At 37.6% G+C, this 72,089-nt stretch overlaps 4 pseudogenes; all 4 read right to left on the bottom strand.

Annotated features, from left to right (window-relative positions):
• Positions 1–14,354: 14,354 nt before the first annotated feature.
• Positions 14,355–16,464, bottom strand: LOC144256083 (melanoma inhibitory activity protein 2 pseudogene; annotated as a pseudogene).
• A 30,474-nt stretch (positions 16,465–46,938) lies between these two features.
• Positions 46,939–48,339, bottom strand: LOC144255859 (rho-related GTP-binding protein RhoQ pseudogene; annotated as a pseudogene).
• A 13,690-nt stretch (positions 48,340–62,029) lies between these two features.
• Positions 62,030–64,069, bottom strand: LOC144256082 (thyroid receptor-interacting protein 11 pseudogene; annotated as a pseudogene).
• A 14-nt stretch (positions 64,070–64,083) lies between these two features.
• On the bottom strand, positions 64,084–65,361 carry LOC144256081 (thyroid receptor-interacting protein 11 pseudogene; annotated as a pseudogene).
• Between the last annotated feature and the right edge of the window lie 6,728 nt (positions 65,362–72,089).

The following is a 72,089-nucleotide window of genomic DNA, read 5'->3' as shown; positions in this document are numbered from 1 at the left end:
TTAGCATCCAGTAATGATTTTTGCCTACAATCATTATTGGCATAATATTTGCCAAACGGTGATGTTTCTCTTTTCATTATACTATTTTTTCCTTGGAATTCTGTGATGAACGAGGTGTTTTTTTTTAACTCTTTATTCATTTATTTATATCAGGATAGACATAAATTTTGTTTTTAAATTAATTTTTAAATTTGTTTTAATTATACATGACAGTAGAATGCATTTATGCACTTTAATATATCATACATAGATGGGATGTAATTTCTCATTTTTCTGAGTGTACATGTTGTAGAATCATATTGGTTATGCAGTCACGTATATATATATATAAAGTAATAATGTCTGTTTAATTCTACTATCATTCCTATCCCCACATCCCACCTCCTTCCCTCCCAATACTTCCCGCTACCTAATCTAAGGTAAAACTATTCTTCTCTAGTGCCCCCCACCTTATTGTGAACTACCATCTACATATTAGTGAAAAACATTCAGCCTTTGATATTTTTTTTAAGATTGGATTGTTTCATCTAGCATGATATTCTCCAATTCCATCCATTTACTGGCAAATTACATAATTTCACTCTTCTTTAAAGCTGAGTGATATTCCACTGAGTGTGTGTATATATCACATTTCTTTATCCATTCATCTATTGAAGGACAGACACCTAAGTTGGTTTCATAGATTAGCTATTGTGAATTGAGCTGCTATAAACATTGATGTGGTAAATACTGTGGTAAAATATTGTAGTATTTTAATATTAAGTTCTTTGGATATAAACGGAAACCTTCCATGATAAACAAAAATACAAAGAATTCAAAACTAGACAGCCTACACAACAGAGCATCCTTGAAAAACTATTCCATGAGAATGAAGTGAAAAAAAAATAAAAACCAACAAAGGGAGGATCTACACTAAAGGAACCAAAAGGAGAAACTAAAACAAATCAAAACCCAAAAATAAATAAAATTACAGGGAACACAAATCATATCTCAATAATAACTTTGAATGTTAATGGCCTAAAATCATCAATGAAAAGACATAGATTGGCAGATGGGACTAAAAGTAAAACCCAACAATATGCTGTCCTCAAGAGACTCACCTCATGGACAAAGATCCATAGGCTTAAGGTGAAAGAATGGGATAAAACTTATCACTCATATGGATTACATAAAAAAGCAGGGGTTTCCATTCTCGTCTCAGAAAAAGTAGACTTCATTCCAAAGTTAATTAATAGAGACAAGAAGGACATTTCATACTTCTTAAGGGAAGTATATATAAGCAGGACATAACACTTATAAATATTTATGCCCCAAACAATGGAGCATCTATGTACATCAAACAAACCCTTCTCAATTTCAAGAGACAAACAGACCACAATACAATAATACTGGGTGATTTTAACAAACCTCTCCCACTACTGGACATGTCTTATCTTCCAAAAAAACCAAAAAAACAAAATAAGGAAACTATAAAACTAAATAATATAATTAATAATTTATACTTAACATAGATATATAGAGTATTTCATCCATCAATGAGCAAATATACTTTCTCCTCAGCAGCACATGGCTTCTTCTCTAAGATGAAACAAATCTTATGCCAGAAAGAAACTATTAGTAAATTGAAAAAAAAAATAGATTATACCTTGCAATCTAACCAGCCACAATGGAATGAAATTAAAAATCAATGATAAAATAAAAAATACAAACTATGGTAACAAATGGAGACTAAGTAATACACTATTTGAATGATGAAATGAAAGAAGAAATCAAGAAAGAAATAAATATATTCTTAAGAGTTAAATGAGAACACTGAAACAACATAAAATTTTATTTTACTCAGTGGATTTTACTCTATTTCTATCATTATTTTGTTGCTCATACCATACTACATTTGGCCATTGGAAATTTATTTACCTTGATTCCTGTCTTCTTTGTCTTATTCATATTATTTTTCAGGATATTTTCTTTTATTTTTTTCTTACTATATAATATTATGTACTAATCCTGTATTTCCATTGCCCTTGCCCTTGAGTCAGTCATTTTTCTAAGGATGTCTGTTTTTTTTTTTTTATTAGCAAATAGTTAGTTTAGATATCAAAATGCAGGCACTAAATGTGCTTAAGTCTCTGAAGTGCCTTTGTGTATTTCTCAATGGAATATTATTAGAAAATATATGTATTATAATTTGATATCTAGATTTTTTGTGTCTTTTTGTTTACTACTATTAAAAACTAGCATATTTAGCACAAAATTTATAGCTAATGCTATAGAAGGGATTTCTCAGATATATAAATTTATATCAAATAAACATACTCTCTGTAGTGTTCATAATAAGAACAATGAGCTTTGTGCTCACTGGAACAGAAAGCTTTGATTATTATCAGAAACAGTGAAGGGAGTTGAAGGCATAAAAATCCTTTTATCCATTTTAGCCTGACTTGCAGAAGGCTTCATCAGTAAAGCTATGGTGAAAAAAGAAACAAAGCAAATGAGGATATTTTCTTTATTAGAGTTCCAACATAAATTTGCTTTCTTTCCATTATTTTTTACTTTAGATAGATGAGATCCAAGTATAGGTATTTCTGCTATAATGCTAAACATACTTTATAGTCTGCAAAATAGTAGCCTAAAAATAACAAGAATGAAACACAAAAAAAATAGATTAGGGTAGAGCCCTCAAAATTTATGGAACTTTATATGTATTAACAAAAACTTCTAGCAGTAATTAACTGTCAATATGCTGAGTGACTACTACTATGTTTACCTCTCAATAACAATATTTAACCAGAGTTTCTATTTCCAACATGTGCATTTTTATAGTCTTAGATGTTTCTAAAATATTGCTTGTTCAACCTGTAGAGTCTCTGAATAAACAGTGGTTTCCTGAAGTAATCTTTGGATACCTGGGTGTTATAGAGGCTTTTTTTTCAGTGGTAGTTTTGTGTATAGTTGTACAGTCTTTTAAATTCCTTTCCTCAGATTCTTCTGCCTCCTTCAATCCCTTCACCCATTTCATTAGTCCCCAACTTGGGGCTAGGTTTTATGAAAGAAAAAATATTGAAGAATCATACAATTCCTACTCTTTACAGATTGGAAATAATTTGGAAGTATTATAAGACAAAATGTAATCAATTGGTAGAATGCTGTGTGCAGTTATAAACACTGGGCTTGCTTGTGCTATGTCCTAACATTGCCCAGTTTTTCAAAATGCACTTCCAATGGGAGATGTTGCTGATCCTTCTCAGTCATAACAAGTTGTGAACTGATCTTTTCACTTGTTGACATTCCCAATTTACTGAAAGGAGAGGGTTTCTAAATTCTATAGATTTACTTTGTCAGTATTATGGTTTAGCTGTTTGGAGTCCCCAAAAAGCTAATTGAGAGAGAATGCAAGAAAGTTTAGAGATGAAATGATTGGGTGACAAGGTTTGACCTAATCAGTACACTGATTCCCTGATAGGAATGAACTTGGATGGTAACTATAGGCAGGTATGATATGGCTGGAGAAGGTGGGTCCTTGGGGCATGTCTTTGATGTTTATATTTTGTCCTAGTGAAATAAGCGCCATCTGGCACCATCTCTCTCTCTCTCTCTCTCTCTCTCTCTCTCTCTCTCTCTCTCTCTCTTTCTCTTTCTCTCCCTCTCCTCCTTCCCCCCTCTCTTAAACTCCCCTATTCCTGGTGTGATATCTTGAGCAATTTCCCTCCACAACACTCTCATGTCATTGTGTTCAACCTCACCTCTACACTCAAGAAATGGAGACAAGCTTCAACGGACTGAGACCTCTTAAATTGTGAGCCCCCAAATAAATTTTTCATGCTCTAATTGTTCTTGTTACGTCTTTTGGTGACAGCAGTGAAAAAGCCAACTTAAAAAAATGAGTCCATCAGTACCACAAAATCTTGCCTCAAGAAATAAGAAGAGAAAGAGATTCAGTTTCATTTTGATGCAAATGGATTTCTGGGAAAACTGGAAATCCATTTGCATCAAAATGAAACTGAATCTCTTTCTCTCGCCATGCACAAAAGTTAACTCAAAATGGATCAAAGAGCTTGATATCAAAACAGAGACACAGCGTCTGGTAGAAGAAAAAGTTGGCTATGATCTACATACCGTGGGGTCGGGCTCCAAATTCCTCAATAGGACACCCATAGCGCAAGAGTTAACAACTAGAATTAACAAATGTGACTTACTCAAACTAAAAAGTTTTTTCTCAGCAAAAGAAACAATAAGAGAGGTAAATAGGGAGCCTACATCCTGGGAACAAATCTTTACTGCTCACACTTCAGATAGAGCCCTAGTATCCAGAGTATACAAGGAACTCAAAAAATTAGACAAAAAGACAACAAATAACCCAATCAACAAATGGGCCAAGGACCTGAACAGACACTTCTCAGAGGAGGACATACAATCAATCAATAAGTACATGAAAAAATGCTCAACATCTCTAGCAGTCAGAGAAATGCAAATCAAAACCACCCTAAGATACCATCTCACTCCAGTAAGAATGGCAGCCATTATGAAGTCAAATGACAACAAGTGTTGGCAAGGATGTGGGGAAAAGGGTACACTGGTTCATTGTTGGTGGGACTGCAAATTGGTGCAGCCAATTTGGAAAGCAGTATGGAGATTTCTTGGAAAGCTGGGAATGGAACCACCATTTGACCCAGCTATTCCCTTTCTCGGTCTATTCCCCAAAGACCTAATAAGAGCATGCTACAGGGACACTGCTACATCGATGTTCATAGCAGCACAATTCATGATAGCAAGATTGTGGAACAAACCTAGATGCCCTTCAATAGATGAATGGATAAAAAAATGTGGCATTTATACACAATGGAGTATTACTCTGCATTAAGAAACGACAAGATCATAGAATTCGGAGGGAAATGGATGGCATTAGAGCAGATTATGCTAAGTGAAGCTAGCCAATCCTTAAAAAACAAATGCCAAATGATTTCTTTGATATAAGGGAAGTAACTAAGGACAGAGTAGGGACAAAGAACAGGAGAAGCAGATCAACATTAATAGAGATGAGAGGGGGAGGGAAAGGGAGAGAGAAGGGAAATTGCATGGAAAGGGATGGTGATCCTCAGGGTTATACAAAATTACATACAAGAGGAAGTGAGGGGTAAGGAAAGAATAATACAAGTGGAAGAAGTGTTTTACAGTAAAGGGGGTTGAGAGAGAAGAGGGGAGGGGAGGGGAGGGGAGGGGGGATAGTAGAGAATAGGATAGAGAGCAGAATTCATCAGACACTAGAATGGCAATATGTAAATCAATGGAAATGTAATTGATGTAACTGATGTGATTCAGCAATCTGTATACGGGGTAAAAATGGGAGTTCATAACCCTTTTGAATCAAACTGTGAAATATATCAAAATAGATGTAATGTTTTGAACTACCAACAATAAAAAAAATGTGTTTTTACATAACCCATGTGAAGAAGAAAACAAAATGTAAAATAAATTACTAAAGACTGAACAGTAAAAAAAAAAAAAAAAAAGAAACAAGAAGAAACCTTTTGCAATTTACATATTGTTTCTGTTCAAATTTCCTCTTTGGGTGAAGATATACTTTAGGGTGGCAGGTGGCTACAAAACTCTTTACTACTTCTTGAATATTATATTATTTATTAGAAAGTTAATTAAGGAAAATATATTGTTCATATATATCTAGTTGTTGAGAAATAAAAAAGATGGAAGTAATTTAGAAGAATTTTAGAGAGAAATTATTTATGCTTATCTAAATAATATAATCAAGTAAATGTCTTTATATAGAATATAGATATTCCCATTTATATTAAAAAATAAACACCTAGTATGGTAGTGTACTAGTGTAATATCAGCAACTTCGGAGGCTCAACCAAGAGAATTGCAAGTTCAATGACAGTCTCAGCAACTTAGCAAGACCCTGTCTTCAATTAAAAAAAAAAATGCTGGCAATATTTATCAGTGGTAACGTGCCTCTGGGTTCACTTCCTGGCACACAAACAAAAAAGTAAATAACCTTTTTGCAGGTAAATATTATATAATGTTTTGTGTGATATAGAGAATGTAAAAAGTATCTTGAGAATGGATTTTTCCCCCATGTTGATTTGAAAAAAAAATTCTAGTTTTCTTGAGATTTTTCAAAGAATTTTTGTATTAGAAAATTTTATCATCATTCCTAAAGAGACAAATGGTCTATTACTTTCCTAAAGAGACAGATGACCTATTATAAATCCTCATTATCCAGATAGAAAGTGGAGATTGAGAATGATGTAATTATCTTAATGGCATGTAAGATAACAGAATATAAGCCTCTAATATAAATATTCTATTGGGCATATTAGGATGATTTTGTTTAATGGAGAAAAAAAATTATACTAATTGAAGATAGGCTACTTGGCACATGTAATTTAGTCTCCTACTCTGGGATTCAGTTCAAAATTGACTCCTGTAGTTAAAGAGTTCAAAAGACACTTGGAGTCACATATATTTTTGCTTCGGTTTTTTTACTTTGGGATTTTTTTTCAGAATCTTTAACTTAATTCATAGTTTTGTTTCTATATATATCTACAGTTTTCTAGAAAATAATATGGCAATGATTCCTTTCGAGAAATTAAGCTTTGTATATTAATTAGAAAATGTAGAATGTAGCTTTTAGCTACACAGTGTTCACTTGGAATGTTTTTTTCTTTTCCTTTATAAAGTTTGGTAATTTCTTTAAATTGCTAAGATAAAGCCTTAAATGTTGCCTGGTATTTAAGTATGAGTATTCTGCTTTTTGTGATTATGAGACTATTTCAAAAGAGTAGGGGTCCAGTAGTGTGGGGAAAGTCCACTCCATTTTCTGCCTACCTGTAAAAAACATCAAGAAGCTCCCAACTGATTCAAGAGAGCACATGTGGGGTTGTATCTGCTTCTTTCTTCTCTTGCTCATCATTGGCCCTTTGCCTCTTTACTGATGCTGATTGTGATGACTGGTTGCTTTTGCAATGGTTGTGCTGGTGTTGTAATGAAAAAAAGAGAAATCAGAGATCTTTAAGATTAAGAGAAAGGCTGAAATTGCAATTCATCTCTTCTCCTTCTCCAATTTTGATGTGCCTACAGAAGTCAGCAGAGCATCCCTTTCATGAGGAAAACAGGATTCTCCAGCTCCTTTGCATTTTGTTACTCAGTGGGAAGCACAGAGAAAAAGCAGAGCAGGACAACATTCATTGTTTTTAAATCTTTTCAGAGTGCTATTGATCTTTGTTGGGATAAGAAACACAGTGTATTATTCCTTAATTGCCCTCCTCAAAAGAACCTGTTGTTAAATTCCCATTGTTTGACTAGCATTTAGAAAAGTAATTATTAATAGGTTCCAATGATAAATAATATGGCCAGGAGAAAATTTGACATGGTACTTCATTTGATGGTGGGATGATGTTGACACCTTTGCGTGGTGGATACTGAAGAAGAGTCAGTGATAGAATTGATGAATAAGCATTTATGAGAATTGACTTCCTTTTCAACTGGACAATTACAAGCTTTTGTTATTACTGTACTTCATAAAAAGGAGGTTTTCACATATTTCAACTCTTCACAACATGTTATTTTGCAAATATTTGTACATCTAGTTGGAGAATGACAATTTCTATGTTTGACATGCTATCTTGAGGAGCAAGAAAAAACAACTTGAAATAACACTCAATTTGTAGTATAATAAAGGATGTGGGTGGCTTATCTTCTTTCCTTTCAAAGTGTTTCTTAAAACCAGATGTGAGTAAAAAAGAAGGTATTCAGAACACACAATAAAATGGATGTGTGCTTTGTGAAATTGGGAGAATTCATCAATACATGAAACAATAATTTATCATTGCATTTGGTCCTAAGACATATCAATGTAGATCAACAGAGGCACTGTAAGATAGATAGCTAGTATATAATACCAAGGCAAAGGAGTTAATTGGCCTTACTGGTTTCAGTTTGCCACCCTCATGGCACTTTCTTTTGTCTGTATCAACAGAGTTTCAAAAGTATATTCCCACTAAGCCATCCACTCTGTTATTTATACAGTTGTACTACCCAGGAGGGATGGATCAGTTTACAAGCTGGGAGGCCTTTTCTTCCTCTTTTTCTGCCCACTTCATGCTTTCTTATCCAGCTGTTCCTACACACCTCCATATTCCTAATCTCTCCTCAGTTCTTCTGATTTTTATTTAATTTTCCTCTTTCCTCTTATTCATGGATTCATGTGTATGCATTTTATACCTGGTTCTATTGAACTGCACATGATTGCTTGTCACCTCTAAACTCATTTTACTAAGTTACACCTCAAAACTTACTGAAACCCTTTGAAATTTTTGTCAGTAAACCTTTTAAAAACTCTTTAGAAGTTAAACCATTGCACACGTAGCTACAGTCCTCTTTATCTGCTAGTACCTCCACACTACTGAGATGTTATTATTTAAAAAAACATACTGCCAGACCATTCTCATATTTGTATATCTATCTATCTATCTATCTATCTATCTATCTATCTATCTATCTATCTATCTGTCTGTCTATCTATCTACAAACATAACATGGCATTCTGAAAATATCATTCTGCTTTTGTGCCAGAGTCTGGCTGGCTGGGCATAAAAACGGGGGGGGGGTAGAGGGGAGGGGCGTGACAAGCAACTTGAAAAGGTTGATACAGAGGGAGCCACTTCATTGTAGGAGAGTAGAGGTATATATACACCTAATTGAAACAAGCTGTGTATAATTAGTTAACATCATTCAGATACAGGAATCCTCTCATCTTAACAGTTATACACAGCTCAACTCAATCAACATCATCTTAATGACTCCATAGCTTTACCTCACACCACTCCTCTTGGCAAAGTGCCAGGCGCCATCTTGACTTGTTTGTGGCTCTCTACATTTCCCCCTTTTATTTTTAAACAACAAGTATGTGACTTAGGGACCCTGCCTCTTCTAGGTTGTCCAATACTATACATGGTCCTTACCCGACATTGGATGGTCTGACCTCAAATCGTCAGCCTCCTGTCTTAGGTTGGTAGCATTGTAATTGGATCCTACCTGTCTTTGACTACTGGCCCAATACACTTAGCCATATTGTGGATAATGACCATTGTGGCTTTTACACAAACACCATAAATAATCTGCTACAAGCAGAAGGGGAGGATACAAAATGCCATGATACCATGCCAATTGATGGCTCCAAGTAAGAAGCATTTGGAAAAATTATACCAGAAATGACACCTTTAGCAAAGATACCGAGTTACAATTTGTTGTCTCAATAGATTACAGTTTGTTGTCACAATCCAGGTAAAGCAGTATCTAATTAAATCACAGTCCATGAAGTTCACAGTCCAGGTAAATCACAGCCCAGATAATTTCTGCAGGCAGCTAGCCTAAGCTGTAGCAGCAGAAACAGCAATCAGCTATGATGATCTGAAGTCTCATCCGGTTCTCAGCAACAGTGGAAATCTCTCCACCCTCGTACTCACCGGCACTGGGACGAAGGCAGGAACTCCGACAATGATGGCTAAAGAAAATCCTGTAGTATTCCAGCAGGCACTAAGAAACAACTTTCTGAAAAATTTAGTACATTATCTCAAGACTTTTTACATTTGAAATAGGCCTTTTTAGTGGTAGTCTTCTTCTCATGCTCTTCTTCCCTATCCCATTTTGAGTCAACCCCCTTATATCAGAGAAGATATTCGGCATTTGTTTTTTAGGGATTGGCTAACTTCACTTAGCATAATCTGCTCTAATGCAATCCATTTGCCTGCAAATGCCATGATCTCATTATTTTTTAGTGCTGAGTAATATTCCATTGTGTATAAATGCCATATTTTTTAAATCCTTTCATCTATTGAAGGGCATCTAGGTTAGTTCCACATTCCAGCTATTGTGAATTGTGCTGCTATATACATTGATATGGCTGTGTCCCTGTAGTATGCTGTTTTTAGGTCTTTTGTTTATAGTATGAGAAGGGGAATAGCTGGGTCAAATGGTGGTTCCATTCCCAGCTTTCTAAGGAATCTACATACTGCTTTCTAAATTGGCTGCACCAATTTGCAGTCCCACCAGCAAGGTATGAGTGTACTTTTTTCCCCCGAAACCTTGCCAGCTCTTATTGTTGTTTGACTTCATAATTGCTGCCATTCTTATTGGAGTGAGATGGTATCTTAGAGTAGTTTTAATTTGAATTTCTCTGATTGCTAGAGATGATGAGCATTTTTTATGTACTTGTTGATTGATTGTATGTTCTATTCTGAGAAGTTTCTGTTCAAGTCCTTGTCCCATTTGTTGATTGGGTTATTTGCTTTTTTGTTGTTTAACTTTTTTAGTTCTTTGAGATTAGAGCTGTATCTGATGTTTGGGGGGTAAAAATTTGTTCCCAGTATGTAGGCTCCCTATTTACCTCACATATTATTTCTCTTGCTGAGAAAAAACTTTTTAGTTTGAATTTGTCCCATTTGTTGATTCTTGGTTTTAACTCTTGTGCTACAGGTGTCTTATTAAGAAATATGGGGCCTACCCCCATGTGAAGAAGAATAGGGCCAACTTTATCTTCTATTAGATGCAGAGTCTCTGGTCTGATTCCTAGCACCTTGATCCATTTTGAGTTGACTTTTGTGCATGGTGAGAGAAAGGGATTCAATTTCATTTTGTTGCATTGGATTTCCAGTTCTCCCAGCACCATTTGTTGAAGATGCTATCCTTTCTCCATTGCATGGTTTTAGAAGAAGACTACCACTAAATAGGGAAGAGAGGTGGGAGGGAAAAAGAGGGAGAAGGGGAGTTGCATGGAAGTTGGAATGAGAACCTCACTATTTACGGAATACATATATGATGTTGTAATGAGAAAAGAAAAAAAGTGTGTCACATTAGATTGGATAGAGAGAAAGGATGGGAGAGGAGGGGAGGAGTAAGGAGGATAGAAAAGGCAGCAGAAAAGAATTGATAATATGATTGATATATGAATATTCCATGTATGTATTATATGTCAAAATTAATTCTGCTGTCATGTATGACTAAAAATAAATAAATAATAAAGAATTTTAAAAAAAGAAATAGGCCTTAATGGTGCTCATTACTCATTAGCTTCCAGGTAGGAGAGAACCATTGTAGTTATTGGCATTGGAAATGACCAAACTTCAGGGGCCCTGTGGCCCGGCCTCCACAGCTGCAGCATCCTCCGGCAGTCCCATGGTGGGGGGTCGGGGAAGAGCCGCCAGCTGGAAGGTCCCCACTGCATCCACGACCGGCTCACGCCCACAGCAGCCAACATGCTTCATGCACCCTCCGTTGATGAAAAGAGATTCATAGGAGCCTCCTGTTGTAATTCCTTCCCTGATAATCCTTCCTCCTCTAAACTTTCTTTCTTCCTCTGACTAGAGTTCCTGATCTTTTATCAACATATGTCTTAACTGTTCTTGATTTCACTGGGTGCCTCCTTTCCTCAGCAATTTACCTAACACCCCTTCCATATTTCCATAACAAAGACAAAGACAAAACAAGATACAAACATATTGTATCAATCTTCTCCATTTTTTAAAAATGGCCATACTTCCTCTCAACCTGTCTGCTAGAGACAAGCAAATTTGCTCCTGTCCTATCTGTCTTTAAGGGTGGGCAGCTTTTCCTTGTCACTCACCCCTGAGTATCCCGGGGCTCCCCGTACAGGCCACCATCTGCCACAGTCCGGCTGGCTGGGCAAAATAGCCGGGAGGAGTGACAGGCAACTTGTGAAGTTTGATACAGCAGGAGCCGCTTTATTGTAGGAGAGTAGAGGTATATATACACTTAAGTAATTATACACAGCTTGTTTCAATTAACATCATCCAGATACAGCAATCCTCATCATTTTAACAATTATACACAGCTTAACTCAATTAACATCATCTTAGAGACTCGCTGGCATTACCTCAAACCACTCCTCTTGGCAAATTGCCAGGCGCCATCTTGACTTGTTTGTGGCTCTCTACACTTTTGTAGCTCTACATTCTATTTTTCAGAAGCATGCCTATTGCAGAGAGATGTATCCCTGTTACCCAGATCAAGTTCAAACTGGTAACTGAATTGTAATTCACATTATACTTTTCTATATACTAAAGGACTTTTAAGTTATATTCAGCTCTCCCCCCTTCCCATTAAGCAATACCATAGTGAAGAGACATATAGTTGCCATGATGAACATATTGCTAGTGTTTCATGGCAGTTTTTTTCCAAACACCAGTTAATAAAATAAATTAAGTAGTATGCAATCTACATTTGAAAAGAGAAGAAAATGTAGTAAAAGGTGTCAGAGTAAATGTTATTTAATTTTCATGAATATATATTACTAGGCTCTAATAGGTGAATATTCACTATAACTTCTATGGTAAAATTCAGTCAAAAAGTTTATGGGGTATTAAAAAACTTATTTTGTATTGTACACTTCAATGTGCTCTGGGTTTTGGATTCAGAAGTGGAGTATTCTGGATCATAGGCACCATCATATTTTGTTAGACACAGACAACAAGTGCAATGCCTATTTATACTCCCTACATGATAATCATTATTTAAAATTCTAGCCAGAGTTTTACATGTTGTAAAATGTGGAGGGTGAAAAGTTCTATACTATTTTAATTTTAAAAACTAAAGTTAAGGATAACCTCTTAAAGAGTATTAAATCCTATACTTTTAAAAGATTCCTATTCTTAAAAATAATATGAAAGCTAGAGAAACTTTCATCTCCATAAACTTTTCTAACATTTCCCTTTTGTAAAGTACCAAGCCTAGAACCATGTGGTCTTGGTAATTACTAAAAACAATGATTCAGAGTCTTCTACTTCACAAACTGTAAACAGGATCTTTTTACCAAATATCAGTACTCTGGTGTCCACAGCATTTTTGAGGAATATTGATATCCCTCACTATATGAATCTACTGTGTTTCAGTCAAATTCTATTGTTCCCAAGTCCTCTATTGTGGAAAAGCAGATGCTAGCAAGCACTAGAATATATTTCAGGCCTTTGTGAAGACCACTATAGAATGAAAGAATCCCCATCATGAATAGAACATTCAGAAATAATTTAGGTCTAATTGTTGTTGGTTATCCATGTTTTTCTTTGAGAATGGAGATATACTCAATTCCTTTTTTTGGTGATTGTTAGTGGTTATTTCAACTCACTGGTATACCTACTAGATTCATTCATTGGTGCTATATGTGTCCTCATAAATAATGAAGGAAATAGTATACTTTACTTATGACAGCTCAAATGTTGGAACAAAGATTGTCCTTTACTTGTGGGAATTTTGATTTTTACACTACCAGGCAGCCATCTATCATTTAGGTAATTGCCTATAAGTACATACTGTATATTCTAATTTCATTTTTGGACTCAATATTTTTAATGCCTTAATGCAATTCTGAATTTCATGAAAATGGGCATAAAATATAAAACACAGGGAATGGGGTGTTGGGTCAGTGGCACAGCACTCACTTAGCACATGCAAGATACTGAGTAGGATCCTCAGAATCACATAAAAATTAATTAATTAATTGAGTGATTAATTTATTAAAGGTAGAAGAAGAACTCAAAGATGAAGAACATGAAGAAGAATAGGAAGAAGAAGAAGAAGAAGAAGAAGAAGAAGAAGAAGAAGAAGAAGAAGAAGAAGAAGAAGAAGAAGAAGAAGAAGAATAGTAGTAGTAGTAGTAGGAGGAGGAGCAGGAGAAGGAGGAGGAGCAAAAGGAGGAGGAGGAAGAAGAAGAAGAAGATGTCATCAACTATGACTAAGCGAAAATGGCAATAGAGTGAGTTTAAATTTTGGCTTCCAATTCCAAAATGTTTCTTGAGAACTGCAACTTTTTTTGTATTTGAGATCTCCTACTTCCATGACATGTTTAGTAGTGTTTTCTGGTTTACTCTTAATATGCTGTAGTTATTCTTTTAAGTAAAAACCAGGTGACATGCCCCACAAGAGTGTAAATCAATGGAAATCTTTCATTAAGCATAAAGTTCCTTTCACATTTGCTACAATCATAGTAAATACACTTCTTGGTATAAAGGGACTGTCTTTGTTGGGCATTTAAAATATCCCCCAAAACTAGATGTCATAACTGAAAATCCCATTGTTGTTTATGGAATCATGGATTAATCAAATTCAATGCTGTACTCTTTAGAGTACAATAGAAGGGAAATAATTTACTCATAAGATTCATATTTAAACCATCTTTATTTCCAAAATACTATCCTAAGAATTATAGTTTTAGTTAGCTTCAATCGGAGCAAAAGTATAATCACTTACTAAAGTAAAAGCAGTTACTGAAAAACTAAAAATGAGAGGTAAGTCAAATTACTTTTGAAGAGAGATCAAAAACATCAGGTTTCTTTTTGATGTTCAGTAGCAGGCTCACTGGAAGGTGGAATGAAGCCTCAAGGGCACTCATTGCTACATTCAGAATTCGGGGGTAGGGGGAGGAAATCTACCTCTCGGGGGAAGGTCATGAGGAAAATACCTACATTCATAGATATCTGGCATTGGAAAAAATGGAGGGGATGGTGGGCCCAGTGAAAAATAATCTCGAGATGCCCCATACCTGTTTACTATAGAAGGCGGAGGGAAAAATGGTCTTCTTCTCATGAACTGACTCCTCCTCGGGTCCACAGGAAACAATTCACCTCTGACTGGAGGGAAAGGTGCCAACAATGAGCCGGAGCCAGTTGCTTGGTTTTCAGCAGGGAGAGATGAATCGGGCACATTGGAATCATCAAGATTGATTTTGGTCTCCTTTCTACTGGATTGACTTTCTGAAGACATAGGCCCATCCTCTTTATCCAAAGAAGGCAGATTAGAACCTCTGAGTTCTGCTGGTCGCGATGGTCTACCATAATTCGAATAACATCCACCTTGCCAAGGAGGACCCAATGGTGAGGGACCATTGGGGGAATGCTTTCTGCCCAATGCTGCATTTGAAACACCAAGTGCACAGGGACCTTCCTCTACAAGTTCAAATTGAAGCTCCCTTTCAGTTAACTTTTGTCTGTTGCGAGCGTTTTGTTACATGAAATAATGGAGGTTTCTTTCAGCAATCCAAGCCGCCAACTAACTCTCATGTGCTTTTTTCTCACAGTAAATAATCTTCCCCTGACAGGACTGAATGGTTCTCTCCAATTCTTCTTTAAGATATTTGGCTCGCTTTCTGTAGGTCTCCAGCTCTTCTCTTGTATGGCCCATCTCTTCTTTAACCTTGGAAAGTTTCTTCTCTTGCTCCACCCGGTAAATTTCCTCTACTCTGAGTTTCCCATGGAATTTCATCATATTTTCTTGATAGCATTCCATCATGACTTTAAATTTCTGCTGAAGGTTCTCATTCTCACCTTCAAGCCGTGTATTTTCTGACAGCAAGGTTGCCAGTTCCATCTTCAGACTTCTAATCTGTTCTCTAAGGTCTTCCTTTGTTTTCTCTACTTCAGATAAGAAAGCACAAGTTTGATATCTTTGTCCTTCTAATGTTTCTAAGGAGGCCTTTAGCTTAACACCATCAACCAGTTTCTTCAAAGCTCCTTTGGGCTCATCATCCAAGTGAGCACCAATTCCTGATTCACTCGTCATTCCCCATTCCAAGTTCCCAATGTCTGTTTGGGCTCCCTTGGTTGGAGAAGACCTATCTTTCATCTTCAGCAAGCCTTCAGTCAGAGACTCCATGTGATTTTCTTTATCAGTTTGAACTTGTTTTGCATGGAATTGAGAGTCTTCCAATGTGGTGCTCTCTTTACATTGGACACGTCCTTGTTCCCTCCATGCTTCAGCATCTCCTTGTAAGATCGGTTTCTGACTTTGCTGAAGCTGGGAACTTTCATCCAAGGCTTCCTTCATTGCCAGCTGACGTCCTTACTCACTCATTTGAAGCAGTCTCAAGTTTGTTTTAGTTTCAGCTATTTGTGATCTGATTGATTCTGATTCACCTTCAAGGGACTTTATACTTCTGGATATATCTGCCATGATTTCATCCTGTTTACAATGTTTGGCCTTTTGTTCTTTTAGCTCTTTTTCTAGAAAGAGTCTTTCATCCCCATGGCTCGGTTTGGACCTATGCAGCTTTTCATAGGTTGCCTCCAAATTTGGGACGTCTCTTGGACCCTTCTCAGAATTGCTGCCCTTTAAAGTTGACTCTAAGCCTTCAAGCTCTTTTTGAACAAGGCTAACTTTCTGAAGTAGTTCACATTTTTCTTCAATTCTTCTAGAAAATTTTAAAGCCAGCTGTTTTTCTCTTCCCACATAAAGCCTGCTTCTAACACACTGAAAACTTCTCCACAAAAACAAGAGAAGAGCAAAACATCCAATAACTCTACACATCACCAACTCCCAAGGAACACCATAAGGATTAGGGCCTGGCTTCATGTCTTCAGACAATGCTGCCAAAACCCTGCCTACTTCTTCCAGGACCACCCGCTAATATGGCTGTAGGGCAGTCCTTGGTGCCTCCATCAAGCTAAGTTGGCTTTGGCTCTTGCTACCACAACCACAGCCTGCCCAGGCAGGCCAACGTAGACTGTGAACACTCAGGTGCTTGGTGAGGAACTCAAACCTGCACCAGGCAACAGAACAGACCACTGAGAACCCCTGCAAGGGGGCGGGGGTTGTGAAGGTGGGGAGCTGGGGGGAAGGACTCCCAGGAGCCTTGTGGTGCTCAAGTGCCCATCAGGGGAGTCTTGGCCCCTTCCTTCCCTAACCAGTGCATCCTGAAGTGTCACAGGTTCAGGTCCCTTCCACTCCAGCCAGACAGGAGTCCTCTCTATGCCTCCCACCCCTGAGTTTGGTTTAGGCCAGGCCAAGGTGGAGCTTCTTTTTTTTTTTTTTATTGGTCGTTCATAACATTACATAGTTCTTAATACATCATATTACACGGTTTGATTCAAGTGGATTATGAACTCCCGCTTTTACCCCATATAAAAATTGCTGTATCACATCAGTTACCCTTCCATTGATTGACATATTGCCTTTCTAGTGTCTGATGTATTCTGCTGTCTGTCCTATTGTCTACTATCCCCCCTCCCCTCCCCTCCCCTCCACTCCCCTTTTCTCTCTCTACCCCTTCTACTGTAAATCATGTCTTCCATTTGTATTCTCTTGACTTACCCCTCCTTACCTCTTATATGACATTTTGTATAACCCTGAGGATCGCCTTCCATTTCCATGCAATTTCCCTTCTCACTCCCATTCCCTCCCACCTCTCATCCCTGTTTACTGTAAATATTCTTCTCAAGCTCTTCGTCCCTACCCTGTCCTTGTTTACACCCCTTATATCAAAGGAGTCATTTGGTATTTGTTTTTTAAAGATTGACTAGCTTCACTTAGCATAATCTGCTCTAATGCCATCCATTTCCCTCCAAATTCTATAATTTTGTCATTTTTTAATGCAGAGTAATACTCCATAGTGTATAAATGCCACATTTTTTTTATCCATTCATCTATTGAAGGGCATCTAGGCTGGTTCCACAGTCTTGCTATCGTGAATTGAGCTGCTATGAACATCGATGTAGCAGTGTCCCTGTAGCATGCTCTTGTTAGGGCTTTAGGGAATAGACCGAGAAGGGGAATAGCTGGGTCAAATGGTGGTTCCATTCCCAGCTTTCCGAGAAATCTCCATACTGCTTTCCAAATTGGCTGCACCAATTTGCAGTCCCACCAGCAATGAACAAGAGTGCCCTTTTCCCCGCATCCTCTCCAGCACTTATTGTTGTTTGACTTCCTAATGGCTGCCAGTCTTACTGGAGTGAGATGGTATCTTAGGGTAGTTTTGATTTGCATTTCTCTGACTGCTAGCGATGGTGAGCATTTTTTCATGTACTTGTTGATTGATTGTATGTCCTCCTCTGAGAAGTGTCTGTTCAGGTCCTTGGCCCATTTATTGATTGGGTTATTTGTTATCTTATTGTCTAATTTTTTGAGTTCTTTGTATATTCTGGTTATTAGGGCTCTATCTGAAGTGTGTGGAGTAAAGATTTGTTCCCAGGATGTAGGCTCCCTATTTATCTCTCTTATTGTTTCTTTTGCTGAGAAAAAACTTTTTAGTTTGAGTAAGTCCCATTTGTTGATTCTATTTGTTAACTCTAGCGCTATGGGTGTCCTATTGAGGAATTTGGAGCCCGATCCCACAGCGTGTAGATCATAACCAACTTTTTCTTCTATCAGATGCCGTGTCTCTGATTTAATATCAAGCTCCTTGATCCATTTTGAGTTAACTTTTGTGCACGGCGAGAGATAGGGATTCAGATTCATTTTGGTGCAAATGGATTTCCAGTTTTCCCAGCACCATTTGTTGAAGATGCTATCCTTCCTCCATTGCATGCTTTTAGCCCCTTTATCAAAAATAAGATAGTTGTAGTTTTGTGGATGGGTTACTGTGTCCTCTATTCTGTACCATTGGTCCACCCGCCTGTTTTGGTACCAGTACCATGCTGTTTTTGTTACTATTGCTCTGTAGTATAGTTTGAAGTCTGGTATCGCTATACCACCTGATTCACACTTCCTGCTTAGTATTGTTTTTGCTATTCTGGGTCTTTTATTATTCCATATGAATTTCATGATTCTTTTATCTATTTCTACAAGATATGCTGTTGGGATTTTGATTGGCATTGCATTGAACTTATAGAGAACTTTTGGTAATATCGCCATTTTGATGATGTTAGTTCTGCCTATCCATGAGCAGGGTATGTTTTTCCATCTTCTAAGGTCTTCTTCTATGTCTTTCTTTAGGGTTCTGTAATTTTCATTGTATAAATCTTTCACCTCTTTTGTTAGGTTGATTCCCAAGTATTTTATTTTTGGGGGGGATATTGTGAATGGAGTAGTTGTCCTCATTTCCGTTTCAGAGGATTTGTCGCTGATATACAGGAATGCCTTTGATTTATGCGTGTTGATCTTATATCCTGCCACTTTGCTGAATTCATTTATTAGCTCTAATAGCTTCTTTGTAGACCCTTTTGGGTCTGCTAGGTATAGAATCATATCATCTGCAAATAGTGATAATTTAAGTTCTTCTTTTCCTATTTTTATGCCTTTAATTTCTTTTGACTGTCTAATTTCTCTGGCCAGTGTTTCGAGGACTATGTTGAACAGAAGTGGTGAGAGAGGGCATCCCTGTCTTGTACCAGATCTTAGAGGGAATGCCTTCAATTGTTCTCCATTCAGAATGATGCTGGCCTGTGGCTTATCATAGATTGCTTTTACAATGTTGAGGTATGATCCTGTTATCCCTAATTTTTCTAGCGTTTTGAACATAAAGGGATGCTGTACTTTGTTGAATGCTTTTTCTGCATCTATTGAGATGATCATATGGTTCTTATTTTTAAGTATATTGATGTGGTGAATAACATTTATTGATTTCCGTATATTGAACCAGCCTTGCATCCCAGGGATGAATCCTACTTGATCATGATGTATAATTTTTTTGATATGTATTTGAATCCGATTCGCCAGAATTTTATTGAGGATTTTTGCGTCAACGTTCATTAGAGATATTGGTCTGTAGTTTTCCTTCTTTGATGTGTCTTTGTCTGGTTTCGGAATCAGGGTGATGTTGGCCTCGTAGAATGAATTTGGAAGTTCTCCCTCTTTTTCTATTTCCTGAAATAGCTTGAAAAGTATTGGTGTTAGTTCCTCTTTAAAGGTTTTGTAAAACTCTGCTGTATACCCATCCGGTCCTGGGCTTTTCTTAGTTGGTAGTCTTTTGATGGTTTCTTCTATTTCCTCTATTGTTATTGGTCTGTTTAGGTTGTCTATATCCTCCTGGCTCAATCTGGGCAGATCATAGGACTCAAGGAATTTATCTATGCCTTCACTATCTTCTATTTTATTGGAGTATAAGGATTCAAAGTAATTTCTGATTATCTTCTGTATTTCTGAAGTGTCTGTTGTGATATTGCCTTTTTCATCCCGTATGCTAGTAATTTGGGTTCTCTCTCTTCTTCTCTTCGTTAGCATGGCTAAGGGTCTGTCAATTTTATTTATTTTTTCAAAGAACCAGCTTTTAGTTTTGTCAATTTTTTCAATTGTTTCTTTTGTTTCAATTTCATTAATTTCAGCTCTGATTTTAATTATTTCTTGACTTCTACTTCTTTTGCTGTTGTTTTGCTCTTCTTTTTCTAGGATTTTGAGATGAAGTATGAGATCATTTATTTGTTGGTTTTTTCTTTTTTTGAGGAATGAACTCCAAGCAATGAATTTTCCTCTTAGAACTGCTTTCAATGTGTCCCATAGATTCCGATATGTTGTGTCTGTGTTTTCATTTAACTCTAGGAATTTTTTAATTTCCTCCTTGATGTCTTCTAAAACCCATTGATCACTCAGCAACCTATTGTTCATTCTCCAGGTGATGCTTGCTTTTTCCTTTCTTCTTTTATCATTGATTTTCAGTTTCATTCCATTATGATCAGATAAGATGCATGGTATTATCTCTACCCCTTTGTATTGTCTAAGAGTTGCCCTGTGACATAGTATATGGTCTATTTTTGAGAAGGTTCCATGTGCTGCTGAGAAAAAAGTGTAGCTACTTGATGTTGGGTGGTATAGTCTATATATGTCAATTAAGTCTAGGTTGTTAATTGTGTTATTGAGTTCTATAGTTTCCTTATTTAACTTTTGTTTGGAAGATCTGTCCAGTGGTGAGAGAGGTGTGTTGAAGTCTCCCATGATTATTGTATGTTGGTCTATTAGACTCTTGAACTTGAGAAGAGTTTGCTTGATGAATACAGCTGCACCATTATTTGGGGCATATATATTTATGATTGTTATGTCTTGTTGGTGTATGGTTCCCTTGAGCAGTATGAAGTGTCCTTCTATATCCCTTTTGATTAGCTTTGGCTTGAAATCTATTTTATTAGATATGAGTATGGACACTCCTGCTTGTTTCCGCGGTCCATATGAGTGATATGATTTTTCCCAACCTTTCACCTTCAGTCTATGTATATCTTTTCCTATCAAATGCGTCTCCTGTAGACAGCATATTGTTGGGTCATGTTTTTTGATCCATTCTACTAGCCTGTGTCTCTTAATTGGTGAGTTTAAGCCATTAACATTTAGGGTTATTATTGAGATATGGTTTGTTCTTCTATCCATATTTGTTTATTGATGTTACTAAACCTGATTTGTTATCCTCTTTGACTACTTTCCCCCCTTTACTGTCCTACCTCCCATTGTTGGTTTTCAATGTTGTTTTCCATTTCCTCTTCCTGTAATGTTTTGCCAAGGATTTTTTGAAGAGATGGTTTTCTAGCTGCGAATTCTTTTAACTTTTGTTTATTGTGGAAGGTTTTAATTTCATCTTCTAACCTGAAGCTTAATTTCGCCGGATACACGATTCTTGGTTGGAGCCCATTGTCTTTCAGTGTTTGAAATATGTTATTCCAGGATCTTCTAGCTTTCAGAGTCTGTGTTGAGAGATCAGCTGTTATCCTGATTGGTTTACCCCTAAATGTAATCTGCTTTCTTTCTCTTGCAGCTTTTAAAATTCTCTCCTTATTCTGTATGTTGGACATCTTCATTATAATGTGTCTAGGTGTGGATCTCTTATGATTTTGCACATTCGGCGTCCTGTAGGCTCCTAGGATTTGGGATTCTGTCTCAATCTTCAATTCTGGGAAGTTTTCTCGTATTATTTCACTGAATAGACTGTTTATTCCTTTGGAATGGAGCTCTGTGCCTTCCTGTATCCCAATGACTCTTAAATTTGGTCTTTTGATATTGTCCCATAATTCTTGGATGTTCTGCTCATGGTTTCTTAGCAGACTTGCTGAGCTGTCTATGTTCTTTTCCAGTTGAAATACTTTGTCTTCATTGTCTGATGTTCTCTCTTCTAAGTGATCTACTCTGCTGGTAGTATTCTCAATTGAGTTTTTAAGTTGGTTTATTGTTTCCTGCATTTCTAGAATTTCAATTTGTTTGTTTTTTATTACCTCTATCTCCCTGTGAAATTGATCTTTTACTTCCTGGATTTGTTTGTCAATGTGATCTTTCATTGTCTGATTTTGCTGTCTCATGTCTTCCTTGAGACTCCAGATCATCTGAAGCATATATATCCTGAACTCTTTATCTGATATTCCATCTGTTGCAGCTATTACCTCTTCTAAAGTTGAGTTGACCTGCATTGCTTGTGGTCCTTTCTTTCCTTGTCTTTTCATACTGCTCACGTTTCTTTCTGCTTGGTGCAACTGTTGTGTTTTGAAATTTACCCCCTATTTATTTATGTTGCTCTTGTATACTTGAAAAGTCTCCCTTGCAGGTGCGGGCGGCGGCTGTGCCCCTACTCCTATTGGGGTGACGTGTCTACCACGCTGGCGGCTCTCTGGGCCTGTTCTGGGAGTGGAAGGCGGCTCTGCTCTGTCCCTATTCCAATTGGGGTGTCGTGACTACAATGCTGGCAGGACGCTGGGCCTGTTCCAGGCGTGGGCGGTGGGCTTGGCTGGCGGGATTCCACCTAATGGCAGTCCCTAACCTCCCTGCTTGCTAATTAATGGCTCCTCTGAGGCGCCACGCCTTCTGTAGCTGCGGGGCAGGCCGCGCGAATCAGTTGGCCTGGATCTCCGGGGTCCTGCTGCTGGCTGTTTTGATGTTGCAAGCTGTTGGAGAGTGGTGGTGTATTCTTCAGCTTTCCCGGATGGTGGCCGCTGACTGCCTGGATGGAGTGTCCGCTGTTTTGATGTTGCACTCTGAAGGAGAGTGGTGGTGTATCCTTCAGCTTTCCCGGATGGTGGCCGCTGACTGCCTCGGTGGAGTGTCCGCTGTGGGGGATGGGACTGTACCGCTTCCTTCCCCTTCTGAGATCCCGTGCTCGGCCCAAGGGTCCGTGTGGGCTTGGCTGGTGGGATTCCACCTAGTGTCCTTCCCTAACCTCCCTGCTTGCCAATTAATGGCTTCACTGAGGCGCCACGCCTTCTGTAGCCGCAGGGCAGGCCACGCGAATCAGTTGGCCTGGATCTCCGGGACCCTGCTGCAGGCTGCTGGGATCCCTGGCACTCTATCACTTTGATTTTTTCTGCTTGCCCCTCCCCCAGCGCTGGCTAGCCAGGTTTCCTTTTGGCTGCTACTGGGAGGAGGGGTTGGAGGTCAGGTGTCTCTGGTTTCCCCCTAGCCTGTATGGAGGCTCAGCTTGATACTCCCTCTCCCGGCAAGCCTAGGAGAGATTTTATGCGAATTCCCGCTGTCTGGGGGGTGAGCTGAATGACACCGACCTGTTTTGATGTCGCACTCTGAAGGAGAGTGGCGGTGTATCCTTCAGCTTTCCCGGATGGTGGCTGCTGACTGCCTCGGCGGAGTGTCCGCTGTGGGGGATGGGACTGTACCGCTTCCTTCCCCTTCTGAGAACCCGTGCTCGGCCCAAGGGTCCGTGTGGGCTTGGCTGGTGGGATTCCACCTAATGTCCTTCCCTAACCTCCCTGCTTGCCAATTAATGGCTTCACTGAGGCGCCACGCCTTCTGTAGCCGCAGGGCAGGCCACGCGAATCAGTTGGCCTGGGTCTCCGGGGCCCTGCTGCAGGCTGCTGGGATCCCTGGCACTCTATCCAAGGTGGAGCTTCTTAAGTTTCTGTACAGTCATAATACCACTCAGTTTGATGTCATGCAAATTCTAAAGCTTTCTAAACTGTCTCAACAGATTTTATGTCATATATTTATATTTGTACTGCGTGCCCTTTTGCTTTAATGACCCATTGCTTTCCCTGCTTTGGTTCTATCCCTTTTTTCTTCCTTCCTTCCTTCCTCCCTCCCTTTCTTCATTTTTCCTTTTTTTCTTCCTTCTTTAGTTCCTCCCTTCCTCCCTCCCTTTCTTCTTTTTTCTCCCTTCCCTCCCTTTTCTTTTCTTGCAGTATTGGGCTTTAAACTCCAAGGCCTTCTGCATGCTATATCCCCAGACCTGCTGACTCTTTCTAGGAAGGTCATTTGAATTATTTCTAAAGGAGTAAACTCTCATGATACACTTCTTTCTTTCTTTCTTTTTAAAGCTGGGTTAATGACTTATTTTTCTTTTTTTTAAGCTTATTCATAACATTTTTTTTTAGGTCTCTATTTTATTTTATTTTTCTTTCTTTTTTTTATTTTCATCTTATTTGCATTTTACATTCATTTTTTTATTGGTTGTTCACAACATTACAAAGCTCTTGCCATATCATATTTCATACATTAGATTGAAGTGGGTTATGAACTCCCAATTTTTACCCCAAATGCAGATTGCAGAATCACGTCGGTTACACATCCACAATTTTACATAATGCCCTATTAGTAATTGTTGTATTCTACTACTTTTCCTATCCCCTAGTATTCCCCATCCCCTTCCCTCACATCTTCTCTCTCTACCCCATCTACTGTAATTCATTTATCTCCTTGTTTATTTTCCCATTCCCCTCCCAACATCTTGTATGTAATTTTGTATAGCAATGAGGGACTCCCTTCATTTCCATGCAATTTCCCTTTTCTCTCCCTTTCCCTACCATCTCATGTCTCTGTTTAAGGTTAATCTTTTTTTCCTGTTCTTCCTCCCTGCTCTGTTCATAGTTGCTCTTATTATATCAAAGAAGACATTTGGTATTTGTTTTTTAGGGAATGGCTAGCTTCACTAAGCATAATCTGCTCTAGTGCCATCCATTTCCCTGCAAATTCCATGATTTTGTCATTTTTAAGTGCTGCATAATATTCCATGGTGTATAAATGCCACATTTTTTTTATCCATTCATCTATTGAAGGGCATCTGGGTTGGTTCCACAGTCTAGCTATTGTGAATTGTGCTGCTATGAACATCGATGTGGCAGTATCCCTGTAGCATGCTCTTTTAAGGTCTTCAGGGAATAGTCCCAGAAGGGCAATAGCAGGGTTCCATTCCCAGCTTTCCCAAGAGTCTCCATACTGCTTTCCAAATTGGCTGCACCAATTTGCAGTCCCACCAGCAATGTACAAGTGTACCCTTTTCTCCACATCCTCGCCAGCACTTATTGTTGTTTGACTTCATAGTGGCTGCCAATCTTACTGGAGTGAGATGGTATCTTAGGGTGGTTTTGATTTGCATTTCTCTGACTGCTAGAGATGGTGAGCATTTTTTCATGTACTTTTTGATTGATTATATATCCTCCTCTGAGAAGTGTCTGTTCAGGTCCTTGGCCCATTTGTTGATTGGGTTATTTGTTGTCTTTTTGTCTAATTTTTTGAGTTCCTTGTATACTCTGGATACTAGGGCTCTATCTGAAGTGTGAGCAGTAAAGATTTGTTCCCAGGATGTAGGCTCCCTATTTACATCTCTAATTGTTTCTCTTGCTGAGAAAAAACTTTTTAGTTTAAGTAAGTCCCATTTGTTGATTCTTGTTATTAACTCTTGTGGTATGGGTGTCCTATTAAGGAATTTGGAGCCCGACCCCACAATCTGTAGATCGGAGCCAACTTTTCTTCTATCAGACGCAGAGTCTCTGATTTGATATCAAGCTCCTTGATCCATTTTGAGTTAACTTTTGTGCATGGCGAGAGAAAGGGATTCAGTTTCATTTTGTTGCATATGGATTTCCAGTTTTCCCAGCACTATTTGTTGAAGATGCTATCCTTCTTCCATTGCATGCTTTTAGCCCCTTTATCAAATATAAGATAGTTGTAACTTTGTGGATTAGTCTCTGTGTCCTCTATTCTATACCATTGGTCCACCCGACTGTTTTGGTACCAGTACCATGCTGTTTTTGGCACTATTGCTCTGTAATATAGTTTGAAATCTGGTACCGCTATACCGCCTGATTCACACTTCCTGCTTAGAATTGCTTTTGCTATTCTGGGTCTTTTATTTTTCCATATGAATTTCATGATTGCTTTATCTATTTCTACAAGAAATGCCTTTGGGATTTTGATTGGCATTGCATTAAACCTATAGAGAACTTTTGGCAATATCGCCATTTTGATAATGTTAGTTCTGCCTATCCATGAACATGGTATATTTTTCCATCTTCTAAGATCTTCTTCTACTTCTCTCTTTAGGGTTCTGTCGTTTTCATTGTATAAATCTTTCACCTCTTTTGTTAGCTTGATTCCCAAGTATTTTATTTTTTTTTTGAGGAGATTGTGAATGGAGTGTTTTTATTTTTATTAAGTTTTATTTTCTTTATAGAGCAAGCAACCATAAAAATTAAACAACTGGTTAAATAAGAACTGTTATTTTAGATCATTGTACTGTCATTTTTTTTTACTTTATGTTTTAATTTTTTTAGTCATACATGACAGCAGAATGTATTTTTACATATAATACATACATGGAGTGTACATACATCAATCATATTGTCTATTTTATTCTGCTGCCCTTCCTATCCTTTTTACTCCTCCCTTCCTCTCCCATCCTTTCTGTCTATCCAATCTAATGTGACACACTTTTTTTCTTTTTCTCATTAGAACATCATATATGTATTCTGTATAACAATGTGCTTCTCCTTCCATCTTCCGTGCAACTTTCCTTCTACCTCTTTTTCCCTCCCACCTTTCTTTCCTATTTAGTGGTAGTCTTCTTCTCATGCTCTTCCTCCCTATCCCATTTTGAGTCACCCCCCTTATATCATAGTAGACATTTTGCATTTGTTTTTCAGGGATTGGCTCACTTCACTTAGCATAGTCTGCTCTAATGCCATCCATTTGCCTGCAAATGCCATGATCTTGTTATTTTTTAGTGCTGCGTAATATTCCATGGAGTATAAATGCCATATTTTTTTAATCCATTTGTCTATTGAAGGGCATCTAGGTTGGTTCCACATTCTAGCTATTGTGAATTGTGCTGCTATAAACATTGATGTGGCTGTGTCCTGTAGTATGCTCTTTTTAGGTCTTTTTGCTCTAGCCCAAGAAGCGGAATAGCTGGGTCAAATGGTGGTTCCATTCCCAGCTTTCTAAGGAATCTCCATACTGCTTTCCAAATTGGCTGCACCAATTTTCAGTCACACCAGCAAGGTATGAGTGTACTTTTTTCCCCCCCGCAACGTCGCCAGCACTTATTGTTGTTTGACTTCATAATGGCTGCCATTGTTATTGGAGTGAGATGGTATCTTAGAGTAGTTTTAATTTGCATTTCTCTGATTGGTAAAGATGATTAGCATTTTTTTATGTACTTGTTGATTGATTGTATGTCCTCTTCTGAGAAGTTTCTGTTCAGGTCCTTGTCCCATTTGTTGATTGGGTTATTTGCTTTTTTGTTGTTTAACTTTTTTTGTTCTTTGAGATTAGAGCTCTATCTGATGTTTGGGGGGGTAAAAATTTGTTCCCAGTATGTAGGCTCCCTATTTACCTCACATATTATTTCTCTTGCTGAGAAAAAACTTTTTAGTTTGAATTTGTCCCATTTGTTGATTCTTGGTTTTAACTCTTGTGCTATAGGTGTCTTATTAAGACATTTGGGGCCTGCCCGCACGTGATGAAGATTAGGGACAACTTTATCTTCTTTAACATGCAGAGTCTCTGGTCTGATTCCTAGCTCCTTGATCCATTTTGAGTTGACTTTTGTGCATGGTGAGAGAAAGGGGTTCAATTTCATTTTGTTGCATATGGATTTCCAGTTCTCCCAGCACCATTGTTGAAGATGCTATTCTTTCTCCATTGCATGGTTTTAGCACCTTTGTCTAATATAAGGTAGTTGTAGTTTTGTGGATTTGTCTCTGTGTCCTCTATTTTGTACCCTTGGTCTACCAGCCTGTTTTGGTGCCAGTACCATGCAGTTTTTGTTACTATTGCTCTATAGTATAGTTTAAAATCTGGAATCGTGATACCACCAATTTCACTCTTCCTGCTTAGAATTACTTTAGCTATTCTGGGTCTCTTGTTTTCCAGATGAATTTCATGATTGCTTTTTCCATTTCCGCAAGAATGTCATTGGGATTTTGATGGGAATTGCATTGAATCTCTAAAGTGCTTTTGGTAATATGGCCATCTTAATAATATTAATTCTACCAATCCATGAGCAAGGTAAATCCTTCCATCTTCTAAGGTCTTCTATTTCTTTCTTCAGGGTTCTGTAGTTTTCATTGTATAGCTCCTTCACCTCTTTTGTTAAGTTGATTCCCAGGTTTTTTTTTTTTTTGAGGATATTGTGAATGGAGTAGTTGTCCTCATTTCCATTTCAGAGAATTTGTTACTGATATACAGGAATGCCTTTGATTTATTGGTATTGATTTTATATCCTGCACTTTGCTGGATTCATTTACTATTTCTAGAAGTTTCTTGGTTGAATTTTTTGAGTCTGCTAGGTATAGGATCATGTCATCGGCAAATAGTGCTAATTTAAGTTCTTCTTTTCCTATATTTATGCCTTTAACGTCTTTCACCTGTCTAATTGCTCTGGCTAGTGTTTCAAGAACTATGTTGAATAGAAGTGGTGAGAGAGGGCATCTCTGTCTTGTTACAGATTTTAAAGGGAATGTCTTCAATTTTTCTCCATTGAGAAAGATGCTGTCCTGAGGCTTATTGTATATAGCTTTTATCATTTTGAGGTAATTTCCTGTTATCCCTAATTTTTCTAGTGTTTTAAACATAAAGGGATTCTGTATTTTGTCAAATGCTTTTTTGAGTTGATCATATGGTTCTTATCTCTAAGTCTATTGATGTGGTGAATTACATTTATTGATTTCTGTATACTGAACCAGCCTTGTATCCCAGTGATGAATCCCACTTGGTCATGGTGCACTATCTTTTTGATATGTTTTTGTATCTGATTTGCCAGCAGTTTATTGAGGATTTTTGCATCTAAATTCATTAGGGATATTGGTCTGAAGTTTTCTTTCTTTGAGGTGTCTTTATCTGGTTTGGGAATCAGGGTGATGTTGGCCTCATAGAATGAATTTGGAAGTACTCCCTCTTTTTCTATCTCCTGAAATAGATTATGGAGTATTGGTATTGGTTCTTCTTTAAAATTCTTGTAAAACTCTGCTGTGTATCCATCTGGTTCTGGGCTTTTCTTGGTTGGTAGTCTTTTGATGGCTTCTTCTATTTCCTCACTTGATATTGGTCTTTTTAGGTTGTTTATATCATCCTGACTCAATATGGGCAGCTCATATGCCTTAAGGAATTTATCGATGCCTTCACTATCTTCTATTTTATTAGAGTATAGGGTTTCAAAATAATTTCTAATTATCTTCTGTATTTCTGAAGTGTCTGTTTTGATATTGCCTTTTTCATCCCATAAGCTAGTAATTTGGGTTCTCTCTCTTCTTCTCTTTGTTAGCATGGCTAGTGGTCTATTAATCTTTTTAAAATTTCTGTAATATTTTATCTTCTCCTGATATAGTTTTCTTTTGTAAATGCTGTGTTGAACATAAAGAAATGAAAATTATTTTTTCCTTTATCTATTTGCTTTAAATTACTTAATTTGTACAATATTGATTTCATATTTTTCCTATGTGAGTGTTAATTGCTCTTGACAAATATTATACATTTCTAATTAAAAACAGGATAATATATGCTTGAAGGCTGGTTGCAATATTATACACATAGCATTGATTTCAGTGTCTGGCAAATGCTTCTCAGAGAGAATGACTGAAGCAACAATGACTATTATTATCACCAGTGCTACTGATATTATGTTATACCTGCAAATAGCTTTTTTATTTCTTTTTTTTTTATAAAGAGAGAGTGGGAGAGGAGAGAGAGAGATAGAGAGAGAGAATTTTTAATATTTATTTTTTAGTTCTCGGCGGTCACAACATCTTTGTTGGTATATGGTGCTGCTGAGGATCGAACCCGGGCCGCACGCATGCGAGGCGAGTGTGCTACCGCTTGAGCCACATCCCCAGCCCCTATTTCTTGACCTTTAGCTGACTGTGAGTTACAATATATTACATAACCCTAGGAAGAAAACGGAGCTTTATTCATTGAAATCTTTGCCAACTCCAAATGAATGACATCATCATAGTTACTATTCATTGAAAGATTTTAAGTTTGTAACTCCCCTTTTGGGACAAGTGATTTCTTTTTTTCATTTGTTTGTTTTTCTTTTAGACTTCCAAATGATTTGCAAAGATAAAGATTTGATCTTACAAGATGTATATGTCTGTTACTCTATGTAAAGCTAGATATCAAATTGGTAAAATGTAATACAATGACATTTTAAACTAAATTTATGAAAATGCCTAAGTTTGAAGTTTTCTCTCTTATTTTAGAGCAGCCCTCATGTTTGCTGTGGAAAACAAATCAACACAAATAGTTGAGCTGCTTCTTTAATGTGGTGTTAATGTGTCTGCTTCAGATAATTGTGGAGAGAAGAAGAAGAAATAATAATACAATTTCCAGATTAGTAGAGGTAAAAACACCTAGCCACAACCCATCTTCAGTGTGCTGTATCTTAAGCTCCAGGTAGCTCTCCTTTTTCCATCCATATCCTTGTTCTATTGTGTGTGGATGCAAACCCATAAAAGACACCAGCCTGCAGGGATCCTGATGTTGTATCATCAAACACTGATCCCAGTTTCCCAGAACATTTGTTGGTAAGTGTGTTACTTATTTTTTTCACACAACACCCCACTCTTCAAAGGGAATTGTAGCAGCAGGAAGGGGTGAATCCTAGGTTGACAACCAATTTCAAGTGGTCAGGAGAAATGGTAGGTAGCCAAGGAAAAAGAAGCATCTTCTGTGAACTCTGCGCCACCCCACCTCAGGCAGCCATGGTGTGGCTGTTTGTGCCCTCGTGTTTCAGTGGAGGCAAGTTGGGTCAAGTTGACAGCATGACTGCACTTAAGAGCTGGCTATCAGCAGTGCCTGCAAAACATGCACATGAGAAATGACTTCACGGTTGGAGACCTGCTTACCATCAAGCATATTAATTTAAGGGAAAATGAACACAGGACCTAGATGGAAAACAAAACAACAAAAAATGAAGTAGTTTGGCAAGTAGAGTCACTCAAAGAATGAGTAGTCACCAGCAGAGGGAAAGTTCAGACTTCTTTTAATATAAATAATCTCAATTAGGAAAATATGAACATGTGTCTATGCATGAATGTCCTATGAGTTCCTGAAAAGTATATGGGATTTTTCTCCTTTTGGATAAAATGCCCATAAGAGACAGGAAAAGGGACTTTTTCTTTCTCTTTATAGAGGTATACTCTTGTGAATATTTGCTTTTGATGGCTAACTTTATGGGAAAGGTCTGTATTTCTTTAATTTTGATGGTTAACTTATCCCAAAGGACTTAATTATGTCTTTCATTTTCCCCTTTTCCCTTTGGATTCTAATATGACCAGCATTAGACCTTGCTGCTGTCTTTTGGCAAAGAAATTCAAGGTTTGCATCCTAGCCAACTGGCGAATTTATCATTTTAACAAGGGGGCCATCTATGTAGGAGGGCTTTGTTAGTCTCCTGATTTCTCAATCAGTGTGTGTGTGTGTGTGTGTGTGTGTGTGTGTGTGTGTGTGTGTGTGTGCACGTGCACACACACACACATATACCATATATACCATAATACATTTACCATAAATACATTTATATTATTTAGGTTGATCTTTTTGCCAGAGAAAACACTGTCCAGAGGAAGTATGTTCTCAACTAGCCTTTCTCTTGAAATCCAAAAATTAGTATTTGGAAAATCATGCATGTTTATTCAACAAGCATTCTGAAATGCCTATTCAACCTTATTAATCCACATTCATCTCATTTTCCTCCTTCTCCCAAGACAAAGAACAACAGAGCCCATCCCATAGATCAGAGTTAACTGGTTGTTGTTTTCTCCAGGTCCAAAGGAATCCCAAAAGCAGAGCAAGCGTCTGTATTTGTAATAATGGAATTGCAGCAACATGTTACTTATTTAAAATAATAACAACTATTGAGAGCCACAGCCAAGTTGGGATGGCGCCTAGCATTTTGCCAGTACTTTTGAGTTCTCGCAGAGGTCCCGTTGAGTTCCAGTTGAGCTCTCGTGGGAATTCCTGGAGAGTTCTCATTGGTGGGTGAAGCTCTGGTAGAGGGAGTTCCGGTTGGTGTGTGGCATTCCTGGAGGAACCGCATGGGTGGCATTCGGGAAAGTTCCCAGGGAGCGTGTGTGGAGTGTGCTGGTGGAGTTCAGAAATAAAGTTTGTTCCTGCTTGAGTGGCTGGTGATTTGTGCCCAGCCAGACTGCGGCAAACAAAGAACTCATTGCCTGGAAGTATCCTGTGTTCCCAGCACTCCAATATGCATTACAGAGCTCTCTGGTGCTATAAGCATGAGTTACAGAAGTTGCAAAAGGATACTTTGTGACAATGTGCCAAGCAAGACCTTATTTCACATTTAATGCCTTATAGGAAGAAGAGAACAGGAGAGGAGTCTTTGGAGCAGACAGGAGAGTTCAGTTGTGAAAAGCAAGGAATCCATGCCCTCCATTGCTGGAGATCTCCAAGTCACTCCCTGGTTTTACTGAGCTGGGTCCATGTGCGATCTGGAAAATGGAAGAGAATATTTACAAAAGAAAATACATTTTTCATGTGGGTCTTTTGTGATGTACTCTTGAAAGCTGTGGTGGAGATAAGTTTCATAATGGGTCTTTTTAGCACTAGCTCTGAACCTTCTATTTGGCCCTTTGAATTGAATTATTAATCTGTAGTCAAGACTCAAACCTCCTGTGTTTCTTATAACTAATAACCTGATTTCCCTAATCTTAAAATCTGTCTTCTGTTTAAAATAGATGCTTTTTTTAAAGAGAGGAGAGAGAGAGAGAGAGAGAGAGAGAGAGAGAGAGAGAGAGAGAGAGAGAGAATTTTTTAATATTTATTTTTTAGTTTTTGACGGACACAACATCTTTGTTTGTATGTAGTGCTGAGGATCAAACCTAGGCCGCACGCATGCCAGATAAGCATGCTACCTCTTGAGCCACATCCCCAGCAAAATAGATGCTTTTATAATTGGGCCCCTCATACTATGTGGTCCACAAAGCATGCATTGATCCATGAAATGACCTTCTATGTTATTTTCAATGAAGGAAAAATCCTGAAACTCCCTCTCCCCCCACTGCCAAAAAAATTCTAGGACCTTGACAAGAAATTAAAACATACAACAACCTTATTTATCCACATTCATCTCATTTTCCTCCTTCTCTCAAGACAAAGTGAACCCTCATCCCGAGTTATGTGATTAATATTCCCTGGAATTCTTTTCCAAAGGATCTTATCAAGTCTTCTTTGTGGGGGCTGGGAATACAGCTCAGTTGGTAGAGTGCTTGCCTCACATGTACAAGGCCCTGGGTTCAATCCTCAGCACCACAAAAAATAAATAAATAAATAGATAGATAGATAGATAAATAAATAAATAAATAAATAAATAAATAAAATCTTCTTTGTGTTATACATATTTTAAAAAGTATGTATATGCATACATGTTGTTTTAACTTTAAAAAAGAATGTGTAATTGTAGGCCTTACTTATATTGGTAAGATCCACCCTGGTGATGCATGTGGAAGGCATTTGGTTTAGATTTTCTATAATATTTTATTATATGAATATATCAGAATTTATTCACCAACACTGCCTTTCCTGGTTGTCTGGGTTACTCATAGGTTATTGATATTATGAACTGTGCTTTTATGAACATTCTTACATCTATTCAACCTCATCTATGTGCAATCTAAGAGTGAAATTAGGTTAAGGGTTACATTCAGCTTTAGGAGAGAGTGTCAAAGTGTTTTTTTAATGTTTTTATTGGTGCATTATAGTTTATATAATAGATATATAATCATATATACATGAAATATAATTTCCCCATTTCATTACCCAGTACTTCCTTTTTCCTTCCCCTACTCCCATACCTGTTCTCCTTCCTCTACTCTGCTGGTCTTCCTTCTCTTTACTTATTGCTTCTTTTTAAATCGGTGCTGTATAGCTATACCCAAAGGTGGACTTCACTGCGGTATATTCGTAGGTATTCATAGCATAATTTGGTCAATTTCATTTCACCATTCTTCTCTTTTTCTGGGCCTTCTACCTCCTTCTCTACACCATTGATCTCTCTATTTTTCTGGGATCCACTCTTTTTTTTCATATTGTGCTCTAGCTTCCATATATAAGAAAGAAATGTCCCTTGAATTTCTCAGTCTGGCTTATTTCACTTATCATGATGTTTTCCAATTCCATTCATTCATTCAATTACTAATAAAAGCCATCATTTCATTCTTACTCATAGCTGAATAAAACTCCCTTGCATAGATATACCACATTTTCTTCATTCATTCATGTGTTGACACGCACCTGGAGATCAACAGAGGCACAGTAAGAAAGACAGCTAGTAGAAAACACCAAAGCAAAGTGGTGAATTGGCCTTACAGGTTTCAGTTTGCCACTCTGGTGGCACTTTCTGTTGTCTGTGTCAACAGAGTTGCAAAGTAGTTTCCCACTAAGCAGGCCACTCTGTTATTTGAACCACCAGGGAGGGATGGACCAATTTACCAGCCGTGAGGCCTTTTCTTTCTCCTTTCCTGCCCACTTCATGACTTTTTATCCAGCTCTTCCTACACATCCCCTAATCTGAATCTCTCCTCAGTCCTTATGGTTTTAATTGAAGTTTCCTCTTTGCTCTTATTCATGAATTCATGTGTATGGATATTATACTTGGTTATATTGAACTGGACCTAATTACTTGTCACCTCTGTGCTCATTTTACCAAGTCACACCTCAACATTTACTGAAACCTTGAAGTTTTTCTGAATTTACATTTTAAAAACCCTTTAAAATTATACCATTGCACATGTATCTTCAGTGCTCTTTATCTGCTAGTATTCCCACACTACTGAGATGTTAATATAATTAAAAATATACTTCCAGACCATTTTCATATATATATATACATGAATACAAACATACACACAAACACACACACACCCAACACACGTAACATGCTATTCTGAAATTATCTTTCTGCTTTTGCAGCTCTACATTTCATTTTTCAGAAGCATGCCTATTAAACATAGATGTATCTGTGTTTTCTTGATCAATTTCAAACTGGTAACTGTATAGTAATTCACATTATTGTGTTCTACCTACTGATTGACATTTAAGGTTTATTGAGCCACACCCCATCCCCACATTCCCCATTAAGCAATACAACAGTAAAGAGACATATAGTAGTCCTTACATATATATTGCTAATCTCTCAGGGCATTGTTTTCCCAGCATCATATAATAAAATCAATTTAGTATAGTTTGCAGTCTACATTTTAAAAGAGAAGAGAATGCCCTAAAAGGTGTCAGAGTAAATGGTATTTATTTTTTCATGAATATTATTATTTGGTTTTGAATGGTGAATATTCACTATACCTTCTACAGTAGGACTCAGTCAAAAAGTTTATGGTGTAATACAAAATATATTTTATACTGTACATCTTAGTCTGCTCCAGATTTTGTGTTCAGAAGTGGATTATTCTGGATCATAGGCCACGTCATATTTTGTTAGACACAGCCAACAAGTGGCAATGCCTTTTTATACTCCCCACAAGCTAATCACTATTTAATATTCTGTCAGAGTTTTACATGTTGTAGAATGTGGAGGGTGAAAGTTCTATTCAATTTTAATTTTAACTAGTGAGATTAAGTATAACCTCTTTATAATGGAAGAGTATTAAATCCTATACTTTTGAAATATTCCTATTCTTGAAAATAATATGAAAGCTAGAGAAACTTTCATCTCCACAATCTTTTTTACACATTCCCTTTATTTTAAGTACCTAGCCTAGAAATATGTGGTCTTGGTAATTACTAAAAACAATTGTATTAATGATTTTACAGTCTCCTACTTCACAAATTGTAAACAGGATCCTTTTACCCAATATCAATACTCTGTTGTCCACAGCATTTTTGAGGAATATTGATATCCCTCAATATATGAATCTACTGTGTTCTGTCAAATTCATTGTTCCCATGTCCTCTATTGTGGAAGAGTAGATGCTAGCCAAGCACTAGAATATATATTTCAGGCCTTTGTGAAGACCACTATAGAGTGAAAGAATGCCCATCATGAATAGAATATTCAGAAATAATTTAGATCTAATTGTTGTTGGTTATCCATGTTTTTCTTGTTTTTCTTTGAGAATGGAGATATACTCATTTCCTTTTTTTGGTGATTGTTAGTGGTTATTTCAACTTACTTGAATTTTCTGACCCAAATATTTAAAGGGAGGCATTTTTGTATCTTTTGAGGAGAAATGCACAAATCCATTGATGTAAGTGAAGCCTCTGAGTATAAATTTCTGAAAGCACTTCTGGATTAGCATAAGCCAATAATATATGATCCATAAAATGAATAATATATGCATCACAAAAGTTACCTCTTATAGGATCTGTCGTTTGACCCACAAATTTTTTACATAAAGTTGGACTATTATGCATCCCTTGAGGCAAAACCTTCCAGCAATATCTTTTAACAGGTTCTTTAAAATTAATTGCTGGGACACTGTAAACAAATTTTTCACAATCCTCAGGATGCAACCTTATTGAGAAAAAAAGCATTCTTTTACTTCTACTACCATTAAGCTATAATTTAAAGGAATTGCTGTGGGAGAAGAAAGTCCAGGCTGCAATGGCCACTAGGTGGCATCAGTGCATGCAGGATGGATACTGAGCTCTGGCAGGCATCTGACAGTGGGTGGATTCATTCCTAGGCTGGGGTCAGCCCCAGGCGGGATGGATGTGTGACTACCCTTTGCCCTGATGGCTTCCTCCTGTCATCATCGAGGGAGATCTGGGTGGATCCTGAACTCCCAAGGAGGTTTGCTGAGGAGTAGAGCCAGTCCTTGGCCGAGCCCAAGGATCTGTGGGGCGTCAGGCAGTGGCACTTAGAAACTTGGCCTTGCCTGGGTCCCGGCTCCTGGACAGAGCTTTAGCCCAGGGTAGCCCTGGCTGCATTCCATCTCCAGCATGGTGTGGGAATATCCTCCTGGCACTCCTCAGGCTTCACTAGGCCTCCTCACTCTGCTCCTTCACCAGCAACCCATGGGGCCTTTTAACAATCCCGATTTATATTTGATCTATCAAAGTGCATCAATGCATTCTACTGTCATGTATAACCAATGAAAGCAAATAAAAAAATTAAAAAATTGATCAGCAACTAGGACTTTGGTCAACATGTGGCCAGAATAAACTGATCTTCAATATAATAGGAGAAAAAAAGACAGACCATGTCACCCTCTATCGTGAAATTTTCCAGTGATTTTTCATCTGTTCCATATAAAACCCAAAGCACAATGAGGGCCCACAAGGCCCACTGGAAACTACTCATTCCACAGCTTGCCTTGGGAGCCTGCAGGGCCATGCCAGCCCCCTTGATGCATTAGGTCTCTAGTGCCTGCCATCTGGATTCTATGAGGGTAGTGTCCCCAGAGCCCAGAATTGTGGCAGTCACATAGTTCTCATCATGTTGTTTGAGCTTCTCTTCACCGTGGTGGAATTACTAAATGGCTTGACCACTCATCTCTCTTCCTATATTGGATATCCCTGAGGACTGTTCAGCACAGGAAGAATGACAAGGGTGCTGGAACCAGCACAACCCAATTCGAGATTCCAGCTAGGAGTCATGACAGAGAGTCAGCAGATCATGACCACACTCAGAAAACTAGATCATTACTGTCTTGGGATCTTATCATGGTGTTCAGAAGCCCCCAGGTGTGCTTGGGCTCAGTCCATCAAGGAAACAGCCTTAGTGAACAGGAGGCCAATAAAGGAACCATAAGAGGTTAAGGAAAGGCAGGACCTTTAGGAAAAGCTCACTCTACCAGATTGGTGTTGATTCTGGAAAGAAAAGTTCGAGGGACTCTAAAGTCACTTCAACCTGTCATTCTTGATGTATCCATTGTGTTGACAATGTAAACATATGTAAAAGTAAAAACTAAGGACAAAATAGATTGCAGGCAGGAATAATTTATATAAACATAAGATATATAAATGTAAATGTATTCAAGAGCATCTGCATTCTAAAATACTTTCAAGCATATGAAAAGTTTAAAATTTAAACACGACAGTAAAACTAGGGAAAAATCAGTAATTTTAAATTAATAATTGATAAGTTAAAATATTTAAAATATAGTCATTTTTAATATTCCTGAACAACTAAAAGTATTTTAAAACAAGTAATTCTGGAACTTTCAGTTTTCTGTAGCAATTTAACCAACTTTATGTCCACACTAATTTCATTCTAAGGGATTTATAGCTAAATTTTACATAAAATAAATATTTTAATTCTATGATGCATAAGCATTGATTATTAATTTCCATTAAAAATAAGATTTCTGAACAACTGAAGGAAGAAAGAAAATCAAATGAAGAGAGAAAAGAAAAAAATATGTAGAATAAGAAATAAACAATTGAAATGAACAAAATTAATGATTCTGATATTTGACAAAAACTTTAAATGGTAAAATTAATGAATGTCTTCTATTATATAAAGTGAAAATGTGAGAAAATTAAATTGAAAGCAAATTAAATTGAAAGATTCATAAAATTAATACTTGTATAAAAATCTTCATTAAATCTACATTAAAACATAATGATAGTAAAGTAGAAATCAGATTCCAGAGATCTGGTGTGGAAATGGATAAATTTTGGATCTTGCTCTTGGTGGGGGTGAGTTCTTGGCCAGAGAGATGGCCCAGGGAGATGTCACCTGGGAGCTATTTCCCACAATAGAAACAAACTAGCTTTACTCTAGAAAGTAACAGAAAATAACAAAAAAGAAAAAAAAAGCCAATTGCAAGAAGTTTTCAAAACAGAGACATGAACAGCATTCAAATATAATTTTAATTGTTTCATTACAAAAATTTAATATTTTATTTAAAAATATTCTTTAATATTTTTATTTTTAAAAAGTTTGATTTTAGGGGATCAATATTATAGTACCTAATTAGTTTCTTAATCTTTTAGAAGGCTGGATTCTATCAACTCTTAACTCATTAGACTCCACTGATCAATCAAATAAATAGCTTTATCAGAAACTAGCTTTGTTTGCAACTTTAAATTGTAGAGAAGTGATCACATGCAGGTAGGTTCAACCACAGTCTCCAGACATGCTTTTTTTTTTTTTTTGACTCTTGCAGCATGTTCAACAAAGTAATTTCATGTTCTTCTGTTTCTTTTCCTTCCTATTTTGGGGCAAGAAAGAAACCAAAGACTCTAATTTGCTCAGAAAATGAGACTACAGAAGCAGTAGCCAAATGTTTCTCCACAACTGTCCCTCTATCTTCATTTACCTAACTCTCCTAGTCTAACAGGGTAGAGCCTATCTGGATCAAAATATAACAATAACCTGAAACAGCTAAGAAATCTCGGTATTGACCTTTGAAAATGGAAGTGCACGAGAAAAGTTGGTGCAATTCAGAGAGCCTTCCAAGGACACAAGATTGACTGCATTAACAGGAAGAGTAAGTATTCCAGGACCCTCAGCCTGAGACTGCCACCCTTATGGACCACCTGAGAGATCACTATTTATACTTCAGAATTGTGCTCTCTCAGCACAGGGAGCTGACCCACTAACAGCCCTAAGGGCAGTACTCTCTATAGACACAGAATGTGAGTCATTTATGTTTTTCACCTTATTAATGTGTTTTTTTAATTAAAAATAAAAAACAAACAACAATTATAAGTAAACAAGTATCAGTAGCACACCTGTACATCATTCATGGCATTCCTGGTGGGATATGCTGATCTGTTTTGCTCTGCTGCTGGAATTATAATAAGCCTTATTTAGACAATAGTAATTCTCAGCAATTTCTTTGGTTTTTCTCCTCCTCCTAGACATTCAGAAAAATCATAATTGTCTCAGCCTTTAAAATTAGGCAAGACAATGGGGCTAATAAAATCTGGGGGGGGGGTGAAGTGATGTATATCTCTCCCAGGTTGAATCATTTCAGAGTTCCTGCCCTCTTCCCTTGCTGTGGTAGTCATCATAGAACTTGCTAGATGGAGGTAACACAAGATAAAATCTGGGGATGAGTGAGCCACCCCACGGAGAACACCCCTGAGAGCCACCTGACCCAACAACTCACCAGCGACTCTGCATGAAGGAGGACTTAGGCATGAGTTAGGCACAGAAAACATGGTAACTCAGTGCAGCCCATGCTAGCCCATTATGTCTGATAATGCCTCCACTTGAGTCACCTGAAGTAGTTAGTGCAGGGGAATTAGAATGGAATGTCTATAAAAGTTGATTAAATCAAATTTATTGTTGGTGAAATTCACAAGAACAAACATTTTTATTTCTAAAAGTTTGACACTTCTCGCCCAAGGGAAAAAAAAAAGTTTTATTGTAATATTGTAAAACTTTTATGAAATCTGGTACAAGAGGTGGTATTTTTTCCCTTTCTAGGGAAAGTCATGTAATATTTAACTAACATCTGTGTACAAACTGCCACGAGTAAAAGAAAGGAATGAAGTTCTATGATGTTCTTCTGGGATATGAAAATGAAAAAAATCAAAACAGCAGTAGGGACAATAGAGAAGAATGATTATGACCTCAAAAATATGAAATTTAGATTTTCAAAATTCTAATAATGCTGTCTATACAATTTTATATACTTAACTATTGGAAAAGCAGTAGAATTAGGAATAGGATCAGGATTAATTATTAGTATCCTAATAACTCAAAATTTAAGCAGTTCTTCACTTCATTGATATTCTTCCTTTAGGCATTTTTATGCCAAACAATGCAATGAAAACCCTATCTTTTGATACAATCTAGCTACAGATATATAAAATTATCAGTGTTCAGGCAGAATTATTTTCTCTCCCTTTCTTCTTCTCCCCCCCCCTTTTTTGGTAGAATGTGCCCTTAACAAATTACACTGAATATCACTACCTCTAATTAAATTATGATTACAGAATACAGGTGGCCGACTTTCCCTTGTCCCAACCAAATGGCTATTAGTCACTGAAATTTGAGGCACTTTATCTAGCTCCATATTTCAGTCCACTATGTCAATACAGAATCCTAATTAACTATGGGTTTTACTTGACTTTTAAAGAAGAGAGAGAGTTTTCAGTATTCATTTTATTGAAAACAAATTTTAAATAATCGAAGTTTCCCAAAATGCCAGTAAGAAAGGGGAGGGAGCAAGTAAAATAAACCTGTCTCAACTGAGTTCAACAATGTGGCCTCAAAATGCTCAAAATGCACTACAGATACCTTAAGGGTAAAAAAGGATGTTACCTGTTTCTTGAAAAAAAGAAAGAGGTACAAGGAACATACTGTTCATTAAGCAAATTGGCCCTACTGGGTTGATATGATATTGCATTAACTGAAATTAAAGTACAATGAATTATTAAACTATTATATACAAAGTCATTTCCTGGTAATAGTTTTAAAAGTATAAGACTTTATTCTAAACCCAACAATTTAAGAAATGTTTATTCCTTTACTTGCTAGTAGCAGAAAAAGATCATGATCAAATATGAATAGCAATGTATATATAATTCCTAAAAAACTGTCATAATAATATATAACTCACAGTTTCAAAGCTGATCTCCATTTTTAAACTGCCAATCCACCAAATGGTTGCATCACTAAGTGCTGGGAAGTACTTCCTAAGCAGCCAAGTTGGACTTTTAACAGAAAACAAACTATAAACATTTAATCAAAGCAACACAAACTCTGTTATTTCTAAAGGCTGCCTACACTTTTTAACATTAGCAACATGATGTGTATTAAGCATTCATATATGAAGAATTCCATTAAAAATTCAGCAATGTTACTATTTCTTTTATAAAGGCAATGAAGTTATTTGAAACAATTTCATAAAATCCCTAAAGTACAAATAAAAATTAATACATTATCATGTACATTCATTAATGCAAGAATACTAATAATAGATTAGTATTTAGGAAACATCATTATATAACTTGGAAACATCATTATATAACTTGAAAAACTCAATATATCATTTTGTGATTGTCTCTAAATTCACTACTTTCCAACGTTTTTTTTTTTTTTTTTCTTTTTTTGGTACTAGCGATTCAATGCAGGGCACCTTACCAATATTCCAACTTTTTTTTTTTGTTTGTTTTTGGGAATTGAACTCAGAGGCATTCAAACACTGAGCCACATCTCCAGCCCTATTTTATGTTTTATTCAGAGACAGGGTCTCACTGAGTTTTTTGGCGCCTTGCTTTTGCTGAGGCTGGCTTTGAACTTGTGATCCTCCTGCTTCAGCCTCCACACTACTGGGATTACAGGTGTGTGCCACCACTCCCAGATGTTTTCCAACTATTTGAAGAAGTACTGCATGAACCTAGTAGCAAAAGATAGTGTTCCAGTAACTTAAAGAGATAGTATTTCTGAGCTCCAGTTCAACTCATTCCAATTTAATATACAACGGGACATTGACTGAAAGAAAACCACACACGAACACACCTAAGCAGTAATGATAAAAAAAAACTATTAAAAGTGATTTTTTTAAATCTAAAACTAAAGATCTAAAGACTTTCTGATAGCATGGCATGACAGAATGGGTCTAAAAAGAAGGACAGTAATCCCCACAGAACATTTTAAGAAATGGATAATGTTTTTAGTGCATTACCATAATAGCAATAAAGGAAAATTTAAGGATTTTACACACACACACACACACACACACACACACACATAAATGCTTCACATGGGTAATGCTCTTTGTAAATGCCAGTTAGTTATATTTAGATGTAATACTTTATGTTTACTAAATTTTTATTTTGGTATCCTATAATTGCAGAGATGTCAACATGTTATCACTGGTTTAGGGGGGAAAAGGTGTGTGTGGAGGAGGCAATGGGATTAATTGTCACACACTAACATTACAGCCATCTAAAGTATGCTGCAGCTTCACACCATGTGATTTATCTGGAAAACATCTGAGAAGCATGAGTGCTCTGCCTAGGAGAATTAATCCTTCCCCAACTCTCCCCAGATGCCCCCATGTTACTTAGCTCAGCTTTTAGGGGTACTTAGGAGGGGTCAAGGTATCTTTACATGTTACAGAGATAAGGATTTCTCACATTTAATTTACCCTGTGTAAATACACAAGCACTTACTAAAGAAATTTTCATGGTGTTAACTAAAAGGACGTTAAAGCAAGTATTCTAGGCATATGTTATTTGCTTCCAATTTACCATTACCCAATCTTTATGTATTAGCTACAATAAATTGAGTAAAACTAAAATATTCTTATCTTGTCTTGATGAGTAGATAAAATAAGCTGATTGGTCTGAATTGCACCTTTTTTGCCTAAGAGTCCCACAACACTAATTTAGGATTATAAGCTAAAAATCTTTTCTGGTTTAAATATTAAACTAACTTACAGAAGACATTTAACTTGCAGAAATATATAGGTGAAGAAAAGCAACTGCTGGGAATAATTGGTACAGTGACAAAAAAAAAAAAACCCTAGACATACACATACCTAAATAGGAATGACGAAAGAATTATTAAGTGTGATTTTTATTGTCTATAAATTCAAGGTATTAAGACTTTCTGAGAGTAAGGCATGGCAGAGTGGGTCCCAAAGCACAGCAATAATAATAAATTATAAATGGCATAAAAAAGAAAGAAAGAAACTAACTAGCCATACTTGAGAGCAAAATAAACACCTCTGAAGACCAGAGATGATCCAGTATAAACTGTCAACTGGATAGGAAACAAGAAGGGGCACCTGGGAGCTCTGCCTCTGCAGACCATGAAAGATATGGGAAGGAGGATACAGCAGCCTAGATGCCACTGGACTCCAAGGAATAAGGCTGGTGCTGTGGAAGAGGTGGGGTTTGCACAAGGTAACAATGGAGAGTTGGAAACTAAAATCTCATTCAACATGAGCCTGAAATTCTTAAATCATTATACATTAAAAAAAATCGAGTACTAAGGAGAGCCAACAAAATCAACAATCAGCTACAATCTGAATGAAATTAATTCCTGGATGTACCCTTTCTGCAATCTCACGTGTGATACAAAGCAAGAAGGTTCAGAGGAGAAATGTTTGGGTTATGAGAGACTTAACACAATTAATGAATTAGCCTCCTGATGGGATTAACTGATTGGTAAATGAAGGCAGGTAGGGTGTGGCTAGAAGAGGTGGTCACTGGGAGTATGCCTTTGGGGTATATTTATATCTGGGCAGTGGACTCTATCTCTCTCTTTCTCTGCTTCCTGTTTATCCTGTGAGCAGCTTCCCTCCACCAAACTCTTCTGCCATGATGTTCTGCCTCATCTCTAGCCCCGTGAAATGGAGCCAGCTGTTTCTGGACTGAGACTTCCGAAACTGTGAGCCCACAAATAAAGCTTTTTTCTCTAAAATTGTTCTTGGCAACTCTTTTAGTCACAGCAGCAAAAAAAACTGACTTAAATACCTGTTCCTATGGCGTTCCTTCTCCAATCCCCTTCAGTGCATCAGAATTTAACCCTAGATCTCACTTCACATTCTCACCCTGAGTAACTGCAACCAGCCCTAAGTTTTTTTTTTAAATCAGCTGCTATCAATAAGAATCTTGAACATGTGCCTTTAAACTTTGATCCTTCAACTAAGATACAGATTCCTACATTCAACTACCTCCTTGACATCTCCACCTGGACATATAGAATAGGCAACTCAAACTGAATAGATGGCAAGGCCAATTCTTGATTCAGCCTCCACACCCCCCAACAAAACCAACTGCACAGGTATAGTGGATAGTTTCACCTTTCACACAAATGTTCAGACTCTGAATCTAGGAATGGGGTTTGTTACTTTTCTTATTCCAAATATATTTATTCTATTTGCAAGTTCTGCAGATCCAGTTTCAAATATAACCACAACAAGGCCACTTCTCAACACATGCACAGCTACCATCTCATATTACTGTCAGTCATGATTCCAATAACTCACAGGAGAGCCTCTACCTAGTCCCTTGTTTCCACTCTTCAGGACAGGTGTGGTAGCATTTAAAAATTTTAAGTTGGATCCCATCACACACAGAACAAAACCCTTAGCTAAGCCCCTGTCCTGAAGCTTCATCTTCCTTTCTTCTTCTAGCTCATTTTCTAGTGATTCTTCCAACAAGCCATATGGTTCCTGCCTCAGGTCCTTGTCTGTGTATCTAAAATATTACACAGTAAATGAGAGGGAAGAGAAAAGGAGAGGACTCAAGAAAACCTAAAAAAAAAAAAACTATGCAGGAGATAAAATCAGCTGTCTGGGTTAGAAAGATCTTTAAGTTTATTATCTTTTACAGAATTTATGGCTAAAATTACCTTTCCTTAATTCTTCCTATCTTTTTTATCTATGTACTTTACATGACAGGGATATTCAATGGATGATCAGAGTTGACATACTTAGCCTAGAGAATGAATAAAAGAAATTTGGGCCTTCTTTGTATTTATCAGCTAGTTTAACTAGAAATGAGTGATACAAATCACTAAATGCATAGAGGGGTGTGTAGCAAAGTGTGTCCTTTTCTAAAAATTAAGTAAGAGGCAGCAAATAAAAGTGTTGTTATGCCTGTTATCTAGTCATCAGGCCAGCAAACATAACATCTAGCCATGGTGAGTTGCCATAGAGAACCCAGAATCTGGGCTATGACTGTTTGCCACACTACCTCTTATACAACACTGGAATGTAAACAAATTACAACCAGCTCCTCAGTAGTAATAAACAGGCAAAAAACAATTGTCTAGTGTTGCTCCATTGTTCACTGATATATGCACTAAACATTCTACAAATTGGGTTTAATAAAAACAGGCTTTAATAGAAACTCATGGGCCCCGAGACTCGAGCATCAATCACAGCCCTCCTTCAAAGAGAATGTGTACATGCCAAGACATAACATGAGGAAACAAAGGACAAAGTTAGAGATTCATCCTACTTCCTTAGATCCAACAGCAGTTTTGAATGGCATTCTATTAATATCAGTATACACATGTGAGTTCATCTAATAAAATGAAGCAATTAGCCCCACACCCTGAACAGAATAAGTAATTAACAATCACTCTCATGACAACTGTTTCTAAGTCAGGAGTTCATAGTTCAGAATGTGAGGAATAAAGTCTCTCATTTGGACATCATCTGCAGTGATCCAAGTACACATACCTTGTGTGTGTGTTCATATAATGTTTCCCCACCTTTATATGTAAGAAGACAAAATGTATGGAATGTGAGTTATCCAGGCACACTGGAAGTAGTGGGTAGAACTGTTGTCCAAATTTTGAGGGGCATTCTGGGGGCATTACCCACTAAATTTCAAGACCAAGAATGTATTCCATATTTGTTGAACTGCCCACACTCAATGAAAATTACCCAAATGATTCCTAAACTATTTTTAAGGTGAATGTGGAGATGGATATAGCCTAATATCCAAAGGGTTTATATTTAGGGTGAAATAACTTCCATAGGTAAGAGTAAAGTAAACAAAATATAACAAATGGGCAAAACCAAGGTAGTTGACAATTAAGCTTAAAGGGAAGAAGAGACTAACAAGATGCAACAGAAATGGCTTTTGACACATCCCAGCAGTGGACTGGTGAATGGTAGCAGCTTCAGCATGAACAGGGGCACATGAATCAGGCAGTGACAGTCCATTTACAGAAGTATAAGAACTTAGGGAAAAGGAGATGCTGGGTCAACACAACTGTTCTTCACTCCATGCTTTCCTTAATGGTGAGTACCTAGGAAGTATTTTGTTCTAGGAATATTTGTTTGGCACAGAGTTTTTATCTTTGTGGGGAAATTTTTATTGACTACAGGATCTTATGGACAAAGGAAATCTCCAGGTAGACTGAAATCCATTAGACTAAATTAAAAAAATGGCAACATATGCAAAAAATTTAGATCTAAATATAGATGCACATTAATTGGTTCACAGAATTTAAGGTGTGTGTGTGTAACATATATCTGACAGCAGGATTAAGAGCAAAAATTTAAGTTCCGTTATATGGCATTACTCTTTTCCCTGATCCCATGGGTTTGACCTATTAACATTAAACCATTAGGGGCACTTTTTTTTTCTGACCCAAAATTGTAATTTGTAATTTCAGCATGTTTCTCATGCAGTTTGGGGAGCATCAAACTAAATCTACAATTGTCAGAAGCCTTGTTACAGTTTAATGCACATTAACTAAAATGTGTACATTTTTAGTGTCATGATAATGCAGTTATGACCTTATTACACTTTTGGCATTCTTTAAGAAAGCACATTAAGCTTTAATATAGAAATATTTAGGTTACACTTAACTTGTGCTCAAGTAATAATAAAACATTTGTTCTTTTTTGATCTCATACATTGTTTTCCTCAGGTTTGGCCCATCTCCTGTAGGCTTGGAGCGACCTTTGGCTACGTGGCTGGCCTTGTTATTTCACCACTCTGGATATACTGGAATAGAAAGCAACTTACATACAAGAACAATTAATTAGAGCAAACGGAGAAGATATTTCTTTGTGCAGATTCCACAGGGCTGTGCAGAAATGTGTGTGGTCAAAGCCAAGCAGTTCCATTTACAGCACTGTTTTTTTTTTAATGTAGTTTCAACATGATGTGATTGTAGCTTTTTAAACTATGAAACCCCTGAGAGATTGTACCTTCTAGTTGAAATAAAGTATTTATAATAGATTGTGGCTTCAGATGCTGTTTGCTGCTTCTTAGACCTTTAAGAAACATTCTTAATGAACTTGATAGAATTCTGAGGACAGTTGTTTTTTTTCTTTCAAGTTTTAAACTGCTTCATTATCTATGAGAAGTCTGATAAGCTGTACCATTTCACACACTTTCTGAGAGAAATTGAGTTTCCTTGGCCACTGAAGATGTGTCTCAAGTAATCAAACAACAGTTTATACATCTTGATCCTATTCTTTTTTTAACCGTGTGTTTCTTTGGAGTTAAAATGGCTATGATAGCCTCATCGAAAACAGTCTTCAGTCCCTTCTGGGTTAAAGCTGAACATTCCATATAGCAGCATGCTCCTATCTCTTTTGCTAGTTTCTGTCCTTGTTCCACACATATAGGTTTTTCTTTCATATCATTCAGTCTTGCTAAAGTTTTGGGGTCATCTCAGAGATCAATCTGAGTTCCTATTAATAAAAAGGGTACATTTGGTGCATATTCCTTAAGTTCTGGTACCCATTCCTCTTTCACATTTTGAAATGAGGCTGGGTTTACCACAGAGAAGCATATGAGGAAGACATCAGTCATTGGATAAGATAAAGGCCTCAGACGATCATAGTCTTCCTGTCCGGCCCTGTCATAGAGTCCCAGGAGGTACTGCTTGCGCCCCAAGGTAACGCTGACTTCGTAGTGGTCGAAGACGGTGGGCATGTACTCCTCCGGGAAGGCGTCGTTGGCATAGCTCATGAGCAGGCACGTCTTGCCCACAGCCCCGTCGCCAACCATCACGCACTTGAGCATCAGCGCGCCAGGCCCATGAGCCATGCTGCGGCCGGCCGGCCTCCGGGCATGGTCCCCCTGGATCCCCAGCCCCGGCCCCGGGCTCAGCCCCAGCCCGCCTGGGGGGTCCGCCGCCGTCGCCGCCGCTCAGCGCAGCAGGGCCGCCCCCCCCCCCATGCAGCAGCTCCCCTCACTGGAGGGGAGGGGTCGGCGGGCCCAGGGCGCTGCCGCCGCCTCGGTCGTGGCCCGGATCCCCGGCCCGGCCCCGGTCGCCGCGCCTGCCCTCTGCCCCGGCTGCTCGGTGCCCGCGCCCTCTCCCCTGCCCGGCCTCCCCAGGAGGATCGCTGGATCATAAGACTGTCCGGCCCCGGGGGAGATGGCAACTTTGGGGAGGGGAGGGGCCAGGCGGCTCTCCCCGCCCCGCGCCGGCCCCGGCCCCCGCCCGGCTCAGCCCCGGAGGAGGGCGGGCCCCGGCGCCTCCCCCGAGTGCGGCCGCCTGCCCCGCGCCCCCGCCCTGCCGCCGTGGCCGCCGCTGGGCCTGTCCCTCACCCTAGCTTGACTCCCCGCGAGGACGGCGCGGAGCAGCGAGGAGGAGAAGCCAGGGGCACTTTTTAAACACAGGAATTATTTTAAAATACACAATATAATATGCAAAGTGTGATTATAAAGGAATGAGACTGATTTCACAAATCCCACAGAAAAATCAGATTCATTATGTGACAGTCTTGCCTTGTGTAAATTATAGTCCAGCCACAAAGGGCACTAAATATTCACTTTAATTTGGAGTACAGTACAAAAGTAACCTTATTATCTAATGAGATGAATCATTAATCAACGCTAAAGGATACTAAAAGAAGGTGCCCATATAAAGGCCAACTCTAATGTCATGTATTTTACAAATAATCTTCAATAAACCACTCTCATTTTATACTCAGTTGAACCACATCCTCAACTAGTCTGTTTTAGTTTTTTTTAATAAATAGGAAGAAGTTGCATTGATAGAGATTTTTATCATTTTATTCCTGTTTAATGGGAAAAAAGTAAACAAGCTGAGTGAAGAACAAGCCAGTATACTTAGTTCTGTTTCTGGTTCCAATGATACTGAATAATCTCTGAACTGCTTTGGATCTTCATTTCTTTAGCTGTAGTAGGAGGAAACCTTGCAAGAGGCCTATTCTGTTAATATCTTTTTTGCATCACTGAAAATCTGCATACCCCATAATCCAAAATTCCATACCCTAGCAAGTCCCTGAGCAAATAGCTCCATTTGAAGCTGGACTTTTGTTTGCTCTGTGGTTGCAGAGCAGGCCTTATAAAGAATAAAATGGTTGTTCTGGGACAAAAAGCACATGAGAAAACCTTAAGAATAAAGTTGTTTTAAGTACATTTCACATCCCAGGTAATTGTAAACCAAAGGGCAACAGTAGCTGCATCAATAGAAATCATAGTAATTATTCAATCATCACTCTGTGTTAAAAAGTTACACAGGCATTAATGAACTGCAATTTATAATCTAGGTGCTTTTCTTTTGCTAATAACGCATGCCATTACAAAATGCAAAAGAAACCCCAGTTATTCGGTTTGAACCACCCTACAGACCAATCGGATATTTTTTTTTTTTGCATGAAGTAGATTTCAGTCATGTCAGCACTAATGTACCATGATAGATTCACATCCCTGAAGATCAAATGATACTACCCATATTTCCAGTTCCAAATTCTGTGTCTCAAAGCCTTTAAACATAGTAGATGTCAAATAGAAAAGATAAAATTCAAACTCCTTTGGAACACACTTATCTAAGAGTTCTTAAGAATTGTTTTAAAATGAAGACAAAAGCAGACATAACTCTGGGAAATAAAATTATGCTTCTAGACACCTAAGGATATAGTTTATGTGTTCCCAGTCATTGACCTGTGAGGACACATCCACTATAGGGAAGATGAGCTGAAAACCTACCAAGTTCCTTGGGAGATACCTGGTGAGAAAACCAGTATGACACTATTTTAAGTTTAAGCTACAAGGGAAAAGATGCTCCTTTAAATTTATGTCACATAACCATCTTATTTTAAGATTGCAGTCATAAACTCAATATTTATTTTTTTTTAATAAAAGAGCCATTCTATATTTAATTTTCCTATCATAATGGCCATATGTAGACATTCTGTCACAAGTTTTGGTTTCTAATGAATGACATTCTTTTTTCAGGTTCAAAGCCATTTTTCTTAACAGCCTGTTTTATATGCACCCACTACCTTTTGATAATTCTTTCATGGACTAGAGTTTAGACTTTAAAACAAGCAATTTTGCAGAATACCTTATTGTTTTTCTAGGCGGTTTCAACTCCCTTGATGTTTGGTGAATTTTTACAAAAATAAGGAGGTCAACCTTCATTCTTCACACTTTCAAAGTCACTTCATGCTATGACAGATCTCTCAGTTCACGATGACTCACTCATACTCAAGGTCTTATGACTTTCTCTTAAGAAAATTTTACTAAGCTCAAAGTAGAGACTCAAAAAGGAGAGACATGTGTAACACTGTCTTAATTTTAAACACATTAGCCAACTAAATATAGGTAAATCCCATTTAGAATAAATTAGATTTATAAAAATTAAGACCTCTGAACTAAAATGTAAAGAGATATTAATAGTACTTCTTATTTGTGGGCAGCCTGGCTTTCCACTTCCTACCATGCACATATATGCTAGGAGCTGTGAGAACTGGGTATGAATGTGCATTTAACAAGCATCTTACACATCAAGGACCTCATGATATTATCTAAGCATTTCTCTAGCAAATTATGTGAATGAAGATGAAGATCTGCTTAATGGAGATATTAGGCCAAGAAATTTAAAAGCTAAAGTTGACATTTCACAACATAATTAAATAGAGTATCACCAACAGCATAAAATTTACCACAAAAACAATTGGTTTATAAAATGTTTAATTTACCAGCAGTTTGTAAGAAAATGTCTATTGTAAAGAAAGGGACAATATAGTTTATGACTAAGTATATGCCTTCACAGAATAAATCTGCAGAGGTTTTTTTGAATTTTATTTTATTTTTTCTGTTGTTGTTGTTAAATTTATAAAATAATTGCATTCCTTGTTTAAAATATAAAAATCTATTTTTGACATAAGCCTTCTCATTTTCTGCTACTTTGTTTTCCAAGTTAACTAAATCACAGTATTAGATGGAATTTTTTTTTTTCCTTTCCCACCTGAAAGGAAAACATACAACTCTGCTTTTTTCTTTAGTTTCTCACTGAAGATATACTCATGGCTCCTTAATAAAAACATGCCATTGAGTTTCCATTTCCCATAATTCCTTCTGCTTAGTGAACAAAGTCATAATAGGTATGTCAGAATGAAAACAGGGATAAAGTTCTTTTGAGCTGAGGGAAATACCGGAAATGCTGATGCAGCTTTTTATAAGTGGAAATACTGACCCTCAGCAAAACGGATTGGGAGGCTCCAACAGAGCCCATATTACATCTGATTCACTGATCCCTTTCAAGTTCTTGCCCCCAACCTTGGGCACAACACAAAACCTTCCTGAGCCCTGCCAGTTCTTTTGTCAGTTTACAAAACAAAATACAATGTAAGAATAAACTTTTAGGGGGGGGGTGAATAGCATTTACATTTGGACAAATCTCTCCCTTTTGGTTATCTTACCCTCCTGTTCTATCTAGTTTCTTTAGCTAGTAACTATCTGTCACGTGTGATTGAATTACTGAAGTAAGAACATTTATAGTTCTCTTAGATTTCTCTAAAGAAACGATTTGGGTGAAAAGTCAATAACAGATGTGTTTGTGTATCCATCAGCACTCCAAGTGCTTATGAGATAAATAAAATTGGTAAGGAGTCATTAGTTTTATACCCTAAATGGGGAAATGAATCCAAGATTAATGTCAAAAAGAGTTGTATTCACTACATGCTAAATACAAAATTTCATAGTTAAAAGAAATGTACTCTTTGTAAAATGGAAGATACTCCAAATGCAAGCCTTATATTTCACTCCCCCCAATAATTTTGTAAATGGGTATGTACAATATTTTTAATGAGTGCCTCTTCTTTTACTGACATTAACACACTGAAACTTTACCAGGTTATAGGATGGGGCTGTCCATCTGGAAGTAGAACTACTTGTAACAGTGGCTTGAAAGATAGCTTGTATCCCCCTTTCACCAATCGATTTTCTGGCTCTGACCATAGGTTAAGTTGTTTAGAACAGCCTAGGAATACTGTGGGAAGCACTGTGAAAGCTTCATAAATATTGAATCTTAGGGCAACTTGCAAAAACTTGGAGACAAGTGTCAAAATGTTTTTGGACAGAGAAAATGAAAACAGTGTCTTGGAATCATGACCTAAGTTAAAATATGGTCTGAAATTGTGAATGAAAATATGGAGACTCATAAAACACCAAAGAGGTTAGTTAGTGTTTGAACATGAGTGAAACATTTGAGCCAGAGTCATAGGAACAGAATTTCTATAAAGAAGAAAACATACACAAAGAGCTAGTGAAGAAAGAACAGAGAGGAATCAGTAATTTGTTGTGGGCAGGCAGAATGGTTATAAAAGGTAAGCAAAGCATTCAAAAAGGATTCAGATATTTGGAGTCTAGTTGATTGGTGGAAAGTTAAACAGAATTAGGTTAAATTTGATTTCTGGGGGGAATAGTTGTATGGAGGATTGCTTTTCAAAACTGCTGATTTAATTAGTATTAAAATACATGTGAAATGTGTATATTCTGAATGCTTGACATGAAGCTAGGTAGAGAGGACTCATTAATGATCACATAGGCCTTTATCTGCAGGAGCTTTTAGCAGTCAGAATATAGAACAGATGCACAAATTATTTGTGTAGTTGAAGTCCCACGAAGGAGGTAAAATCTCTCAGGGAGAAACTCATGTCTAATGTAACATTTTCCTGCTGAAATTATCTTGTTTAGTTGTCTTACTGACAGAAAACATCTGATAGCCATATTATATGCAGACTTCTCTTCAAAAAGTACAAAAAGTATACTTATGTCAGCCTTTGATTTGCTTTTTGTCTTTATTGAATGTATTAGTTTCTTTCCTCCCAAGCCTTTGATGGTTTGTTTTGTCCCTCTGCCTGGTATTCTAATGTGCTTTGACCTTTTGGTCAAGTTTTTCTCACCACTAATTTGTAAGGATAATGTTATTTCTCCCCAACTTACCAGTTGTAGGGTTAGGCAATTCCCACAAAACTAAAATTTTTAATGCTAGTATAAATTATTGCTATCCCAACATTTGAGCACCTACTGAATGCAAAATACTTTTCAACATTTTTAACTCTTATGAAGACATGGCAATTTCTTGTGAGCTTAAACACCTTTGGATGTATCAATAATAATTGAATGATCCACACTTCATACCTGGAGTTTAACAGACAACAGTGGACTCTGTGAGTCTTCCTTTAGACTTTCGACCTTGTGTCCTTCCAGACTGGGTCTAATGTCATGCAGTGTCCTGTTGGGGTTTAAGTGTGCAGAGTTTAGCCTCCTCAACCTGACACTTTGCAAGAAGCTGTGGCTGTGATTTAGGTCAGCTGAGGCACGCCTCGCTAGGAGGAGGAAAAATTCTCTTCCCCTTATCATAAGACACAAGCTTCTGCATGGTTTGGCCTAGAGGAAGAAGCTTTCTGCATACTGGACCTGCGAACAGTACATTCGGGGATTAGATAATGTCTACAAAGAACTTTGGGAGGGTACTTATCAAAAAGAACAGGAAAATTTGAATTTAGCTCTGTGTACCTGATGAGGCATGATATTTGGGCTATGTGGGTGAAGTGTTACTGAAGAATTGCTTGTTTTGTTAGAAGAAGAATATAAAAGGAACTTGCAAATAAACCTCAGCATGCAGTTGCGATTGCTGCCTTGGCTCTGCATCCCCTGTGTCCCGGTGATTTCGCGACCCTTACCCAGGGACCCGTGTGTATCAGTGACAAATACTCTGAAAGGGAAATAAGGAAAACCACCCCATTTACAATAGCCTCAAAAAATAAAATAAAATACTTTGAAAGCAATCTAACAAAAGTAGTGAAAGACAACTTTACAACAAAAACTACAGAATGCTAAAGAAATAAATTAAAGAAGATTTTATAAGATGGAAAGTCTCCCTTGTTCTAGGATAGGCAGAATTAATATTGTCAAAATAACCATACTTCCAAAAGCATTGTACAGATTTAATGCAATTCCAATCAAAATCCCAATGTCATTCCTTATAGAAATAGAAAAAGCTGTCATGAAATTCATCTGGAAAATAGAAATCCATAATAGCTAAAACAATCCTTAGCAAGAATAATGAAGCAGGTGGCATCACTATACCAGACCTTAAACTATACTACAGAGCAATAGTAACAAAAACAGCATGGTATTGGCACCAAAATAGACTGGTATGCCAATGGTACAGAATAGAGAACACAGAGACTAACCCACATAATTATGGTTATCTAATGTTAGAGAAGGTGCATTGGAGAAAAGATAGCCTCTTCTACAAATGGTGCTGGGAAAACTGGAAATCCATATGCAACAAAATGAAATTAAACCCCTATCTCTCAGCATACATGAAACTATTTAAACCTGAGACCCTGTGTCTAATAGAAGAACAACTAGGCCCAAATCACCATCATATCAGTTTAGGCCTCTACTTCCTTAATAAGGCTCCTATAGTGCAAGAATTAAAATGAAGATTTAATCAATAAGATGGATTCAAACTAAAAAGCTGCTTCTCAGCAAAAGAGGGAGCACTAATAGATAGAGCACTAATCTCTAGGGTACATAAAGAACTCAAAAAGCCAAACACCAAAAAGATTGTCTGTACCTCATCTTGATGTTGGGCTTCCAGACCTTGCTGGTGTTCCTCAATATATGCTACTGCATCTAAATTGGTGGCAGCAATAGTTGAGGTAACTTGAGATAATAGTTGAGGTGCCGAAAGAAGGAAGCAATATCTTACAGAAATGGCACTGAAAGGGTGGGACCCACACTCTTTTTGGGATGCCTGCTCTGAGATGCAGCTGATTCTAGGCACTATCTGTTTTAAATAGTTAGGGGCTCCTGCATGGGGAATGCTATGGAATGAATGCAGTGTCCCAAGATGAAAGTGGGTTAGGTTCAGGATCCCAGGTGTGTGGTGGGGCAAACTCTGGATCTGGGTTCTGTGTAAGTTGGTGTGGGTAAGGCTATGGAGATGATGGCAGTGTCCCAAGATGGAAGTGGGTTAGGTTCAGGTTCCCAGGTGTGTGGTGGGGCAAACTCTGGATCTGGGTTCTGTGTAATATGGCGTGGGTGGATCTGGGCCAAGCCTGGGCTCCCACGGTTGTTTGCTGGTCTGAAGAGGTGGTCCTATGCCAGAGGCTGAGATCCAGTGGCTACCTGCCAATGGAGGGGTGGAGCTGGGCCTACTGTGAGCCTGGCTTCCATTCAGGCTGGAATGGGTGTATCTGGGCCACCTAACTTGACCTCACAAGGTAGTCTTTTCTTTTGTGTTTTAGAATACTGTAGTTTTCATTGTAGAGGTCTTTTACCTCTTTCATTCAGTTGATTCCCAAGGGGTTTTTTTTTTTTTTTGTCTTTTCATTTGTTTTTGTGTTTTTGAGGCTATTGTAAATGGGGTGGTTTTTCTAATTTTTCTTTCTGAGAATTTGTCACTGGTGTATACAAAAGAAAAGCCTTTTATTTATGTTGTTGATTTTATATCCAGCTACTTTGCTGAATTCATTTATTAGTTGCAGAAGATTTCTGGAGGAATGTTTTGGGTCTTCTAGCTATATAATCATATCATCTGCAAAAAAAATGAAAATTTGAGTTGTTCTTCTCCTATCTGTTTCTCTTTAATTTCTTTCATCTGTCTAATTGCTATGGCTAGTTTCAAGAATTACGTTAAAATTAGTGAAAGAGGGCATCCCTGTCTTGTTCCAGTTATTAGAGGGAACACTTTCAATTTTTCTCCATTTAGAATGATGTTGGCCTGGGGCTTAGCATAGATACTCTTTACAATGTTGGGGTATGTTTATGATATACCTAGTTTTTCTAGCATTTTGAACCATGAAGGGGTGCAGTTTTTCAAATGCTTTCTATGAATCTATTGAGAATATCCTATGATTCTTATCTTTAAGTCTACTGATGTGATGAATTACATTTATTGATTTCTGTATGTTGAACCAAACTTGATCCCTCAGAGAAACCCTAGTTGATCATGGTGCACTATCTTTTTGATATGTTTTTATACAATTTTTCAGAATTTTATTGAGAATTTTTGCATCTATATTAATTAGCGATATTGGTCTGAAGCTTCCTTTCTTTGCTGAATCTTTGTCTGGTTTTGGTCAGGGTAATACTGGCCACACAGAATGTGTTTGGAAGCATTCCCTCTTTTTATATTTCATGAAATAATTTGAGATGCATTGGTGTTAGTTCTTCTTTAAACGTTTTGTAGAACTCAGCTGAGCATCCCTCCAAATTTGGGCTTTTCTTAGTTCATAAGCTACTGATGGCATCCTCTTTTTTCTTGCTTGAAATCAATCTGTTTAAATTGTGTATGGTGGGGTTAAGTAGAGGAACATCTATGATGCCAACTGGGCGTAGCTCAGGAGGCAGTTGAACATTTCTCATATGAACTGCTATGGAAACTTCCTTTACAATCTACCAAAGAATGGCTATACAAATAAGTAAGTAAAAAAGAGAGGTGACATTGTTTCTCACAGTGTCTCCTGATAATCTTTTGGAAATACAAGTTTTAACCATCAACACATAATCAAAACTTCCAGTCTCACAAATACATTAGAAATATACAGTTAATCACAGCAAAATTTACAATCTAATTTTGTTCTAGTTGTAGCTAGACCTCTTTACATATTTGGACTAGTCTTGTTTTCACCTTTTCTTGCTATATAAATGTTTCTATTTCTGGATCCAGGATGGTGGGCCAGAGGGAGGCAGGATTCTGCATTGCTCCATGACCTGGGATGCAAGTAGTGAGAATATTGTTTCTCTGCAAGCAATCTTCCTGCCCCCTGCACCCATACAGGGCTCCAGGCCTCAGCATCAGAGTAGGTCTCCCAACTACTTGCCCACACAGGGTTACTCTGTACCCCAGCGAGATAATCAGAGGTGGTAGCAGCACCTGTGAAGAACATTCAGCCAACAACTCAAGCAGAAAGCATTGATGTGGCTCCCATGGAGGACACCTGGCTGCTTCCCCTGAGTAGGAACTTAGACCACCATCCTCACGTGGACTCCCATCTACCTAAGTGGGGCTCCCTTGTAGCTGCCATCCTGGGACTCAGCATCAGTAGACTCATCCCCCTATATGCAATAACCTGCCTGCCCCCAGGAATTTCACAAAGACTCCCAAGTCAGCCCACACTGCAAGCCACACAGCTCATCGCTAAAATCATCATCCAACATTATTGCCTGGATCCCCCTACACAACCTAACACCCCTCTTCTGCAAGCAAGAGCCTCCATCTTGGGTCACCTTTATCACCATCTTCCAGGTACCCAGTTTCTAACTACTATTCTCCCCGACAGCTGCTAACCTGGCACAGTGGCACCTTAGTTAACTTCACCATCCTGAGGGCAGAGATACCAGCTAACAACAGATGACTCCACATATTGGATGAGAAGGGAAACAGGAAAGATACTGATCTCCAACCAAAACAAGTCCTGTGTCTTCCTTCAAGTTTTTTTTTTTTTTTCCATCTCCCCACCTCCCATCCCCAACATATGTAAAACCAAGGACTTTGAGTACTGGAACTTCTGAATAGTATGTTACAGTGGAGTTGTACATTCTTTTTATTCTTATTTTTTCTTTTTCTTTTTTCTCACCAATTTCTGCTACTTTAACATTTTTAAAATTTTTCTTGATACATATGTGTGTTTGTTTATGTACTCTCTTGTCTTTCCACTTATTGTCTACCCAAATTTACTTCCTCTCCTTTCTCCTGCTACTAATATTCCTCTTTATGTTTCTCTTTTACACTTTCTAAAATATAACAACTCTATATCGTCACCTCCTACCTCCTCAGCATATCATCATATTCCTCATCCACTTCTTTGTAAAGTGTAAACACTTTAACAAACCTACTGTGTATATTGTAGATAATAATTGAATTAACAATATCCATACATTGTGAACAAGTGTAAACATCCTATTAGCAAACATTGGTTTTTAGGGTGTATATGGTTTATATTGGGATATGATAACATTGTCCTTCACCTTAAAGGGTGTGATCCCTACAGGGGCACTGTAAGCCTGTAGGGTAAAAATGATAATGCCTAGGATCCACAGTGTTAGAAAGGAAGACACACTAGCAATATGAAAAGACAAGGGAAGAAAGGGCCCAAAACAAATCAAGATACCATATTATTAGAATTCATGGCCAGCACAGCAGAGGATATGACAGAAAAAGTTCAGGATGTACATAATTAAAATGTTCTGAAAATTAAAGGATGATATAAAAGACCAAATACAGGCAGCAAAATATCATTTTGATGAAGAGCTACATAAACAAAACAAATATTGGAAGCAAAAAATTATTTTAGTAGAGAGATAGAGATTGTAAACCAAAATTTAAAAGTTCAATTGAAATCACCAACAGATTACACCACTTGGAAGACAGGACCTCTGACAATGATGTTAACATATATAATTTTGAAATGAATGTAGATCACATAAGAAATACTCTTATTCTTAAGATGCAAACAGCTGAAGCTGGTGCAATGAAGTGATTTTAGTTATCCTTAGGATGCAAGTGTGTCTTGTGGTTCTTGTGGTGGTGGTCACTTCAACCTATATGCATGATGAAATCACAGAGTACCACATAAACAGAGTTGTAAATCTCCAAATTTCCTATGTAATGTGAAAGTAATTGGGGTAACTCATTCATCCTTATAGGAGATAGCTAAATAAGCTGGAAAACAGATAAATGCTCTAATTTAATTATAACCATAGCTAAAATGCTTTTATTTAAAAAAATATTTTTCAATGTCTTTTTAGTTCAAAAGTAGGACAGTAGAATTTTTACTTTAGATTTTAGATTTTCCTTTGTCCTGGGCTAGCAATATACAGCACAACACCTTCTTGGTGGGGGAAGCATCATTGAGTGGCAGCTACCCATCAGTGACAGGATCATCAGAGGAAGCAAGCAGCACACTCAAGAGTGCTGTGCTTCTAGGCACATGCATTTTCAATTTGAGATGTTTTCATTTATGGTGGGGTTAAGAAGAGAAGCATCTATGATGCAAACCAGGCAGAGCTCAGGAGGTAGTTGAACATTTCTCAAATGAACTCTTATGGAACTTCCTTTACAATGTATGGAAAAATAGCAATTTAAATCAGTTAGCTAAGAAGAAAGGTGACACTCTGTGAAGCAGTGTGGTCTGTTAATTTATTGGAAAAACAAGTTTTATTCATCAACACATAATCAAAACTTCCAGGCTCCCAAATACATTAGAAATATACAGTAATCACTGAAAATTTGACAATCAAATTTCACTCTAGTTGGAGCCAGAGCTCTTTACATATTTGAACACAAATTGTTTTCACGTTTTCTTGCTACCCAAATGTTTCTCTTTCTAAGGCATAGTTATATTGACAAAATCTGCAAGAAAAAGCTCTTCAATATATAACTTCAAAGTATAAATATGAACATCCTCAGACACTTAAGCTTCAAGTCAGGATTTTTAAAATAATGGGCTGATAAAAAAATCTTAATTTCTAAACAGCTGGTGCTTGTGCAAGGAGGTGATTTCACTGATCCTTAGGATTCACGTGTGTCTGCTGGCTGTTGTGGTGATCGTCACATCAACCTATATGTATGATAAAATTACAGAGAACCACATAGGCAGAGTGTATAGGGGACTTGTGCAGAAAATCTTGTTCTCAGCATTTTGATACAAATTCTTCTAAAGATGATTCATTTTTGCTTCAGGTCTACTTTATTTTCTATTTGTAAATTGCTTGAGGTTTAAAAGATACACCACATGTTCCTATCCTAAAGGAGCTTGAAAATTAAATAAAGAAATAAGAAGCTAAAACTGAGATAAAATTTAAAATTGAAAGAAAAAGCTGATCTATACTATATAGCCACTAGGTATTTTGTCTTCACTTTTTATTTTTGTAAATTAAGACAAAAGATAAATCAAAAGTTTCCAGCCCAAGATGGGTGAAATCAGAGAAAAAAGTAGATTATATAGCAAAAACTTCTCTGACACCTGAAATTTCTAAAACCATTGAGAATATTTTATCAAAATTAATTGAATTTTACTAAAGTTCATATTAAATTATATAATCAATATCAAATAATTTGATGTATAGTAATATTTATTTAAATTACCTTTACTAAACTATTTTTATCCAATAAAATTTTAAATATAAATCAAAATTAAATTAAATTAATTTATTAAATACATAGATAAAATTAATTAATGAAATCAATTAAGTTCTTCAATAAAATAAATGAAATAATTTATTAATGAAATTATCTCATATTAAATTATAATATGATTTATTTAAATAATTTAATTTATATTAAATTTTATTTGAATTAATTTTAATAAAAATATTCTCAACGGTTTTAGAAATTACAAGTGTCAGAGAAGCATTTGCTGTATAATCTGCTTTTTCACTTCTCTGATATCACCTGACTTAAGCTAGAAAATTTTGGTCTATCTTTTATTTTAATTTACAAAAATTAAAAAAAGATTTTGACCCCTCCTTTGTTAACTTTTTCATCTTTTTTTTTCTATTTATTTATTTATTTTTATATATTTATTTATTTATTTATTTTTTTATTGGTCGTTCATAACATTACATATTTCTTAACTTTTTCATCTTTAAAAACTCTGTATTATTTTGTTTCTCTTCCCCAATTTCTGTTTTTGATCAAATATTTTTAAAAATGTGTTTATAAGCATTACTTTAAAGCCCAGAAAAGTATGTAAACAGTCCAGCCATTTAATAATACATTCTTACAAATTAAAAAGGATGCATGAGATTATATTTTTATTTTCACTGACAAATGTCGTCTTCCTTCTGGACATATTTAACATCTAGAAAAGGGAATGAATGTCAAGTGACTTTTTTAATAGAATGAAGATAAGTAAAAGGGATAGGTGTCAGAGCATTTGGATTAAAAGAATCCTAGAATTTATCCACTAAACTTCATGTTCAGGCCCTCCCACTGTAATTTTCTTTTAGTAGTTATACAGTGTTTTCTTTTATGAACTAAAAAATTTACAATTTTGCTACATCATATTTTGTTTGCATATAGCCCAAATTCTGAGTTATGTATCTTTTTCTTTTGAGTTGGATTTTTCTTCTTTTCTGATATACAATTGAATACATTTTATCTTAATATAATTAAATTTAACATATATAATCATAAAAAAGTTTGAAGCTATAGTTATTATTGCTGTTGATTACCTGATAGCACAGGAACAAAATTTTATATAAAGAAGCTACAGCAAACAAACACAAATAAAATTTTAATAAGTGCTACTGCAAACACACACACACACACACACACACACACACACACCAAATAAAAGCTAGGTGGAGGGGGAGTCAAAATACCTGGTAGCTCTATATATCAACTTTTTTCTTTTTGTTTTTCTCTGCAAATACATGAATTCTTTTTGAAAAGGCCACCTTGTAAAAAGTTCAAAGTGTTTATGGCTTCTTTAAACTGCTAAATCATCTCTGGCTTGAGAATCACCTATTGCTTTAAAAGGTCCTTTTGTACAACCTTGCTGCTAATGTCAGGGGACAGTGGTAATCCAGTAAAGGTGGGCATGAAGTCTGCAATGGGATTCAAAAGGAGATTCCGAGGTGCACCGGGTCCAAGTCCAGCTAGGCTAATCAGTGGCACAGCCAAAAATGGATTCACAGCTGCTCTTTTATTGGCTTTAAATTCTTCTGCATCTTTCAAACTTCTTGGTACATTCTCACCTTCCTTTCTCTTTCCTGTGGAGTCTAGATGTTTCATAGCATGAGCAGAAAGTTTTTGTGGTGAAACACATGAAGGAGATTCTGTTTCCAAAAATTTAACAAAAAGTTCTGAAAAAAGAACTATTAAGCAGAGATAGCTCATTTGGTCTCAAAGATGTGCTGGGGACATTTTTTGATCCTCCTCCAAGCCAACATGTCATCCACTTAGTAACACCACCTTCATCTCCATTCAACAACTGCTCCATTTCCTCCTTTTCAAAGTTTAGGATGCTTCCCATTAATTGAAGCACTTCATGATGCTTACTTTTCAGAGTATGAAAATGCCCAATAAATAGGTTTCTCATTAGGGCTTTTTCTGCTTTTCCTTCTGTGCCATTTTCTGCGTTCATCAATTTCTTTTGTGCACCATTCAACATTTCTTGTTGGAGCTCACTGTGATTTTTAAGTTCTTCAGTCTATTCTTCCTTTAGATGTAACTGTTGTGTAAGACTGGTTGCTTAATCCAGCACACCATTGGCTTCATCCAAATGTTCTTGTAATAATAATACGTCTTTTTCTAGATTTTCTGTCTTTTCCTTCCATTCGGTTATATGTTGTCTTTCCTTTTCTAATTCAGCTGAATACATAGCTTTTTTTTTTCTTGTTGGAAATACTCTAGAACCATTTGCAGGTTAATGACATGGAATACTCTTTTTCTTGGTCCTTGTTGAGTGAAAGCTGCAGTGCATTCTCATCCCTCTGTTGGGAGAGTTAATGCACCTGTTTCTGCAGGAACTCTATCTCCACACTGGCTTGATGACTTGCATTAGAAGAGGAAAGTAGGCTTTCCTCCAATAGTATCACTTTCTCTCTCAAGTTCATCTCTTTCTTCTGCAGCCCAAATTTCCCAGGTGTAAGAATCTTCTGATTCTAAAAAATAGCTCCTTACTCTTTGTACCTCCTGATTTAAGTGTAATTCTTTGTCACATAAGTGTTGAACATCTTGATGGAGGGTACTCTTCTGTTTGTTCTTTAGGACAAGATGAGGTGGTCTCTCTCTTGCTGACATAGAATGGTCTTCTCCTGCATGGATTTAATTGCATTTAAAAGCTGATTTAATTCTCCAGGCTTGCCCTGTGTTTTTTTTTTTTTTCTTGTAACAGTTGCTCAAAGGCAAGAGCTTTCTCCTTCATCCACTGGTACTCCAACTCTTATTCTCGCAGCATCACAGAGAACTTTATGTTCATCTCTTGTAATACTTGATACTCTATTCTCTTTTCTTTGGATGTTTCTATTTTTTTTTCATTTTCCCTTTTAATGAGATATGTCCATTTATAAAATTAATATTCTCACCTTGAGGTTAGTTATTGCTTGCCTCAACAACTCATTTTCATTCACTTTGTTAGTGAACTTTACATTTGAAGAAACTGATTGCTTTTGCCTTGGATTAAGAGGTCTTTTTTTCAGTAAATTTTGTAACAGATCTTGTTTTTCCTTGAACTGTTTAATTTTAGAATATCTTTGTTCATGCTCTTTCTTTACTCTCATGGAGGTAGCAGCAGTTACATCAAACTACCTGTGGTTACTTTCTTGGAGCATCCTAATGGTGGCATCTTTTTTCTTGCAGTGATTGTCTCAGATCTTTGGCCTCTGCTGACAGGGACGTAAGTGATGATGCAGACAAGAGCTGCGGTGTTACCATATCAAGTTTTCCTGAATAAATTTTAGCCTGAAGAGCTTGTATCTCTATGTCTTTCTGCTGGATGACTTGATTGAGTTTACCAACTTCATCTTTGGACAGCTGATCAATTTGTTTGATTCTTTTCATTTAGAAGTTGAATCTCAAGTTCTTGTTCTTGGATTTTTCACTAATTTTTCAGTTTCATAGTTATATAGGTTGTGTTTTTCACTTCCTTTTTCTATAGGAAGGCTTTTACCTTTTGTTTCTTGAAAACTATCAGAATTGTCTGCTGGAGTGCTGTGTGTGTCGTCCTGCAACTGGGCTTTTATTTGTTCAATGGTTTTCTGCAAATTCTTAATTTCCTCATCTTTCTGCTCCATCACAGAAGGCCACAATTGACTACATTCCCTTTTTAAGTTTTCACACTGTTCAATTATTTGTCACCTTTCCATACTGAGCTGCTCTTTTTCTGTATTCAAGGAATCTCTGTAATTTTCTACCAAAAATAATTTTATTTATGTCTTTTATTTGATCCTATATTTGTTGCAAGACTCTACTTTTTCATTTTGTAGAACCTGAATACATTTTTCCATCTCTCCAATTTTAGGCTCATCAGTTACTGTTACTCCTGAGTCACCTTGTTGTAATGATTTTCAATTTTTGAATACTTTCTTCATAGTCATTTAATGCCTCTTGATACCAGTGACTTTTCTTTGCCAGTTTCTGTTGATGTGCATTCTGCAAAACTGACATTTCCTCTTGATAATGATCAAGGTCTTGACTTCAGTTTTGTTCAAGTACCTTAATAGTATCTTGTAATTTGCAGATTTCACTTTTATCAGAATTATATGTTCCCTTTCCCTGAGCTATATCCCTCTCAATGGCTAACTTGAGATTCAAGTCTTGAAACTTCAATTGACAGTCTGTTGATTTTTTTGTTGTGATGAAAATGATGTCACTGAAGTCCATGTCATCACCAGGAAAAGTTGAACAATGACTGATCTCATTACTGAATGAAGACAGGGCAGTGGTTGCTGGTACACCACCAGCTCCTGAATGTACTGATTGCAGTGTGGACCACTCATCTTGTAGTGCAAATTGTCTTGCTTTAAGTTGCCTGATTTCTACTTCTTTCTCTTCCAGTTCATTTCAGTAATTTGCAGATTGATGTTGGATCCATAGCTCCGGTGCTGCATACCTTCCTTCCAGCTCAGTACAATAGCTTTTAAGTCTTTCATGTCATATCTGATTATCCATTTGGTATCTTCAATGTTCTTCCTCCAATAATTAGGTAAACCTTCTTCTACATCCTTGAAATCATTGAGAACCTTGTTTTCAGTGACATTGGAGATATGGCTGGTGAGGGAAGCCATGCTGCCCCCCACCTGACCTGAAGAGTGGCCCAAGCCAGAACCTAGGCCTCTAAACCAGGACAACATTACCACAATTTTAGTTAGCCATCAGACCCACTCTGAAAACCACCTCAGTTTCTATCCACCTCTGCTCTGAACCTCCTGGAGTGTCAAGGAGTCAATTATGACCCAAGCACTTAGAATACCACAAAGGGCAGGGCTCTGCCAACCATTGGGTTCTGCTGAAAATGCAGAGGCCTGGCCTGGGCTTGCACTAGTGACTTGCTTCCAGTGGCCCAGGCACCCCCACTGGGCCTTGGCTCCTTCCCTCACCACACTATTTGGGAAGTCCTTCGTCAGCATTTTTTGGGCTATATATGTAGTGCTAAATTGGTGTTTACTTTACACACATGGATTTAGGAAGTAATTCCATTAAGCAAAGGGGCCCATAAAATTATTTTCCCTCATTCAGATTTTGAAAGACATTATAACCTGTTGAAGTCTAAATTCAGAGAGAAGATTGCATGAGCCTGGGTGTGCCAGGTATGTCTATGCAAGAGGCACAGTGCTTGACTCCAGAAGTTGCCATTTGCATTGCAATTGCTGTAAAGGGCACTCTGGAGTTGAGCTGTGCCCAACATGCCCATGTGAACATACACTTGGAACTGTCAGGAAGTTTCCATCAGTCTCTTCTCAGCCTTCTCTCATGATAGTATTAGAGGGTGGTTTTTCCAAATCTTGCCTCTGACCCCTCCCAAGTTTCTGCCACCTTCCCTCCACCTAGCAAGGGATGCTGCATCCTCCACTTTCCTGTCCCTGAAAAAGTCAGGACTACAAGTTAGAGACCACATCAACTCCCTGCTCTCTCAATTAAAAATGCGTCTCTTTCTGGGTCTGCATTTCCCTCTCTCAGCTCAGCTGAAAGGAAAGATGGAATTCCTTGACCTTAACTCAAGCTCCTTATCAGGGCCTTCTCTCCAGCACAGTCTATAATCCATATACACTCTGGCTTGGGCAAGAGGGCTCCCTTCTGGTTGTGCCCTTCTGCAATGAGCAAGGAGTCTGGAGACAGGGAAGAGTGTGACATGGGCCCAGGCTCCCGCTTTGAGAATGTGCTATAGGTACTGAGAACCTCAGAATCTCCTGCCCAAATGGTTCTGTGTCCCCTTCAGGGACTCTAAAACCCTTGTTCTGGGTTTGAGGTGCCTGCCCAAAGAAATGAGAGGTGGTCAGCAGGAGGCTGTTTGTGAGGCTGGAGAAGATGGATGAAGCTTGAACATGTGGGTTGGATTTCCATGTGTGTGAACACAAGTCCCCTTGTCATTCACTGAGAAGCCAGGAATGAAAGAGAGGGGGAATGGGGCAAAAATAGCTCTGACTACATTATAATATCCAGAATAGGATTCCAATGAATTTGAGCATTTCTAATCAAACTCTAGCTTTCTGATCTAGAAGGTATGTTTGCCAAGCTAGAAGAGTAGACCACATTTTAGTTTGTAGTTTATTTGCTTGATTTGTACATTTAAATATTGAGGCATTCAAGTATCAAGGCCCCCATTTATAATCTTGCCCTAGATCAAGCAAATGGTAAGGGCAGGCTTATTTTCAGTCCTTCTCTCTTTCCTGCCTTTAAATATTTCAATGCATCTGTCAGATGAGAAATAAGCAAGTAACTAAATGATCAAAGACCTGTCCATAGCCCTCACTCTTCTGATCTCTCTCTTTTTAAATACAGATTGTTTAACTAAAGAAGAACTCAGCATACTGTCACAGAGGAACTGCAGAGCTCTGAAAACAATGAAGACTACCTCTGTCTAAGTAAACCTGTGATCCACAGATATTTACCTCACACATACTTTGGTCTGCGATGGAGAAAACATAGACTATTTTAAAAAGATTCTTCAGAGAGGTATCCCCAAAACAAGCATCACACTGACACCCCTGAGAAGGCTGTGACTGACTTCTGAGGGGCTCAACTAGCTTCTTGTTGCAGTGAGTTTGTCTTGGGTTTCTTATCCCATAGCTTAGAATATACAATGCACAATGTACTATTTCTTGCAATGGGTCTGAGTTAGGAGTTTAGAGGGTCTCGACTGAGCTTCAAAATCCCCCCCTCCTTAATCAAGAAGTCCCATATTAACTGGAACAGCCATTTTTCATGTGGTAAGCAGTTATCATATTATTCCAGAGAAGAGGCACAATGTGCTTTCTATCCAACAGCCCCATGATCCCAAATATCCACCCTGTTTCCTGAGATTCTTGAGAAACAACAAACAAGGCACTCTATGTCTCAGATGATACTGGGAAGATTAACAAGTACATTATTCATGTGTAATCCTTAAGTCTTAACTGAGTTCAAGACTTTGGCTGAGACTGTGTAACTGAGGCACCTCAGTAATATCACCTACATCTTAAGGAGGCTCTAAGAAACTTTGCCAAAGGAAGCATAGCACTGGTGAAGGACTCAGGTGCTTGCTGAAGGGAAAGTATACAGAAGGGCTCACACTACTGCAGAAGTGTTGAGGGTCACAGCCAAGTCAGGATGATGCATGGCATTTTTGCCAGAAGTAGTGGTTGAGAGGTGATGCCAGGGAGACATTAAGATAATGACCTTTGAGTTCTCAAACAGTTCCCGTTGAGTTCCAGTTGAGCTCTCATGGGTATTCCCGAAGAGTTCGCATTGGTTGATGAAGTTACAGTGGTGGGAGTTTTGGTTGGTGTGTGGTGTGTTCCTGGAGGAGCCGCGTGGGTGGCGTTCGGGAGAGTTCCCAGGGAGTGTGCTGGTGGAGTTTGGAAATAAAATGTGTTCCTGCTTGAGTGGCTCGTGATTTGTGCCCAGCCAGACTGCAACATTTGGTGGCCCATGCAGGGAATGCTTGAAGCTCGGAGGGAGAACAGCAGCAGATTTGGATTCCAGAGAGACTAACCAAAGCGATTTCTACAGACCAAAAAGAAGATAATTTGACTCAAATCCATAGCAGCTGATATCCAGAATCCCAGCTTGACTATTCTTACATCTGCGACAGTGATTCTCCCACACCTGGAGGCTAATGATTAATGAACACCATTAAGGCCTATTTCAAATGTAAAAAAACCTTGAGGCTTGCTTGTGGGAATACCTTCAGACCCATATACAAGTTACAGGAAAAAGGATGGAATATCCAAATAAGAGTCACACCCTGGTGGAAACCAGGATGCTTTTTTCGATATCTATTTTATTATTTTATTATCTTTTCCCATATCATGAAGTTCTATTTTATTTTTTGAGCTCATACAGACCTAGGTTAATATTTTTCTGATCAGTTCTATTTTTTGACTGTGGAGTTTTTAAACATTGCAATGGAGATTTCACCTATGAAAAGCTACAAGGCCTTTACTATTATATTATATGTTGTATGTATTATGTTATACGTGCACACTTCTGTTTTGTATTGTATGTCTGTATGTGCATATGTCATATATCATATATAAGGAGCACTCATGAAAAAATGGATCCAAATATTTTTTTATTCACATGATTTATATGATTTAATTTAAATTGGGTAAATAGCTGTTGAGGATTATTTTAATATGTGAACAACAAAGAAGATTAACAGATCTCTTTGTTTACTTTCTCCTTTCCTTTTCATTATATTTAATAATTCTCTTCAGGATAATGTAAATTGTTCAGAAAACTGTTTTCTTAGAACCTGTTGGAATATTACATAATTTTTTTTAGCCATTATTGCCAGAATTCCTATCTTCATCTCAGTGCCGGTGAAGACAAAGATAAAACCAAACTACAGCTTCTATGATAGCTATTACAACAAACTGTATAAACTGATGCATGAACGAATAATAACGCAACAAGTAATGCTCAATCAAGGAGTCGATTTACTTTGGGATGAAATGGACATATTGATGGATTCCTCTGCTTTGAACTGCTTACAGAACTCACCTGGCCTATATATCACTTGTATGCATTGTGAAATATCTGTTGGTGCAGCGAATTGTGGTAGTGCTGGTGTATCTTTGCAAATGGTGTCATCAGAGGTACCATTTTTCCAAAAAGAACCATCACTTGGCTTGGTGTTGTGGCATTTGCATCCTCCTCCCTTTCTGCTAGTGATGATCTAAAATTTGGGGGCCAACAGAGGTGAGGCAAAGAACCTCACCCCCCCACACTTGCACCAAGGCCAAATTTGGGGGCCAACAGAGGTGAGGCAGAAAACCTCACCCCCCACTGGCACCAAGGCCAAATTTGGGGGCCAACAGAGGTGAGGCAAAGAACCTCAACCCCCACACTGGTGCAAAGGCCAAAATTGGGGACCAACAGAGGTGAGGCAAAGAACCTCACCCCCCTACTGATGCATAGGCCTATCCACAAGTATGGCTGTATGCTGGACCGGTAGTCATTGATAGGTAAGATCCAATTGCAATGGTACCAACTTAAGACAGGAGGCTGACGCCTTAAGGTCAGCTCACCCGATGACGGGTAAGGACCATATGTAGTATTGGACAACCTAAGATAGGCACGGTCCCTAAGCCACATTGCTTTTTGTTTAATTAAACAGAAGGGGAGAGATGTTGAGGGCCACAGCCGAGTTGGGATGACGCATGGCATTTTTGCCAGAAGTAGTGGTTGAGAGGTGACGTCAGTGAGCCATTAAGATGATGACTTTTGAGTTCTCGCAGAGGTCCTGTTGAGTTCTGGTTGAGCTCTCATGGTGATTCCTGAAGAGTTTGCTTTGGTTGGTGAAGTTACGATGGTGAGAGTTCCAGTTGGTGTGTGGTGTGTTCCTGGAGGAGCCGCGTGGGTGGCGTTTGGGAGAGTTCCCAGGGAGTGTGCTGGTGGAGTTTGGAAATAAAGTTTGTTCCTGCTTGAGTGGCTTGTGATTTGTGCCCAGCCAGACTGCAGCACAGAAGGGAGACATGCCTTGCAAGTTCTCAGGCATAACTTGGGAAGGAATTTGGAGGAGGCTTAGGTCCTGTTTCATTATACTAGGTAGCAGAATACCGGTATTCAGTGATAATTAATCTATAGCTATGCATATGGGAATACATAAATTACAAATGCCTCAAGATGTATGAAGTTCCTTGGGCTGGGGATGTGGCTCAGGCAGTAGCGGGGTTGCCTGGGTTCGACCCTCAGCACCACATACAAACAAAGATGTTGTGTACGACAAAAACCAAAAAATAAATATTAAAAAAAGATGTATGAAGTTTCCCTTTGTGTGAACACTGAGCAGTGACTGGAGTTATCAAGGTAGATATGGATCAGGTTTCTTGCCAGCTCAAAGCCTTTCCTACCTTCAAGGATGTACTCCAGCATTTCTTTCATGCTATTTCCTGCTACCATCTCTTGGTGCTCTGCCACTCAATCCTTGATGACTCTGTTAACGGTCCACAGGGAGTTTATATCCAGTAAAGAAGACAAATAAATGCTTCTCTTTCCATTCTAGATTGGAGGCTCCTGAAAGCAGGAACTAAGAACAATCCATTGTTTTCATCCTCAGTAATTAATATATAAAAGGTGGTCAAGGAATACTGGATAACTGTGAATGATGGGAACATGGAACTGAACCAACGGGATTTTAAAAGGATATAAACATTGCATATCAACCAAGACAGAAAAAGTAAGTGGAAATTAATGAGACTATAGGAGGATGGTGTTTGGAGAAAAGGAGTTTCCATGCTGGAGCAAAGTCTCTAGCCGTTGAGTGATGAAAGTGCACAGCTAGTTGTTGGAACTGACAAAAGTGAAAACTGACACTTGGAGTGAAAGTAAGGGTGGAGAGATGGCAAGCCTCTGAAGGCCTTCAAAACCATGTTGTGTAAATTGGGATTCATTCTAGGGTCTGTATTAAGCCACTGAAGTGTTTCAAGCAAGGGGACATTATCTGAAAACTGCAATATCTTCAAAGAGATTATCTGGATCATCAGTGGAAGCAGGAAAACAAATCATAAGGCAATGTGCACGTACAGAAGAGACAGATGATGGTGCCAGAACAAGGTTATTGTGTGGAGGGGATATGAAAAAGAGGAATCAAGCATGACTCCCAGCTTTTTCGTTTGAACAACTAGTAGATGATTGTGAAACTTACTGACATAGAAAACATTGAAGGAGAGAAGAAAGGATGATGAATTATGTTTTTCATGCTGAGTACAAAATAACTGTAAGTATTTGCATCCAATATATATATATATATATATATATATATATATATATATGATTGAAATTTTATATCTGGAAATATATCTTTGGGGAATGAATCAGGAAGGAGCTACACATGGAAAGTAGTTTCTATTAGATAGTAATTTAGGCACCAAGAGTTAGTAAATGTCTGAAGAGAATTCACAATAAGAAGGACAGTTTTTCTTGGACATCAGGAAACTCTCATGTGTAAAGACTTAGAAGGAAGAGACTAGTTCCAAAGAGGGCTTCTCATGAGAACATCTGGGAAACTTTTAAAATATGTGAGGATGAGACAATGCAATATATATTTTGAAAAGACTGTAATAGCATTAGAAACCATATGGTAAAAGATAACTATCAAAGAGGTAAACAGTGGTTGGGGAATGGATGGTAGTGTTTCAGATATGAAGGGGAGAATTTCATAAAGAAAGCAATCTTATAAAAGCAGAATTGACTTTAGTATCAGGTAGCCAAATGATTGTGCATCCACTTGTCGTTCTCCTTAAAAGAAGGAAGTTATTATTTGAACTCAATTAACATTACATAAAGGAGCCTAGCAAAGCACCCTGTGCTCTGTGTCCTCAGACACATGGACAAAACAGAGATTGGAAGGAGAGGAGAAGGAATATGCTTTAGATGG

The sequence above is a fragment of the Urocitellus parryii genome, chromosome 7 (assembly GCF_045843805.1).
Source record: "Urocitellus parryii isolate mUroPar1 chromosome 7, mUroPar1.hap1, whole genome shotgun sequence".
Classification (NCBI taxonomy): Eukaryota; Metazoa; Chordata; class Mammalia; order Rodentia; family Sciuridae; genus Urocitellus; species Urocitellus parryii.
Note: the sequence above shows the minus strand (reverse complement) of the source record. Positions and strands in the feature narration are given on the sequence as shown.